The sequence below is a fragment of the Benincasa hispida genome, chromosome 5 (genome assembly GCF_009727055.1).
Source record: "Benincasa hispida cultivar B227 chromosome 5, ASM972705v1, whole genome shotgun sequence".
Lineage (NCBI taxonomy): Eukaryota > Viridiplantae > Streptophyta > Magnoliopsida > Cucurbitales > Cucurbitaceae > Benincasa > Benincasa hispida.
The window spans coordinates 32,425,084-32,493,252 of record NC_052353.1 but is presented as its reverse complement, the minus strand read 5'-3'; the positions used below and the strand labels follow the sequence as shown (position 1 = coordinate 32,493,252).

At 34.5% G+C, this 68,169-nt stretch overlaps 2 protein-coding genes across 4 annotated transcripts; both read left to right on the top strand.

Annotated features, from left to right (window-relative positions):
* The first annotated feature begins 11,527 nt into the window (after window positions 1-11,527).
* Window positions 11,528-15,754, top strand: LOC120078813 (beta-ureidopropionase). Its single transcript, XM_039033138.1, has 6 exons — window positions 11,528-11,732; window positions 12,800-12,907; window positions 14,124-14,312; window positions 14,398-14,625; window positions 14,706-14,930; window positions 15,175-15,754. Exons 1-6 carry the CDS (start codon window positions 11,595-11,597, stop codon window positions 15,538-15,540), a joined length of 1,254 nt encoding a protein of 417 aa, XP_038889066.1. The 5' UTR covers window positions 11,528-11,594; the 3' UTR covers window positions 15,541-15,754.
* Window positions 15,755-19,476: 3,722 nt separating this feature from the next.
* Window positions 19,477-30,558, top strand: LOC120077885 (protein EXECUTER 1, chloroplastic). 3 transcript variants are annotated; one of them, XM_039031980.1, is made up of 12 exons: window positions 19,479-20,073; window positions 20,351-20,467; window positions 20,696-20,761; window positions 21,201-21,307; window positions 21,691-21,772; window positions 26,471-27,208; window positions 27,375-27,498; window positions 27,592-27,764; window positions 27,918-27,992; window positions 28,106-28,198; window positions 28,322-28,482; window positions 30,125-30,558. In XM_039031980.1, the coding sequence occupies exons 1-11, from the start codon at window positions 19,651-19,653 to the stop codon at window positions 28,412-28,414; spliced, it is 2,091 nt and encodes a 696-aa protein (XP_038887908.1). In that variant the 5' UTR covers window positions 19,479-19,650; the 3' UTR covers window positions 28,415-28,482; window positions 30,125-30,558. The 3 variants fall into 3 exon arrangements, with proteins under 3 accessions (XP_038887910.1, XP_038887908.1, XP_038887909.1); XM_039031981.1 differs by having other exon boundaries at window positions 30,122-30,558; XM_039031982.1 differs by lacking the exon at window positions 30,125-30,558 and having other exon boundaries at window positions 19,477-20,073; window positions 27,592-27,796; window positions 28,322-28,463.
* Window positions 30,559-68,169: the final 37,611 nt, after the last annotated feature.

Here is a 68,169-nt window from a genome sequence, read left to right as displayed (position 1 = left end):
CTTCTTTCTGCGCCACGGGTTGGAAATTCTGTTGCTGATTCTTCCATGTAAAATTGAGATAGTTTCTCCACTCGGGGTTGTAGGTATTCGAAAAGAGATTATTTTTCAAAAAGCAAATAGACTGTGGATTCTGTGGACATTCTTCCATTGCTTGCCCATCACCGCAAGTCGCATACCTTGCGGTGTTTTGACTAGTTGCGTTGATTTTCCCATTTTGCAGTGTTAGTATGCTGGTCGCAATTCCCTGAATTAAGTTCATCATTGCAGTCATCTGATTATGTAGTGAAGTAATAGCACCATTACTTGCGTCGTTATCCTTGATTCTCAGTCTCTGATCACTCTCTCTTCAATCCTCATGGTTCTTAGAGATGCGATCCAAGATATTCTTAGCCTCGTCATACGTTTTATCAAGTAGACCACCAGCGGCTGCCGCAATGGCAGCGGTCTGCAAAGCGGGATTCAAACCATGATAAAAGATTTCCATCTAAAGGCAGTCTGGCAAACCATTGTGTGGACAGTTCTGGACAAACCTCCTACACCTCACCTAAGCATCGCTGAGCGATTCATCCATGTCTTGTTCAAAATTTGTTATGAGTTTTCTTCGTCTAGCATTCTCAGTAGGTGGAAAATATTTCTTCATGAACTTCTCTACGACCTGTTCCCATGAAGTGATCTCTCCCGACTCTAGGGAATACGCCCATTTTCTTACCTGATCACAAAGAGAAAATGGGAACAAAGTTAGTTGAACTTCTTTGGCAGAGATGTTTAGGAACATAAAAGTATTGCAGATTTCGATAAAGCTACGGAGGTGGGCGTGCGGGTCCTCGCCACACCGGCATCCGAATTGTCCCGCAGTCTGAATCATTTACAACATCATCGGTTTCATTTCGAATCTGCTTCCATCAAGGGCAGGCCTCATGATTCCTGGAGATAAATCATAGAGGTTTGGCGATGCATATTTCCTAGTGGGCATATTGCGATCGTTAGCCAGAAGGATTCGATTCGCCATGACATTGTTTTCGTTTGGTGCTCTGTTTCCAAGCTGCTCCGCCATTTCTTCTTTATCTGATTGTTGTTGTTGGTGGTCTCTTAATCTTCGTCTAAACGTTCTCTTAATCTCTGGGTCGTAATTCGCCAGAGATTGAGAGTCTGCAAAGAAATCAAAAAAATTACCGTTAGCACACTATTTTGCCGAAGTCCATAGCAACGGCACCAAAAACTTGATGTGTTATTTTATGATGTAGAAATGTGGATGAAATGAAATGGTGAAATTACGTTGAGCACTCAAGTTTCCTCAGCGGAATCCAAGTATAAACTTCATTGAGTTTCCTAGTAAGTCCAGGGTCAAACTCAGGGACTTGTGAAAACAGGTTGCGATGGTAATTTTTAGAAAACTTTACGGTAACCAGTAACTCAATTAATTGTTGGTTGTTGTTGATTGCGGTAATGAAAAATAAAAAAATGCGGTGGATTTGAGAAAAGTCGGATTGCGTGATAGATGCACTAAGTATGCAGATGAACAGGTTGAGAAGGTCTTTAGCTAGCGTTACTTGGGAATGCGTCAAACTATGCGATCATGCTACAACCATGCACAGCAAGTCATTTTCCAATGCAAATGCGATGCTCCTAAGTCTAGGACGCATGTGTTTAATGCAAAAGTGTCCATAGAGCTTATTCCTAAGTCTATACTCTTGTCCTATGCGATGATGCAAGATGCATAAAGGCAAGATGACCGCACACAATCATATCCTATCTCTAGGATGTATCCGATGCATTAATGGCAAACAGTGCTTGTTTCTAAGCTCCTATCTCTTGATTATGCATTCTAATCTGACTCTTCCGAGTCTAAATTCTAACTTGACTTTCCCAAGCCTAGATCCTGTTCTTAGACTACCCTCCCGAGTATCTCTAATGGACGAATGAAGCATACATAATACAAGATAATCGCATAGAATGAAGATTCCCAGTTGTGCTAGCTAAATGCTTCTCAACCCATTCAACAGATTTAGCTACTCATGCATAAATAACAAAGAGTGAATAGATATGGAGAAGTAAATTCCATTTTTATAAATGAGTTGAGTACAAAATAACTATGGAAGATAAAGGTAGAGAGTCTGGTAGCAATTCCTTGCTGACCGAGGCTTTTACATTGTAAATCTCTATTCGGTTCAAAAGATATTTCTGCTTCTGCAGGCGTCGGCCCTCTCTTTGTCCTTGAAGCTTCTAGCGCTCTCCCAAGCTTACCGAAACGATCTGTCGGCACAATCTCCTTCTCTTGCGTCTGCCTTAAATGAAAGAAAATCTAAGAACAAGGCTAAACTATCAACAGAACTGTGAACTCGTAAAACAACTGAACCCCTTTTCTGAAGGATGTCTTTGGTATTTATAGAACTTCCAGGGTGAAAGGCAGCTTCTCTCTCATGATTACACAGATGGGATGGCTTTAATTCCTGACTGATGCGTCGAATATTTGTCACCGAAAAGCTAAATGTACTTGTTATCGTTAGCGGCTGTCAACTTAATTCAAATTCGACAGTCAACAGCTTTCTGTCCTATCGTGATTAATTATGCCTTTCACCCAGATGCGCCCACCATGTTGCGCCGATCAAGTTGCGACAATCCTTCTTGAGCAAATGTTTACGAACACAATCACTGCAAAGCCTTGCGGTAATGATGTGCTCGACCAATGATTTTCTATGATCGCAATTTTTGCCTTGCGTCAACGCATTTTCTGCATAAAAATACAAAAATCAACTGTTTCTATACGATGAACGCATGCGACCGTAATATTATGAATTTGATGCTTTTTGGATGCAATTTAACATATTTTATCAATGCAAGCCAGCATTGTTTAAGAACTTAGCACTATGATAACGTGCATTTCTGCTCGTTATCAACAAGCATTTAGCTATACGATAGCTTTCTTTTCTCTCCCATTTACTTATCGTTTACACGATTTGTTCTTCCTCCTACCTCTACCAAACTCACCAAAGACCATACTTTAGGTTCTCACTCCAACAATACCAAGGGCTCTTGTTGGTGGTGTCGTCCCCGCTACATTCACTTGTTCATGATTGATCGTGCTGCTACAGACGACGCGTTTGCTGGGCGATAGAGTACAAGTGGAGGTTTTTCCGCTGCGTCAGAGTTCCAAACTTGAAGAGGGTCTTCAACTGATATGAGAACTCTTTCCCTTTGTATTTTTATTGTTAAAAGCATGTCGTTAATTACTTTTTGTTTGCATAACTATATGTTAGAATGTATTTGTTGTATTTTGGTCACGAAAATCAGAAAGATCCAAATGCGTTCATGGATGCTCTTTGTTAAGAGATCCTTCAATTAGTTTATCAGTTTATGGGTTAAAATTACTAAATTTCGAATAAAATATCCCATATTTTATTAAATAAATAAAATTTTTTGTACAATATAATTACAAACTACATGACCCATAAGATTTAGGGCATCAACTCCAACAACTTCTTGCATTTTCCCAATTCACTAATTCCTTTGCTTTTGGGGTCTTCTTGTTAGACGTTTAATAATTGGAGGTAATATAGTGTCATTCATCGCTACAATACTCCATTCATTATGGTTACCAACAGGGCAAATAACACCATTATAAGTTGATGTCAATGTGCTAGCAAAATAATACTTTGACAAAAGAATAAAGATTTAAATCAAAGGTACGAATAACAACAAGAGCATAACTGCAAGTATTTCTTCCAAATCCCAAACATGACAAGTGCAACTGTTACAATTCAACTTTAACAAAAAGTTTTACCTCCATCAAGTACTTGATAATCAAAATCACCAATAGGATTAACCTTAAAGAATTATAAAATCAAAATAAGTAATATAAGCATGGCATTAAAAAAATAACTCATAAACTAATTCATAAGTTTAATACAATCAATATAATATGACAATGCGATAACAATCTGACAATAATCATTATAAGATAACGATGTAGCAATCAAATAGAAATCACATAGCAACCTAATGGCAATCAGTATAACATAGCAATGTAGTAACCAAATAGAAATCAAATAGCATTTACTTACGGTGAAACTCCATGATTCATTAGCTAGATTTCTCATCACTCCTTCAACCCAACTAGTCCAAATACTCTTCAAAGAGGATGCTGATTTACTTCTATCATAAAACCACTGTTGAAGTAACTCTTGGATTGCATAAAAAAGTGAAGCGACAGGTAAATTCCTATCATTTTTCAACACTGAATTCAAACTCTCGAAAATATTAGTTGTCATCATTTGATATCTTCTTTGCTTAGAGTAGACATGGGCCCATCTCTCAAACCTAACATTTCTAAGATGCTCTCTAATAGATGGGTATATTGACTCCATCCATCTCATATACAACTCAAAATCATCTAAAATCATCTATTGTATATGATTTTGCACACTCGTGGAATACTTTTTCTATTATAGAATATTTGAATGAAAGCTTAAGAGATGTTCCATGCAAACACAATACTGAGTTAATGGAAACACATTTAGAACAGCTTTCGAAATTCTTATATGCCTATCGAAAACAATAACTAATCCCTTCCAATCTCTGAAACAAACTTTTAGCTTCTAAAAAAACCACGTCCAAGAGGCATCGTTTTCTAAATCTACTATACTGAAAGCAAGAGAAAAAATATTACTATTATCGTCCATTGTTGAGGCAATCAATAACATTCCAAAAAATTTATACTTTAAAAATGTTCCATCAATAGAAATATATGGTCTACAATATGTCCATCCTTCAATTGATGGCCCCATGGCCAAGAAGAAATATTTAAAATGACCATTTGAATCTAATTCATATTCAATAAATGACCCTACCAAAAAAAAAAAAAGGAGAAGAAATAAAGAACATAGTATATAGGTGCATGTACAAGTTGTTCATTGATATACTAATTAATAGGTATATCAGTCAACTGATTACTAACGGATTACTATAAAATTGATCAATAACGTACCAAAATAAATGATAATGAAAATAAACCTAGATTCATTTCTTTTAACTTCAAAAAGAACTTGGGAAACCAAGGCATAAGAATCACCGACATCTCCTTTCAATATCTTCATAATGGATTCTTTGGCCCTCCAAGCTTTATAATAACTAACAACACCCCCATAATTCATTCGCATATGATGCATTATATCTTCTAGTGTTGAATGATCATAGCTATATATAAAATTTTCAACCATACAATGACTAATAAATTGTGAAGATGTCTGCCTGTGAGAAGCACGAACCAGCAAAAAGCAATTATGTTCACTAATATACTTTTGAATCATCCACAATTTACTACTTTTATAACGTGATGCTCTAACAAATCCCTGGCAACCATCTTGAGTACATTCCAACTCAATAGATTTTGAATTTGACCTCAAAGTTCTAAACTCAAAATTATTCTTTACAATTATGAAAGTGAGATGACTTCAACAAAATTTCCTTACTAGCAAACAAGTCTTTCTTCTTCAAAGACAATAATTGTTAATATGAAGATCTCTAAAAACTTCTATTTCACCATCAAAATCAACCTCAATTACAAAAGAAGGAGAAACAACTGGAACCTTTAAAAGTGTATTAACAACATGAGCAACTAAAAGATATTTTGTAAATTCATCCTTAACCACAGTAAAAAAAACTAACATACATCTTTATCTTCAAGAATCTTAACAACATGTTAAACTCCAATACTACCTAAATTCAATAAAACTGAAAGTTCAATAGATGAATGAAATTGAAGTTTCTTCCATATGAAATTAACAAAAGCCTAAAAAAGAATCGTTTTTTCAACTAAAACACCAATAGTTTTGTAACCTACATAACATTGTCGATCATCCCATTGACAACTATGGAAAACGACTATTGAAAGTTTAGCCATAACTATAAAATGCTGCAAAAATATAAAAAATAAATAAAATAAGATATATCTCAAAATGGTAATATGAGAGAAATAAGATATCATCTCATTGTATTATTTGATTGCCATCAGAAAGTAATCACATGGAAACCAAATAGAAATCAAATAACGAACATAATGATATAACTTACGTTTATATATTAGTAAATAATATAAAATATAGTCATCACATGACAACCAAATAGAAATCACTAACTACTAACTAGAAAATAGAAATAAGATAGAAATCAGATGCAAATGAGATACCAATCAGATAAATAACATAAACTATGTATCACAGATAGAAATCATATGACAATCATATGACAATCATAGAGTAAGATATAGTATTATTCTTTCTCTGTTTGTGAAAAAAAACATCACAAACAAAGAAGACAGAATAAATTTCCGATGTTTCAAGAAATCATAAAAAACTATTTAAAAAAACTAAAACGGACTTATAAAACAAAAATGACTAAGAATTAATCAAATTAAGGTTAGAGTTTATCGAACGAACTTGAGAATTCCACAAAAAAGAATAGCAACTAATAGAATAGTGATCGATATAGATAAAAATAAGAGAATAAAGAATCTACAAATTTGAGTTACTGAGAAATTCGGCAACAAACATACACAAATTTGAATATCTCACGTTTGTTTCGAAAACATATCATCCACAAATTCGAATTTCTCAAGTTTGTTTGAAAAAAAAATCTCTACAGATCGGTTGAGTAATTAGAAATCAAAACTCTGAGAGTCGAAATCAAAACGTAATATAAACCTAAGAAATTCGAAAACAAACCTCAGAAATTTGAAATCAAATTGTAAACGAAACCAATTGAGTGTAATTTTTAGGTGTAGAAATCATCCACAAATTCGAATTTCTGATTTTGGAAAAAACCTTCACAGAACGGCGGAGAAATTTGAAAACACGAGAGAAAGTTGAATGTGACATCTGAAAAAGGGAACTGCAATTTTTAATGGGTCGTTGCAGAAAGTTCAATCATGAAGAAGAAAGGAAAACGTGGGAGGAGAAAATATCATACGATTAAGATTTGTGTGAGGGTAACTTTGGAATAAAGGAAAAAAAGTCCCTTAAAAAAAGCAATCTGAATATTGCTTTATATTCTTTTATATACTTTTACCATATTTGCAATTAAAAAGAAAAAAGCATGATATGGATGCTAAGGTATAGGTAAAAAAAAGCTACCTGATGCAATTTCCCAAGATTTATTATTTTTCTGCTTTTGAGTTTAACCACAACGTGAGTGAGAAGTTCGAACGAAGGAAAAAAATGGGATATTCAACATATTAATATCAGTAAAATGTTTTAGTAAATTTAAGAAACATATAACCATCATTAAAAGAACTAAATTAAACTTCAATTTATTATGAATATTATAATAATAAATAGATGTTCATTGCTTAGTGTCCCAAAAGCCATGTGTCACCTTCATGTTGTCCATGTAAGTTCACATCGTACTTGTCATTTTGCCTATAAATAGTGTTATTTTATGGATCTTAAAATCACGCATACATCGATGAGAATTCTACTTCAAAATTCTACTATTTTCATATTATCGAATTTTATAATTTTAGTTATTTTATGTTATATTATATTTTATATATTTAATATTATTATATAAATATATTATTATATTATATTTTCTCTATATCTGTGTTCCCGTTTTGCTCCTCAAATTCACAATATGTTATCAACACGAGCTCCCGTCGTTTTTCCCGCTAAAGGTAGGTTCTAAAGGTATGTCGATTTTTCCCTTTTCGATATAATTAATAAATTTAATGTTATTTTGCATATTCAATATCTATTGAATTTCTAACATAACTACAATATTTTATGATAGTGCTTCCATAAAAAACTCACAAAATTAGAATTTGTCGCTCTTAATATTAACGAAAATAATTATTTTTCATGGGTACTTGATGCCGAAATCCACTTGGATGCTATGAATCTTGGGGAGACTAGAAGAAATACGATATCCAGTCAGGACAAAGCAAAAGCTATGATTTTCCTTTGTCATCATCTCCACGAGAAATTGAAAATGAAGTATCTTACAATAAAAGATCTTTGTATCTTGTAGAAAAATTTAAAAGAGAGGTATGATCATCAAAAAACCGTTATTCTTCCTAAAGTTCATTTTGAGTTGATGCACTTGAGTCTACAAGATTTCAAATCAGTAAGTGATAATAACTCTGCATTATTTAAAATCAGTTCGAAATTATTATTATGCGGAGAGAAAATTATTGATGTCGATATGTTAGAAAAACATTTTCTACATTTCATGTCTCGAATATGCTCCTACAACAGCAATATCGAGAGAAATATTTTAAACAGTATTCTGAATTAATTTCATGTCTTCTCATGGTTGAACAAAATAACGAGTTATTGATGAAAATTCATAAATCTTGATCAACCGGAACGACACCATTCCCTGAAGTGAATGCTGTGAATTTTAATAATAATCATGGTCAAGGTTGTGGTCAAGGTCGTGGTCACAGTCGAGGTCGCGGTCACAGTCAAGGTCGTGACTGTGGCAGAGGAAGAAACACTTAGTTAACCTCTATCAAGCCTTTCTGAAGGAAAAAGAGAAAAATGTGGAAGCAAATTTTGTATACTAGGATAATGACATATTTGACCCATTCCACAAGACAAATTTGAATTTGGCGGATTTCTTTAAATCTCCTAAAGAGAAGATTGGTGCAGTTGATGGAACATCAAGTATTTCTTTTGATTTTGATAATATTTCGACTTAATGTTATTGTTTTCTTCTATCTATCTTCATTTTTTTTTAGTAACTTTTGTAGATTTTAATTGTTGTTTTTCTTATTGTAATTATTTTATTTTAATGAAGAAACATGGATCATTTTCATATGTTGGGTATTTAAAAAATGAGCAAAGAAGATCTATGTCTGACAGACAGTGCAACTACACACACAATACTTACAAATAAAAAATGCTTTTTCAAATTGACAATACTGAAAGCAAAAGTAAATACAATATCAGGTTCTGCAAACTTGGTCAAAGGTTTTGGAGGAACAAAATTTACAATTGACAATGCATTGTTATCTAGTCAATCAGAGAGAAATTTTCTAAGTTTTAATGATATACGTTGCAATGGTTATCATGTTGAGACCGTTAGTAAGAATAATGTGGAATATCAATATATCATATCCACTGTCTCAAATAAAAAACGTATATTGGAAGAGTTGTCTACTTTATCTTCTAGATTATATTATACTCATATACGAGTAATTGAAACATATGCAACAATAAACCTGAAGTTCATGAATCTATACATATTTACAATTTGGCATGACCGATTGGGTTATCCAGGATCTATAATGATGAGGAGAATTATTGAGAATTCAAATAGTGGAATTATTGATTATATGAATTTGAATCATATTGGTGGAATTGATATTTTATTAATTTAATATTAAGATATTAAATTAATTAAATTAGTTTTATTTAAATTAATTTTGAATTAAATATTATAAAACTAAAATTTAAATAAAATAATTTTATTTAAAAAGAAAAATCAATTTCATTGAAATTGAGTTGAGTTAGTGGATTTTTCCCAAAAATTGGAAAAATCCACTAACATCTCTTATGGTGTTTTATCACCAAATTCCACATAAGTTCTTCAATCAATACCAAGTAGAAGTTGCCCTACATGCAGCCATGTTCTAATGCACGAAATGAGTCTATATAATGAAGCTTCGTGTATGAAATTTAGGGAGATCTCTAATATTTTTATCCAAGTTGCTGCAAAAACTAAAAACCCTAACACCCTCTCTCAAGTTCATCTTCAATTCAGCTTGTTTAGAGTGTTTCCACCACACATTTCTTCTTGAGCATGGTGGAGAAAATCTTGTTGGTGGTATATTTGAAGAATCCATCTCAAACTTGTGGAGATTCTATTGAAATCGTGAAAAGAACTACAAAGATATTGTCTTGTTCCAACCCTCTTATGAAAATCTCATGAGTAGCATATTTAAAACTCAAATTAAGTGTAATTTAAGTGCTTATTGATTCTGAATTATGAACAAGAAATGACTTTCAAGGTGGGAACGGGAGAAGTCATTTCGGCTCATGCAGTGGGAGATGTCAAGTTATTTTTTAGAGAATTTTTCATCTTACTTAAAAATGTATATTATGTACCTAAGATGAAAAGAAACTTAATCTCTATTTCCTGTCGGCTAGAAAATATGTACATAATATTTTTTGAATCTAATGAAGTGTTTATTTTTTCAAGAGGTGTTCGTATTTGTTCTGCAAGACTCGAAAATAACTTGTACATATTAAAACCAACTGAAGCAGAGGTCATTCTAAATATAGAGATGTTTAAAATGGCTAAGACTCAAAATAAAAGACAGAAAATTTCTCCTAACACCTATATTAGCACCTCATACTTGGTCACATTAATCTCAATAGGATTGAGAGATTGGTTAAAAATGGTCATCTAAGTAAGTTAGAAGATAGTTCTTAATCTCCATGTGAATCATGTCTTGAGGAAAAAATGACAAAAAGATCTTTTTCTGTAAAAGGTCTTCGTGCCAAAGAGCCTCTCAAACTTATACATTCAGATCTATGTGGTCCATGGGTAACTCTTGCCCACAGAAGCATCATCGGGATAGCCATTATATCCAGATGGCGAAAATGAGCCATCGGGATAAGCTACCTTATCTCGACGGTCATAATTTATAAGGACCGTAGAGAGATAAAAATTATCCCGACAGCACGAAGACACTGTCGGCTTAAACAAATATCTCGACGGTCCTTATAAATTACAACTGTCGGGTCACCATCGGGAGATATTTGTTTAGGCCGATAGTGTCTTCGCGCCGTCAGGATAATGTTTATCTCCCAACTAATCCTTATAAATTACAATCGTCAGGATAAGGCTTATCTTGACGGTTGTCTTAGGGTCGGCAAAAAAACCCCATCTTCCATCCGTCGAGATAACTTTTTTTCCCTATGACACGACTTTTATGAGTCGGGAAAGGTTCTGCCAACGAAGTTGTCTCGACGACTGAAGGACTGCGGGAAAATTTTGGCTGGTAGTTTTCTGGACTTTTGCCTACAGTTTCCATCGTCAGGAAAGGCCCAAACTATTGTAGTGAAAATAAAAACATTTGATAGATACAAATTATGATTAGATAATTTAGGTCTCGTTTGATAACCATTTTATTTTTAATTTTGAAAATTAAGCTTATTTCATCCACCTTTCTTAATATAATGATTGAATTATTAGTCAAATTCGAAAAATAAAAATAACTTTTGAGAGCGTATTTTTTCTAATTCTCAAAATTTGACTTATTTTTTAAATTAGGAGTGATTAATAGATAACAAATGAATAGATTTAAAAATAGAAATAGTATTCATATACTTAATTTTAAAAAATTTTAAAAAAATGGTTAATAAAGATAAGTGTTCTCGGACGTAGAAGAAGAATTTTCAATAATTCAGGCACAGCACACATGCAATCTGAGGTGTCGTATGGTGATAGCGATACAGCTTAATCGCATATTAGCCTTACTTTAATTTATCTGAGAAAGGACAAATCATATAATCAATCATTATCGAGTTGTATATTGGATTTAATCACGCCTCTTTATCTTTCTCCAATTCAACAAGATCGGAGAAGAGACAACAATGGAGAAGACCCCAAACACTCACGCTACAGATGGAGAGCTCAACGATGGAAAAGACGCCATTAACAATGGCTCCGTCTGTGGTTACGATTCTCTTCATCGACTCCTTGCTGCAAATCTCAAGCCTCAGATATTTCAGGTCGCTTTTTCTCTCTCTTTTTTAATCGAATTTCTCTATGAAGCGATTATCGAAAAATTGTTGATGATCTGTTTGTGGATATCGATTATTTTTGCTCATTTCTTTGAGTTCTGTTTGATTCCGTACTGTTGGGCGGTGGATTAGATTCTGTGAATCTGAGAATCTTTTCCTACTTTTTGTGAGAGATGGCCCAGTTTTTTGATTTATTAGGTTTGATCAGCCGCTTAAACGTTTCGATTCCGAAATTTAGTGGTTAATGTAATTACTTTGTTTTTGGTTGGAGATTGGTGTGTTTTTTTTCTTTCTGAGGAGCCCTTGTTTTGTTGAAACGTACTAATTGTAGTCGTATATGATCAGCAGTGCCCGAGTGTTTTTCCTTTGCAGCTACTGGACTAGCTATTCTGCACCAAATTTTGTACACGATCTATTGGTTTCGATGTTAACGGATTAAATTCAAACAGACATTTCTGTTTATTTTTTTGGTTATTTAATTTCGTACTTATTTACTGACATCTTTTATTTATCTTCTAGTTTACTTCCAAGCCAAAATTTGGAAACTACAAAAAGAAAAAGTACTTTCTGAAAATATGCTCTGTTTTTAGAATTTGACTAAGATTTCAAAAGTTGAAAAATTAAACAAACTGATCACGGGTATAAATAGTTTTCATAAGCTTCGGTTTTTAAGGAATAGAAAAACCATTAACAAAATCATTATTAAATGGGGCCATGAAGAATTATTGGTCAACGATGTGATAGAGTGCTAAGATTGTTAGACCTGCGTACGAAGTAACTGAAAAACAAATAAAAATCATGGTGTGTACTTGTTAACTATGACTTTTATTTGACCAATGTGTCATGCTATAGCTTTTTTTTTATCTTTGTTTCAATTATTATACTATTTCATAGCATAACAAGTACAATTGTTTTTTATTCATACAATTTTCTTAAGTTTATTTGTTAACTTAAATTTAGATTTTTGTTCTGTTAGCATGCTTCTGGTACTTTATTTGTTTGCTTTGACCTTTGGAAATATTTGATGAACTTCAACATTGTGTTGCTAATCCCAGGAAGTTAGCCGGTTGCTATTAGGGCTTAACTGTGGAAAGCCGCTTCAAACTATTTCTCTTGCAGAGCCTGTAAATAGTCTTTCTCTAGAGCACGATTTTGACCTCCAGGTAATCACTGGTAGGAGTCTCTTCTTAAGTTTATTTGTTAACTTTGATCACATGTTATTTACAATGCAGAAACCATATTAGTAATTGTGTCTCCTTTAGTAAGAATTTGATTGGGTTCCAGAGCTCTGTTTTACCGGAAGCAGTTAGCGATCTCTGTCTTTTATTTTTATTGTTTGGTCATGATGTAGTCAAATGTTGGTAATCCATTATTGTAAAATCTTAACTTGATGAGTTATGCTAAATTTAATATTATATCAGTACTTGAACCTTTCCCTTCATTTATGGGCAAGAAATTTTGTTGGAAACTTCAACAAGTGCATACCAATATTAATTAGAGAGAAAATGACATTATGGAAGTTTGAACGTAGGTTCTCTTACTCAAGTACCATTTTAAATGACCACTGAATTCAAAATTTAAAATCATTTAAAATTCTTTCATTTTTCTCAATAAAAGCTGGTGTTCTTATCAAAATAAAATAAATCACCATTGAATTAAATTTCAAAAATTTAAGTTGATGGGTTACGTAACCTTTAATCTTATATCACTACTTTAACATGTTGAATTACACCGAAAGTAATGAATTTATAATTTGGTTTTTGTGAAGCACATTGAAGAAGTAATGGAATGGGGATGAATAAAGGAAAATAAAGAGGTCCTTAGCTGATGTAGTTTTTACATAATTTTTATTCATATTTATCCTAGAGAAATCAGAGATCAGTGCGGGTTTAGTCTTTTATAATTCACATTCATTGCTTTCTTGCCCTCTCTTTTACGAAAACAAAAAAAGGAAAGATAAAAATAATTCAGATATATGGTAGTAAGTCAGAGCCCCTTATGGTCATTCTAACACATTAATTATCCAACAATGGGGAGATGATGCCTGTAATATTAGGATACAATTGAATTTATATGGCATTTGAAAGCCTCAACTCTGCAAATTTTACAGAAAAAAAGTCTCCTCTCTGCAAAAAATTATTGTGACCTACAAACTTCTATTCTAATCTATGTCATTGAAACATTACAACCTTACTTGAACAGGATTTGTTCTATAGGTTGTACAACTTTGGCCTTGAGTTCTAAAAATCTGTCATAGAAACATTATATTCACCATGCAACGATTATGTGATGAATGGCTCTTGCGGGATTTAATTTTCCTTTCAAATTCTTTGGCATTTTATTGATGTTTATATCTAATGTTTTTTCGAATCATTTCAGGCTTTCCGCTTTCATGCTGATAAGGAATCAGTGAGAGAACCTCGAATAGTACGAGTGGGTCTTATTCAAAATTCAATTGCTCTTCCAACAACTGCCCCCTTTTTAGACCAAAACAGGGCTATTCTTGAGAAAGTAAAGCCAATTATTGATGCAGCAGGTGCTTCTGGAGTCAACATATTATGCTTGCAAGTAGGTTACCTGGCTAGCTTTCTATCTGTGTATTTATACTTATATTTCCTTTTGGGGGGTTTTATATCCATAGACATATATGTAGGAAGCATGGATGATGCCATTTGCTTTTTGTACCCGTGAAAAGCGGTGGTGTGAATTTGCAGAGCCAATCGATGGGGAATCAACACGGTTTCTTCAGGATCTTGCATTAAAATACAACATGGTCATTGTAAGTTCCATTCTCGAGAGAGATGTTAGTCATGGGGATACTCTATGGAATACTGCTGTTGTTATTGGTAATCATGGAAACATAATTGGCAAGCATCGCAAGGTAAGTGTTATTTATGGAGTTAGTTTTCATATCACACTTTCTCGGCTGTCGAAACTATTTTGGTTAATGGCATTTTGTAGAACCATATACCAAGAGTTGGCGACTTTAACGAGAGCACATATTACATGGAAGGGAACACCGGGCATCCTGTGTTCGAGACAGCCTACGGGAAGATTGGAATAAATATATGTTACGGGAGGCACCACCCTTTAAACTGGTTAGCTTTTGGCTTAAATGGTGCCGAGATCGTTTTCAACCCTTCTGCAACTGTTGGTGAACTCAGTGAACCAATGTGGCCTATTGAGGTTAGTCCAAATCACAATGTTCGACTTTTTCACAGATTTGTTTTATAAGTTGTGCAACTATGTCCTTGAGTTCTAAGGAGATAAATGTTGGTGTTGCAAATTACAGAACTAATCCCCACCGTGATTCTTGTTTGACCAGCCTGTTACTATACACACTAGTAGTACCAACTTCTCTAGAAAACTCATATACTTTATCTGCACTGCAGCCATTTAAGATTTGGATCGACATCTTCCATGTTTGCAGGCTCGAAATGCGGCAATAGCAAATAGTTATTTTGTCGGATCGATCAATCGTGTTGGGACTGAGATTTTCCCAAACCCATTCACTTCAGGCGATGGGAAACCACAACATACAGATTTTGGTCACTTCTACGGGTCCAGCCATTTCTCTGCACCAGATGCATCTTGCACTCCCTCACTCTCCCGTTACCGGGATGGTTTATTAATCTCCGACATGGATCTTAACTTGTGTAGGCAGCTGAAAGATAAATGGGGATTCCGAATGACTGCTCGGTACGAGGTGTATGCCGAAATACTTGCTCGGTATCTAAAACCTGACTTTGAGCCTCAGGTCATTTCTGATCCTTTGTTACACAAGAAGGCTTCTTGAAGTATAGTCAATTGGAAAGTTTAGAAAAGAAGTCATTATGTAAGTTAAACTTGTTGAATAATTTATAATCCAATGTGAAAAGTAAGCTCACTTCCCTTTTGTTTGTAATCTTTGCCCATAATTTTACCTGTTTGTAGACAAACTTACTGGGAAAAAAAGAAATAAGAAAGGCATGCTGCTGATGGATGGAAAATGATATTGGTCTTGAGTTGTTTGATGGCTTTACCTCTTCAATTCATTTGTCGTTCATTTTTTTTTCCAGTGGACTTTATTAGATTTTATTTTTACTTTTCTTTAGGAGTTAGAAACAGGTTTTTGTTGGAATAATTTTTAAAACAATAAATAATAAAGAAATACTATCTGGTTGTTTTCATGTGTTTCGTTTATTTAAATGCAATGTGGTGATTAATCACTTATCTGTTTCATGTAATTTAATTTTAATTTCAAAAGAATTGTTTATTTGAATAGAGAAAGGTAACTATTCTCCATTTTGTAGAAGAGATTATAATGTTTATGGAATGTTATAAAAAATTTTCTCTCGATGTCATTCGTTATTTTGAAATTATTAAAATTATTTGTATTCAAAATTACTTTAGAAGTGTCTAGTTTATCAACGATATGCTTTTAGTTACGTTGGTTATTTAAAATTTTTAACCAACTCATCCTTCCTCTAATGTTTTTCAATTGATTCCACCCATTACCATTGCTATCATCATACTCTAATGACAAACTTTAATGATTACCTTCGCAATCACCTCAGATGATAACTACTGCCACATTTTGGTGATCAACTATGAGATCCAACAACGACAATTTCAACCAAGACTACCTTTAATGATTAACTCCGGTGACAATCACGTTTGATGACCAACATCGATGTTCATCCCATATGACCAAATCTAGCGAAGATTACCTTTGATGATTAGTTTCAACAATGATCACTTCTAGTGCCCAATTCTGACGATCATCTCAGGCGATCAACTCCAATCACTAATTCCTATGTTCATCTCCAACGAATAACTCGAATGAGTAATGACCAACTAGATCGATCATGTACTAAAAGACAAACAAAAAAAAATATAACTGGCAAAAGTATTTTTAAACAAAAATTTGTAATTATTACTTTATAGTGTTTGATAGTCATCTTTTATAGTAATTTAATATTGAGGGATTGCTTGAAGATGATGGGATCATCTTTATAAACTTACTTATTACAGACATCTAGAAGACTGAATGCTTTTTAATAGCCTCATCACAGTCTAGGAAGAGGTATTGTTTGTATATACTTGGTAGGATTGACTAGCTTAACTCTTTTAATGAACAAATTTTTTTTTTTTGTATGCATAAAATCAACACATTGTTAGTCACATTTATTATTATTATTCCCTTTTGTAAACATGTAAATTGACCATTAATGACAACCCTATTTTTTTTGTGCAAGTTTAACACATACGTTCTGCGACCGTTAAAGTTTGTTGTGGAGTTATTTATGATATAAACAATAGTATTATGTCTACAATAAGTACAATATTTATATGTAGAAAATTGTAAAATATATTTTTATTTATTGAGTTCACATCTCAAATAAGTGTTAAAATTTTTGGAAAATATGTGTGTCGTTGAATGGTGGGAAGAAAAAGTTAAGCAAAATTTTTTTTTAAAAAAAAAAAACATAAAAAAGTTTGATGTTTTAGGTTGCAAAAAATTATATCAATTACTAATAACTCAATCCAACCCAATTTTGCACTCCAATCACGGACAATTATTACTAACCCAACTCAACTTTACACCCAAAATCGAGGCAAACAATTATTAGCTACATATAATTATTGCCAACTCAACTTAATTCAACTCAAACACTCTATTTGAAATTACGCCTTTAATCACTCAAGATTAATTTAATATTTAATTTTACACTTTTAAATGCAATTTTCATTTCAGCATAATTGACTTTGAATAATTATAAGCATTATTCCAAGTGATTTTGAAAAATGTCAAAAGTGATTTTAACCATTTCAAAATCACTTCCTTATATGCACTTAGTTAAATTATGCTTGACCCTAACTTTCTCATAATAAATCTGGCTCGTTTATCATTGTAGCTTTTAGAGTTTTTTTTCTTTTCTTTTTTTTGCTCTCCACCTTCTCTCCCATTTTCCACCTAAACGAGAATTCTCATTCTATTAGGACGGGTCCATACATGTCACATCAAACATTTGATATCATATGTCTCGCACAAACAAAGTCATTTTTTTAAAATATATATTTTTTTAGTTTATCAATTACGAGGTAGAAAATGAACCTTTGACCTAAACTAAAAGGTATCTATTGAATGAATTTGGTGCCCTCTTATAAGTGCAAGCACACATTTCAAATTATAATATGTTAACTGATTCGAGTTTAAGTATTATCCACAGAAGATTGGTTTCACAATTTCACTTAGTTATTGCAATGACTCGACAATTTTATCTAGGTGACACAAATTTCATGCAAGTTTCTAAGCTTAATCTAACAGTTTAAATTAAACGGATTTCAATAGATTAACAATTCCAGGGCATTGATTCCATTGTTGGACTAATAATATTAGTTACTCAAACCAAGGGACCGAATTACTATCAATTGTGTGAACCTAGAAGCCAACATTTGGGATTTCCTCTTTCAAGGTCAACCCTTTCTCCCACCAAGCATTGACTCCAATCGCTCTCTAAATAAAATATTAGCATGACGTTACTTACTCTTCATGATCGGTTTATTTCATTTTCTTATCATTATCATGCATAATCAAACGATAGGACGACAATCCAATTTTCAGATTTACCTAATTTCTTGTCTCTCAAGCAATGAAATTAGCACATAAACAAGAAGAAATAACCAACTGATTGAAGCTAATTAATATAGAAAAAAGGGAACACATTCAATAGCAATTCAATCCAAAACACATGCAATAAACACTACATCAATCCCAAAGTGAATTTTAATACCCTAGAAGTAACGAGTTTAGTTACTCATGTCTCAATACCTTTAATGTTTTTGTTTATATTAGTATTTATTTCTTCTTCCACAAACTAGATAAAAACCTGAAAAATAATCATTTTCCTACATTTTTATCTATTATTTCCTATAGTTCATACACCAGTTTTGAAGTCCAGCTTAACAATTATCGTTTATAAGTTTGAGGATTTATTTAATTTCATTGATTTCACTTTTTTAAGAACTAAACTGCAAAAGAAGAAAAAGGAAAAATAGTTTGAAAAAGAAAGAAAAAAAACTTCTTTGTTTAATTTTTATTTAGTTTCAAAATATTACACAAGTTGGTCTCAAAAGTATTTTCATAAACAAGTTTATTTAATTTGTTATATTGAACGTGCTTTTATTAATATCGAATAACTATAAAAGAAGGTTATTAAGCACTATGAACTTGTTGTCAAATGTGATAGTTGTCGTAGCTAGTCATCAGAGGTGGCCGGCGCCGAAATTGGGGTCAAAAGTGGTTTTCGTTGGTGTTAGCCATTGAAGTTGGTCGTCGAAGGTGATTGTCAAAGCTAGTCACTAAAGGTGGTATTTGTCAAAATTGAGTTATCCACTTAGTTCATCGTCAGAGTGATCATCGGAGTTAGTCACATAAATAGTCAATGAAGGTGATTGTTGGAGTTGGTCATGGTCTTCATAGGAATTGGTCATCAAAGGTGGTTATCAATGGATAAAGTTATTGAAAATATTGAAGAAAGAGAGTTTGATTATTTTAATCACTAAATACGTATAATTGATAAGTATACACATTAATAGAACATGAAAGCTAAATATGGCTTTGATGAGATGAGTCAAACAATTCTCATAGAAGGAAAAGAAATCTCCTATTTTGTCAAGAATTGCATCAGCACATACAAAAAGGAAGAATTTATATGGAATTTCATTCCCCAAAACCATCCTTATCCTCTCTCTTTCATACAAATACACAGATGAACCACAAAGTTACAAAATGGGTATTACCAGTTTCGATTTTTCCACTCACCCATCTCATAGTTTCTAGCCTTTCACTCCCTCTCATCTCAAATTCTTCTCTGTGAAAAAGCTACATACAAACCACCACAAAATACTGTCTCATCCATCCATGGCTTCCATTTCTCCACCCACCCCTCATCAGCTCTTCTTCTCCACCCCCAAATTCCATTCCCCAACTCCGTTTCTGAAACCATATTCTTCTACTGCACCTCCTCCGCCATCCCAATCCCATACCATCTGCCACTCCCACAACTCTGATTCTCCCTCTCCATCTGAACCTTCCCTTCCATGGGGTTGGGGCTCTGCACTTCAGGACCTCTTTCAAACCGCCCTCAGACAATTCGATTCTCTGGTGAACCACCGTAGCGATGGCTCTAAGGACACGCGTCCCGACGGTGGGGTTCTGCAGGGACGGGGTGTAGGTGGAGCCGACGAGAAAGATGTGGACGATGATCGGAGCTGGGATTGGGATCGGTGGCGCAAGCATTTTGATGAGGTCGACGAGCAGGAGCGACTCGTTTCTTTTCTTAAGGTATTTCTATTTCGATTTCCCTGTAATTTGTTCGAGTTTGATGTGTTCTAGTTTGTGAGTTTTCTCGGATCGTTCTAATTTAGCTTCTGAAATGATTAGAGTTAGGAAAAGAAGAAAGAGTTTAGTGCAATTTAATAGGAAGAAAAGGATGGAGCAATGAGTGAAATTGCTAGGGAGAAGGCTGAAACAGAATAAGGCAAGAAGAACAAAGAAGAATTCCTTTGAAGGGTTATCGTAGAAAAACTGATTTCATTTCGTTTTTTCTTTTCCTGCGCAGTCGCGCTTAAGTCATGCGGTATATGCAGAGGATTATCAGGATGCTGCTAGGCTCAAGGTGGCGATTGCGGCTTTGGCTACAAACGATACTGTTGGCAGAGCGATGTCTTATCTTCATGTTAGAAAATTTCTTACTTTCCTCTGGAACATAATTCCATTATTTGAAATTTTGAATATCCTTCTCGTTACCTATTTTTCATTAGTTTACCGTACCCAGAAGTATTCGTCAGCTGAAATTTGATTTGTAATTGAACTTGATTGGACCACCTAGAACTAGAAGTATACTATTTGTTGCTTCATTGATATAGTTGTCTTTTTCTTACACGTCCTCTTTCTTCTGTCATAGAGAGCTATAGCGGAGGAGCGATACCGCGATGCAGCCTTCATCCGGGACAATGCTGGTGCCGGGTTGGTGAGATATTCAAAGATTTTCAAAATAAAGTGCTTGCTGTAATATGTTCATCCCCATCCCCTCTACTCAGTCGTTTGGTCCTTGCAATTTGCATATGCCTTAAAAGATTTTTGGTCAATCGATTTTAAAAGTTCATGTATCTCAAGCTGGTTGTACTTCTTGTTTGTTCATGTCTTTTTTCTCTGGAACTGGTTGTTACTTCTTTATTTTATGGTCTTTAAAGTAACTCATGAACCCTCTTACAGGAGTCACTGAGTTCTGTAATTAAGATATAAGAGCGAGAAGTTTGATTTTTCTGGTGATCTTTTTCCAATTTTGTTTATGCGTGATGCTTTCATGATTGAGTAATTACATCTAGATGCTCTTCTTAACAAACTTAAACAAGTTTTGCATCACTGCGTACATTTTTGATTTTCTCCGTTTGGTTTCTTTCTCTCAGGTTGGCTGGTGGTCCGGCACTTCAAAAGACAATCACAATCCTCGTGGTCTAATTATTCGAATAACTGCTGAACATGGAAGATATGTTGCAAGAAGTTACAGTCCTCGGTATGATTTTGTCCTTTGATTGTATTGCAGAACACTCAGCTCCTTTTTTTGGCAATTATACATTTGTTTTTTGTTAACTTTTATCTAGAGGAGGTCATCTCCTTTATAAAACCACACCTGCTCGCCTAAATATTTTTTATTTGCTTTTATGTTTCAAACTTTTGGTCAGGGTGTGTATTAATTCTTTTGTTTGATTGTTCTTTGATTGATAGAACCCTTTAATCTTGTTATTGGGCATCGAACTTTATTTCCTGAATGCTATTTTGCAGCAAGAAAAACTAATGCTTTATGCAAAGTCTCTATGACCCTTGTTCTTAAAGACATTCTATTAATTTACTGCTGCAGCAAAGAAAATATTGATTTTTGTTTCTCAACTTCCTCAGACAGCTTGCTACGGCTGCAGATGGTGTCCCCTTGTTTGAGGTTTTTTTTAGAGTAAACAAAACGGGTGAATACAAACAGCAGGTACCTATCTTAAAGCATCTAATATTATGTACCGTAGAAATAAAAATTTTCTTTGATAAGATTACTAACACAGCATGTTTATTTAAAATGTGACTGATTTACATGGTGGACCAGCACTAGAAAGGGGCTTAGTGTGTTGGTCCAATGATTTTGAGATGATCTCAGGCCCCAGGATTAACAGACGCCAATTCCAACTTTTGGGCATTAATTTAACTCCTTCAAGCTTGAGAGTTGTGCTAATCTTATGGGTTGTGAGTTTGGGGCCTTCCCCTCTTACTATTTGGGAATTGGGACTCACTCTTCTCTGATTCAATCGGTCCTGAGTAGCATCCTGTTTACTTTTTGTCTCATTTTAGAGTCTTGTCTTCAATTGGAAAGGAAATGGAGAAGCTTATGAGAGATTTCTTATGGTAGGGGGTGGATGAGGGGAAGGGTTCGCACTTCGTGCATTGGAAGTTGTCTCTAGGCCTTTAGATTTGTGGGGTTTATGTATTGGGCATGTTAGGAAGAGAAATGTTGCCTTGTTGGCTAAACGGCCATGGTGATTCTATCATGAAGTTGGTACCCTTTGGCACATCGTTATTGTTAGCAAGTATGGGCTTCATCCCATTGAGTGGAATGATGATGGATTAAAAGGCTCTGCCAGAACCCGTAGAATCGATTGTGTCTATTTTCCCTCTCATTTACGAGTTTATTCAGGTTGACGTTAGGGGCGGGAGGGATATCTATTTTTTTTTCTTAGATTAGAAACATTTGATGAAATAAGGGAATACCCCAAACACCTAAAGGTGATTACAAAAAGATTTCCAATTGGAAACTAAATAAGAAAGACTAAAGTTCTTAAAAGGATGCCCAATTTTGCACTAATAAAAAACAGTAGATAGAACTAGATCAATAAAAGAATCAAAAGAAAAGAAAAAGTCTCTAAAGAGAAGCTTATTATGCTCGCCCCACAAAGTCCAAAAGAAAGCTCGAGGAATGGCCAACCAAGCCATTTTCTTTGTGCCAATGAAAGGGTGCCCTGCCAAAAGAGAGTCAAGGATGTCAAATATATTATTAGAATAGGCGATGGACAACCCAAAAGCATCCCAAATATTATGCCAGAAATGGGATGCAAAAGAACAATGCATAAATAGATGAGCTGGGGACTCAACATGAGCTCGACACATAATACACCACGATGGAGAGAGAGACATATATGGCATACGACGTTGTAGACGATCAATAGTATTGATGGCACCATGGCTAAGCTCCCAAAAGAAAATTTTAATTTCTTTAGGGTAGTGATTCAACCAAATGACAGAATAAAGATCCCTCGCAAGAGGCTTGATAGAACCTATTAAATCATCCATGAGAGATTTCATAGAGAACGTAGAAGAGGAATCAATAATCCAGCTCCAAGAATCAAAATGTGGCAGAGAACAACAATAGAGATAAATAAGCCCACTCATGTATTTCAGACTCATTAAGATTATGATGAAGATGCAAGTCCCAAGCCTCGGATTCTGCAAGCCACACCTCAACCACTTTAATATCGGGAAAATGAGCAAGCCGAAACAAACAAGGAAAAGCCACATAGAGAACACCACAACTAAGCCAATGATCCTTCCAAAAAAAAAAATTGTGGAACCCGTACCAAGGCAACACTAAGTACGAGAAGCAACCAGATCAATAGTATGACAGATAAGCCTCCACAGGGATTTAGCATAACTACGAATAATAGACAGCCACATACATGAAGGAGAGTAATATTTAGCCACAATAACCTTCCTCCACAAAGCATCCTGTTCATGTAAAAACCATCAAATCCATTTGGCCAATAGGGCAGAATTAGAACATCAGAAATTACCTAATCCAAGGCCACCCAATAATTTAGGATGCTGGGTAGTTTCCTAGTTCACATTATGCATTCCATCAACAACATGAGAACCCTCCCAAAAAAAGTCACGAATCAACATCAGCAGGAGCACAAAAAGAGAGATAATATGTAGGCAAGCTAGAAAGAGTGGCCTGTATGAGAGTGTGCCTCCTGCCCTTAGAGATATATGTATACTTCTAGTTATGGAGCTTCTGCTGTATCCTCAACAACAGGTTGCCAAAACCTCAACGAATGAGAATTGCCTCCCAGGGGAAGACTGAGATAAGTAGCAGGCCAGTGACCCCTTTTGCAACCAAAAGTATTCACATCTATTCCAATTTGTCTTCAGATAGATTAATCCCCAACAACTCACTCTTAGAGAAGTTAATAGAAAAGCCCTGGTTTGTTAAAATACATGAATAACCTCAAACAGATGTGTCAAAGTAGGTCGATCAGCAGTAGAGAAAAGCAATGTATCATCAGCAAATTGTAAGTGGCTTAGAGCAAAAGAGGAATCACTAATAGGGTGTGTTGCAATGAGTTCCTTTGACAAACTATGGTCTAACAGACGACTCAGACAGTCAGCCACTGTGATGGATAGGAAAGGAGAGAGGGGATCGGCTTGCCTTATTCCACGAGAAGGGATAATCTTACCTCGAGGTCTGCCATTGATAATGATAAAGAAATTGGCACTAGAGATGCAACTCTGTATCCATGATTGCCAAACTATCAGAAACCTTTGGTCTGAAGAACAACATCCAAAAAATCCCAATCCACTGTATCAAAAGCTTTTTCTAGATCAAGCTTAATAACCACACCACATCATCTTTCCTATTATGAAACCAATCATCAACCAACTCATTTGCCATAAGAGAAGCATCCAGAATTTGTGGATTTTCCATAAATGCAAGTTGATTCAAAGCAATTGTAGAAGGAAGAACCTGTTTCAAATGATTTGATGGAACACGTGCAATAATCTTGTATGCACAAGGAATAAAGCTAATAGGCCAATAATCAGAAACCAATTTGGAATCAATTTTCTTGGGGATGAGACAAAAATAAGTTTCATTTAAAGAGACATTTATAACTCCTGCATCAAAAAAATCTTGAACCATATTCATAATATCTCCCTTCATAGCAGGCCAAAAAAATTTAAAGAATTCAGCTATAAAACCATGAGGACGAAGTGATTTTTTCATCCCAAGTGAAGAGCCAGCCCTGAAGACCTCAACTTCAGAAAAAGGACATTCAAGATCTGTTGCTTGGACAGTTGAAATAGGGCTCCAGTCCACATTAATAGAAAGGAAACAGTTACCAGATTTTTTTAGTGAATAGCTTACAGTAGAAGTCACAAAATTCAGATACAATATTATCACTTGTCAAAAGACTCTGTCCGTTTCTGGAGAGGATTTCTGTAATCGAACTCTTTCTTTTGGGAAGATAAATGGTGGGGGGTAGACCCCTCTGCTTTTTATTTCCTTGTTTATATCATTTATCCTTCTTTAGGAACTACTCAGATATTATTTTGATTCTTGCTCTCTTCACAGTATCTTATGCCTTCGGTTTGCTCTCTTTATTGAGCAAATGGAGATTATCTCCGTCATATTTTCTTGTTCATATTCTCGATGGTGCTGGCTCAAATTATTTTTATCTTTGGTATTCATGGAGTTTTTACGTATGAAGTGCGTGAGATAATGTTTTGCAGCTTCTGTGTGGTCCATGTTTGAACTTAAATGCTTATTTTTGTTGGACTAATGCAGTCAAAGCTATTCTTTCAAAGTTATGAAGAATCCGTGTATTTTTCCGGGGAAAATGTTGTCTGTGTGTTGCAATTTTTGAATCAGCTTGTTTAAAGACTTCCTCTTGGTGCTCTCTTACCAAAAGACTTAAAAGGTTTTCCATTCAAGACGTTAACCGTAGTTGGGAGAGTTTTATTGTTCCTCATTAATTAATTTTATTTTTTCCTTATATATTTGTCTTACTTCTGTGTTAACAGCTACTTTTCTTACCCTTGTATCTTGGAGCATTAAGTTTCTTTTCATTCTCTTAACGAAAAGTGTGGTATCCTTTTCTCCTAAAAAGAAAAAAAAGGAAAAAAGAAAAAACAAGATCTCTCAAAAAAGGGAAAAGAAAAGGAGAGTCGGGGATAAGAAAATGACATGCTTTTTCTTAAGTGAAACACCCTAAAGAAAGTTGCACTTTCTAGAGAGAAATACTTAGAGCTACACTCATGGCCTGCCTTAATATTGCTTATTTAGTGTTCGGAAAGTATTTTCTTTTAATTCTGCTTCTACTTTGCTAGGATGATTTGATATGAACAAACAGATCCAATCACATGCATCTATGTGCGTACAAATGTAAAACATAACTCAGAAATGTTGGTTGAGTCTTATGACTTCTTTCTGATGCTATTGTGTTTGTTTTTCCATAACTGACTTAATAATAAGCTTGATGCAAGTATTTCTCAATTGTGTGTTTTTGTGGCTGGTTGAGGTTTGTGCGATTTCGTGGGGTTTTTGGATTGTGACGAACAATAGATTATTGTTAGGCTTAAGGGTTTAGAGGTCTAATGGGGATGTGTGGGTTGTTAGGTTCTATGTTTCTTTTTGGTCTTATTTTGCTTGATTGGATTTTTTTTTTTTTTTTTCAATGAAAGCTTGGAATTGCATAAAAAAGTTATTTCTTAAATGCTTCTTTGCAAATGATTGATAATTGTCTATGCCATATATTCTTTATCATCATATGATTAGGTTAGTTTTAAGTTGAATATTTAGAATCTGTTTTCAAATGTTATAGTGGCTACAATTGGCTACTCAAGGTATTTTTTTGGGGTGTTTCAGGCTGTCTACTTGAAGCGGAAAGGAGTTTTATCCGATCATTCAAATGGTTCATCTAAAGGATTAGATTCACCTAGTGTATTAAATCCCTTGGACCCCATTGAAGAAAAAGACGATCTTTTCATTATAGGCGGTGAAGAAGCTGAAGATGGTGAAATCAGGAATGAAGATTCTGATATAGCTGTTGGATTTCCAGTCTTCCAGAATATCTTGAGAGATATGATTCCTGGAGTGAAGGTCAAGGTTTTGAAGCTGTCAACTCCAGAAAAGGTTGACAAAGACGTGATATCTAAGGTGATTGAGCAAATAATCGAGGAGGAAGAAGATGAAGAAGAGGAAGATGAGGAGGATGGAGAAAGTGAGAAAGATAGTGACTTTGAAGATTTGGAAGTGGAAGATAAGATTAAGGATGACCACCAAGAGAGAGATGCTGAATTGGATGCTGATGACGGTTTCCTTGAAAATCAGGGACGAAATGAAGTTGCTGTCAAAATCATTGTTGGTGGTTTAGTGCAGAAGCTTTCTGGCGGTTTTTCTTCTAAAAATATACTAAGAGTGCCTGCAAAGTTAGAAAAGAAGGGACGTTCTTCATTTTCTTTCTCAGTTGAGAATGATGTGAACGAACAGGACTCCCTTGGAAAGGAACTAAATTCAAAGTCCAAGCCTCGAGGTCAAAGTAGTATTGACCATGTTATGCTCGATTTAGCCAAATTCGTTGGCAAAGAGAAGATACCGTTAAAGGTTGGTTTGAAATTTTTGCATGTTATAAAAAAAAGAAAAAAGGTCTTGCATGATAATGTTGTAGTTGTTGGTCAGTTTAGCAATTCTTAGGTGCCAAACTTTTTTGTCTTGCTTAGTCACGCCTTGACCCTCTTTTTTCTTGTGCGTTATGAACTTGTTTTTTCAGGTACTCAAAGATTTGAGTGAGTTAATAAAGCTATCCATCAGCCAGGCACAGAACTATCAACCTCTTTCTGGATCCACAAGTTTCAATCGCATTGAAATTCCCACTTCTTCAGATCCTCTAAATGGTAATGTACTATTATTTTTCTATGATTCTTATTCCATTCAAGTATCAAGAGAAGCTGACGTCGAGGCATTATGGAGAATTCATTCTTTTTCAGGACTGTACATAGGGGCACATGGAATATATACATCAGAAATTATTCATCTAAGACGCAGATTTGGTCGATGGCAAGAGGATGGAGGAGGGGATAAGGAGGCTTCAAAGCTTGAATTTTATGAATATGTAGAAGCCTGGAAAGTTATTGGGGATCCATATGTGCCAGCTGGAAAGGCAATTGCTCACTTCCCAGCTCTGACATTTTTGTAAACAAAAGCCATTTAGTTTGCCTCCAAATATTTGAATACCTGTTTAGAAATTTGTTTACTTTGACTTTCCATCCAAAATCCTGTGGAGTGTATTGATGGGATGGTCGTGGTTTTCCAGGTGGCATTTCGGGCAAAGGTTGGAAAAAGATACCAGCTTCCTCATAAAGGGATCATTCCTGAAGAATTTGGAGTGGTAAATTTTATTCTTTATCAACTATTACTAAAATCGCTATCCTTATCTGCTCCAATTTTATCCTCCTCTGACTCCTCTCAATACTGAATGGTTTTGTGGCATCTTTGGTTTAGGTTGCTAGATATAAAGGACAAGGGAGGCTAGCTGAGCCAGGTTTTCGCAATCCTCGATGGGTTGATGGTGAACTTGTTATTCTTGATGGGAAGGTTTGGAGTTCTCTGTTTATTTTAACTTTGTGATTGCTCAATCAACCCCTGTGATATATATTTGGGTGATGTTGTTCCATCTGTTACCGAGCTTTTATCTCTAATCTATATGCCTTTCTGCAGTACATCAAAGGGGGACCTGTCGTTGGATTTGTTTATTGGGCTCCTGAATTTCATTTCCTGGTGTTTTTTAATCGGTTGAGGCTGCAAGAGTAGATTTCACTTTACTTTAAGCTGAAATCTCGTGCTTGTCCATCATTTGTGCTTCCATCGATTCTTTAAGGGTAAGATCATCCTTCTAATTTTATAACATCTACATTTTTTTGACGGTTTTGGTTCCTTTCCTAACTAATAATGATGAGATTCCTAATTTGTGTTAGTTTCAACTTTTTGCCGGTTGGCTTAGGACAAACACGAACCAACACAATGACACATCATCTTAAAAACTTTAGGACGTGCTTATTAAAAAATGTATTCATTTAAATATATATAATGCAATGGTTTTTGCTCTTATAATTTTTTAAGGTTTTCCAAATATTAATAATTACGTCTATTTCTTATACCTTACAAGTGTTAGAGCAGATGTATCATTGTACCCGTGTCGTATTTGTGTTTTGTGTTTATGTTTGTGCTTCTTAGATGTGTGAAAAGTGTCTCTCTAGGTAGGTGCAGCTCCCAGGATAGTGATGGGTTGAAGTGAGGCACCCTCGCCAACGCACACAGAGGTGCCTTGGTGCAAGTGCACACACAAATCAATCTGCGTTGAAGCCGTCTTTTTATTTTATATTATTTTGTTTTATGAAAAAACTCTTAAATACTAGTTGGAAATTTCCTTTTTTCCTTCATTACCACAAATATTCCATATTCTTGTTGTGTTCTGTAGCGTGCCTTGAACTTAAAAAAAAAAAAAAAAAAAAAAAAACAAACAACTAACAGAACTAGAGTCAACAAATCAATTGAAAATAAAAAAAATCTAAATGAAATAAAAGATCAGTCCTCCTAAAAGCAACAAACGGTCAGAAAACCCGATTTCTTTCAAAATTTTTGCCCGTAAAAGCTTAGCGAGGTGTCTTATTGGATACCATTACGTTAGTTAGGAATAGTTTAAATCCACAGTGTTTACTATTTCCTAATCATCCCTTCTCTCTTTCTCTGTTATAGTGTTTAGTATTTCTTACCCTGGCTAAAATAGTCTGAACCCAAAATCTAAACTATTATAAACTAGATTAAAATAGTCTGCAACCCCATACACAAATTATTATAACCTATAAACTACAATAATCCCGGATTATGATAACCAATTAATGCTCCAAACACCCCCTAAAAGACTCTTTCCTAGAACAAAAGAAAATAGTGCCTAGGAGCTGCATTGAGTAGAATGAACGCCATTTCTTCCTATCCTATCTTGTGACACCCTTGATATCCATTAAGAACATCAATCACAACATGAAAAAGGCCATAATCTCCTTTTAGTGTGGATTTTCTCAATCTTAGTTGGCGTTCAAGTTCTTCTACTAAAGCTTTGGTTTGAAAGAGTTCAATGGTTTTTGCATGATAAGTCTTTTCCTTGGTTTGCTTGTTTTATTTCAGCTTGGTTTCAAGCCTCTTCACGTTCTATCTGCTGGATTGTTTTTAGTTCTCCTGCTTAGTCATTTTCTTCTCTTTGTATTCGTTTCTTGTACTTTGAGCATTAGTCTCTTTTCATTTTATCAACGAAAAAGTTTGCTTTCTTTTTTTAAAATAATATCTATCAAAGAAGTCATGTTATATAGCTTTATCCATGTTTATCAATGAATCGCTTCTTATATCAAAGAAGAAGAAACAATCATTGAAAACTTGTCATTCATATAAACCTTAGTTGAATTCTTGCAGTAATCTGATACTTACCAATTTTTTTCCATTTTTTTTGTGATGTACTTATAGCAGTTTCAGAGGATTTAAAGCCCTCGTTTAAAGATGAGCAGTTTAGCAAGCAAAGCAAGCCATTTGTTGCCAACTGACAAACTTGATCACCAAAGCTTGGTCCACGCTGACACTTGGGTCTCGTAATTTCTTCCTTCTCTGGGCAATTCTTAGCATGCTTGTATATATTAATCTGTTCTTTTGCTTAATCATTCTTAACCATCAAGTTTTGTGGTTTGAGATATCATTTGCTTTAGCTATACCTTATTTATAGCTGTAGTAGATTGAGCTATCATTTGTAAAACAGGTTTTCTGGAGGTTACCTAATAAAAAAACGTATGTAGCCTTATACAATTTGGAGTCTGGAACAAGAACCGTTGGATTCATCTGTTAATATTATTACTAATGTAGTATTATTATGAATCTTGTTACCACTTATGTAATCTTCTCCCATTGTTTATATTCATCTTTGGCCTTTGCTTGCTTTTGGTTCCCTACCAGGCATGCTGGTTTCTGTACAGATATATCATATTCATGACCAATGTGGATATCAATGGATAGTTAAGAAAAATAATAAAAACAAATAAATCAAATAAATTATTTAAATTGGTAAATAATCATTTTATGCTTTTTAAATCTGTTAAAATGTGTATTATCTATGACATTAATATTAGAGGCATTTTGTTCCTTTTTTTAATGTAATACGATAGAAATGTCGATTCACCTTCATGACGATGTTTAATCCATAAAAATATAGAAATATAGATATGTCTGATGGAAATTTAATATCATGATTATCTTGCTAAAATAAGTAGGTTAAAGTTCTGGTGGTAGTTCAATTTTTCAAATTATTTCATTTTTGCTTCTGAACTCTCGAAAGGTGTATTATAGTTTTTAAATCTTAAGGTAGATTTCATTTTTGCTCAACTTTTAAAGCATATGTTTTAGTTTCTAAACTTCTTTGTTATATTGTAATCTCTAAACTTAGAAAACTATGGTAAGTCTTGGGAAAGAAAGGCTATCATTTTAGTTCTTTGTCGGTTAATTTTAACAAATCGATAAAATGACATACAAATGTGTATTGATTAAAATGTTAGGTGGTGTTTGGAGACTAGGGCATTGTGTAGAGTTATTAAGTCAGTTCTTTAGTCTGTGGAGTTAAAAATCTATATTTCACCAAAGGATAAACTTTAGAGGGTCTACTTGGGAGTGCCTAAATCCCATTTTGTTTCTCTATCTTGCTCAACAAAGTGTCTACTTGGGAGGTAGAAGTAGCTAGCTCTCTTGTTATGAAGGTGCAATTCATGTTAAATCAAGTTTGACTAGATGATATATGACATATATATCATTTTGGTAGCAATGATAACTTGCCATGTAATTAAGGAAAAATTGCACAACAATCATGCCTATAAACTTTCATGTGGTCTATTAGAAAAGGGTAATCATGTCCTTGTCAATTAGAAAAGGGTAAACTTGTCCATCCATTCAATCTTCCTCTCTTTCCTTTGCCATGACTCGTTTTTGCGACCAATCGCCTTCACCTCCATTTTTCATCTCATCCAATAATACCCAGGTCCCCAAATTTCAAACCCATTTCCTCTTTTCACTGCAGCTCCTCATCATCTTCCACTTCTTCCCCATTTATCAAGAAACACTCTGTCAAGAGATACCAAAGAGACGATTGGTTGTACAAGAAGCAATCAGACCAAACTTTTGTTACTTCATCGTGTTCGATCTATTTCGTATGATTTTGAGTCGGCAGAATGACACTGCCTTGAGGATTGTTTATGATTATCTATCTTGGTTTACTTTTTTTAGCATTCTTGTGAAAAGAGGTTTCTTCTTAAAATCGACGACAATCCTCCACAGCGACTCACCCGCAAAGGAAAAACATAAATGGGGAAGCGGAAGACTGGACAAATGAAGAATGCTAGAATTAGGCAAATGGATAATGAAATGGTTTTAGGGAAAGGGAGAGAATTATGCAAATGGGAGATGTTCATAACGTGAAAATCGACCCCTCTTCAACCAACATGGCCTATATAAAGGTATTGAGGCTTCACCTGATATGCATCTTCGAAATTCAGCCATCCTTGGATGAGATCTCACCTTCCTAGCTAGAAAACTTCAAGAACGAAAGTTCATCTGAAGAATATTAGCTCTAGATCATCCCTACCTCGTGAGAATATGAGAGAGGATTCATCCTTAACAGAGGTGAATACACATGGAGAGATTAGGAGAGAGAGAGAATTACTTCAAGGAGTTTTTCTGTTGTATTTTCCAACATTTTTTCTTGAGTTTATCTTTGCACTTTCCATTTTCATAATCTATTCTTTTGAACATTTATCTTGTAATCATAGTTTATAATCAAATGAGATCTATTCATTTGTTTTTCAACATAAACTAAATTCTGTAAGGAGTTCAGTTACGTGAATACCCTAAGGTTTTATGGTTTGAGCAATGACTTTTATATCTATATGACTTGTGCATTTTCTTTGTTGAGTTTATGGATAAAAATTATTAAGTTAAATTGACCATTTAATTTAGCAATCTAGAGGAGCCTTAACGTCGGGAAGGCTGTGATATTGAGGAATTTCACAAAAGAATACGAGTCACTAGCCTTAAAAGTAAGGTATACTATAGGAAAACCTGATAAAGATTTAAAAATTTATAATATTTTAAAATATATTTTAGTTTTTAAGATTCTATTTATCTTGTAGTGTTTGTTCAATGAAAGGATAAAATAATATTAATATTTATTTATTTATTTATTTTTATTTTTTTTTAAAAAAAGAAAGACCTTTAGGTTTTAACTAGGTTCAAACACCTATAATCTGGGATGGAGAGCGCACCCAAATTTTATTTGGCTTGGCAAAATGGTGGTAGTAATACAACTACACAAGGTACATGACAAACACCACCGGGGTTTCCTCCAGTACCTTGATAATAGCCGGAGCACAACCATCAACACCACCACCAATCCTGAATTCGAATATGGAGAGCCTCTTGAAAGAATACATGGCGAGGAACAATGTAGCCTTACGTGATCTAGGCAACTGGCCAAGGAAATAAAGAGCATGCCACCAGGAACTTTACCTAGCAATATGGAGGCGCCAAAACGGAGTGGTAAGGCGAAATACAAGGCCGTTACGCTCCAGAGTGGATTAGAGTATGAGGGATCAAAGTTGCCCAATAGTTAAGGACAAGATCAAGAAATGAAGTTGAGAGATACCAATCACAGGTCTTGACTAGAAGCACCACAAGAAGTTGCAGAGAAGAAGAAAATTGAGGAAAAATCTAAAAAAAAGACAGAGAAGATACACCACTAATCTTAAAAGAGAAAGACACAATGTACGTGTATAGGCTACCAATACCATTCCCCCAAAGATTTAAGAAGGCCAACTAGGACACATAATTCAAGAAATTTTTAGATATTTTGAAATAGTTACACATAAAAATCTTGTTGGTTGAGGCATTAAAACGTAAAGTTTTTGAAGGATATACTATCTAAGAAGAGAAAATTACTTGAATACAAAACCGTTGCACTAATTGGGTGTTATAGTGCCTTAGTCACTAGAAAGACCCCACCGAAGCTGAAAGACCTGGGAAGTTTCATAATCCCATGTTCTATCAGAGGGCAAAGCTTGGGAAGAGTACTATGCGTGGGAGCCAACATAAATCTGATGCCGTACTCAGTGTTTGCTCAATTGGGAATTGGGGAAGTTAGGCCAACCACTATAACACTACAACTAGCTGTTTATTCAACCACCAAGCCAATTGAAAAGATTGCAAATGTGCTAGTTAAAGTAGACAAATTTGTATTCCCTACAGACTTCATCATTCTGGATTGTGAAGCTGATAAGGAAGTATCTATCATTCTAGAAAGACCCTTTTTAGCAACTGATAGAACACTATCGACGTTCAGAAAGGAGAACTCACTATGAGGGTTAACGATCAAAAGATCACATTCAATGTCTTGAATGCCCTAAAATCAGTCACCTGGGAATTTTAGAGCATTCAAGACATTGAATGTGATCTTTTGATCATTAACCCTCATGGTGAGTTCTACTATTTGAACGCTGATAAGCATTCTACCGGTTGCTAAAAAGGGTCTCCCTAGAATGATTGACACTTCATTGTAAGCTTCATAATCCAGAATGATGAAGTCTGCAAGGAATACAAATTTGTCTACTTTTACTAGCACATCTTCAATCTTTCCAATTGGTTTGGTGGTTGAACAATCAACTAGTTGAGTGTCAAAATAGTTGGTATAACTTCCTCACTTCCCAGCTAAGCAAACACTGAGTACCATCATATTTATTCTGGCCCTTAGATCGCATAGTGCTGTTTCCAAGCTTTGTCCTCCAATAGAACATGAGATTGTGAAACTTTCCTGACTAAGGCACTACAACACTCAGTTAGTGCCACCGTTTCGTATTTAGGCAAATTTCTCTTCTTAGATAGTATATCTTTCAAAAACCTTACATACTTAGACCTTTCTTCTATCAACCAATAGGATGTTAATGTGCAACTGTTTTAAAATATCCACAAATTTCTTGAATTACTATTCTGATTGACCTTCTTAAATATCTGAGGGAATGGTATTGGTGGTCTATACAGTTGCACCGCGTCTTTCACTTTTAAGATTACTGTTGTATCTTCTCTATCTTTCTTTTAAAAATGTCCTCAATTTTCTTCTTCCTTGCAGCTTCTTGTGGTGCTTCTAATTTCGACTTCATTAGTATCTCCCAACTCCACTTCTTAATCTTGTCCTTAACTAATGGGCAACTTTGGTCTTCATATACTAATCAACTTCAAAGAGAAATGACCTTGCATTGCTTCTTATGGCTTCGTTGCGACACTTTCGTATTGCTAGGTAAAGTTGCTGGTTGTCTGCTATTTATTTCCTTGGCTAGTAGACCCACTTGCACCTTTAGGTTACGTAAGGCTGTATCGTTCTCACCATATATTCTTTCAAGAGGCTCTCCATATATAGATTCTGGACTAGTGGGGGTACTAGTATTATGCTCTCGGCTGTTGTCGAGGTATTGAAGGAAGCCCTAGTGGTGTTTGTTGTGTACCTTGTAGAGTTGTACTGGTGCCACCATTTGTCCGAGCCCAAGAAAATTTTGGGTGTGCTCTCCATCTTAGATTATTGATATTTGAATATGGAGCCTATTGTTCGAGCTTTTTGATATCCTACATAGCAAATAGATTGCAGATTATACATGTAGTTATTTGTTAAATGATTGTCAGTACAGAAATCACAAGTAAGAGTCGGAGGTTCTGTTTGAACAACACAACTGCTTGTGGACCAAGTATAAGATTTTGCAATATTGTCCCAATAGAAGCAAGCTACTAATTTACATGAGCGTGGACATTGATGTCTTGTACTCTAACTGTTGTTTTGTGGTGGTTGTTTTTGCCTCACCCCAGTTTTGGTTGTTGTTAGCTATTGTATCCATGATTTCATCTGCTTTGTTCAAATATTTCTTCAATAAAGATCCTCCAGCTGATGCGTTCACCAACAAATTTGAAGCTTGATTTAGTCCATTGTAGAACTACTCCATAAAAGATACATGTTGGGAGTCTATGGCGAGGACATTTCCTTACCAACTTCGTGAATCGAATCCATCAGGCTCTGTTGGAGCTTGTTTGAAAGCTATGATTTTACATCTAAATTTAGCATTTCTATCTGGTGAAAAGTTCAAGAATTTTTTTACAAGAGTCTGCCATGTGGTGATTGAGTTGGGCGAAAGTGAGTCTAGCCATGCATTTGCATCTCCCTACAAAGAGTAGGAAAACAATTTTAGCTTTAGAGCGTCGTCAGTAACTCATTTACTTTAAAACAACGACAAGCCCTTGTGAAAAGCTTAAAATCTTTATGGGGATCTTCGTGTGGCAATCTCAGAAACTGGCGAAATGAGTTTAGTATTTGAAACATGAGAGGCTTCATTTTAAACGATGAGGCCTCTATAGGTAGGTCAAGGATTCTAGTGTCCAACGACTGAAACATTAGAGCTGCATGATCACTTATTGCTCTGTCTCTATCATCTGCTCCAAAGAGAGGATTTTTGGTTGTGAACTACTTGTGGTTATGGGTTATGATCTCAATACTGCTACACTTCAATTCTGGAAGGAATAAGAGGATCCATTTTGCTGAACGAATGCAACTTCTTCAAGATTATCTTGGGCACTCAACTCTTTATGCTCCTGACACTTTCACCTCTGTTCTTGCCTTCTACGAGGAAAGATCATTTCTATCTCAAGATAAGGCTAAAAAAGTGAAGGCCTTCTTCTAATGCACCAACTTCCTCTTGCGAAACAAACAATAAACAAAAAATTAGAATTTTCCTTTAGATAGAGTCAAAACGATCACATTGATTAACACCGCCAAACACAAAATAAAATTTTCCATAAAACCTAGCAACAATGCCTAGACCAATTGCGTATGAGTGATAAGAGTAGGAATAGATATGGTCTAGGTGCAAGCATACACTATCAATGACGTAATAAAACCTGGAGTATTTCAAGTATTGAATACCATAGGACTTGTTCCTATTTAATTTTTTTGGACAACACAATCAATGTAACTAAAAGTAACCAAATGCAAATGAAAAGTGATTTTTTTAGACAACACAATCAATGTAACTAAAAGTAACCAAGACAGCTTAATGTTGATTAAAATAGTATACATAAAGTGATGAACATGGATACAATTATGTTCAACCAGAAGGGTAGTATGCCTTGGGCAATGCAGCCACATCAAACCTGGACAATGACTTAGTCATTGATAGAAAACTCCTCTTATTCAGTCTTGTGACAAGTTTCGTTAGGAGTGTAAATAGGTATGCCTATATTTCTATGGTTAGCAGGATCTTAGATTAATTTTATGCAATTCCTTTATCCTATAGTGTACCTTATTTCTTAGACTATGTGACAATCTTATTTCTAAATTTTTAGTCTCATATTCCTTTGTGAAATTAGTTTATATCCTAACATTCTCAACGTTAGGATCCCACTAGATTGCTAAATTAAATAACCAATTTAACTTAACAATTTTTAACTATAATCTCAACAAAAATACACAAGTTGAAGAGGTATGGAACATAGGCATTGCTTAAGCCATAAAACCCTTGGATATTCACATAATTGAACCTCTTAAAGAATCTAACTCATGCTTAAGAACAAATGAATGAATTTCATTAGATCATCAACCATGATTACAAGATAAATGTCCAAAAGAATGGAAAATGAAAATAAATAAAATCAAAGAGATGAATGTTGGAAAATACAGAAAATTATCTCATTGGGACAATCTTTCACTCTCTTGAGTTCCCTAGGTCAGATTCTTCTTTTGAAGGATGAACCCTTTCTCTCTACACACGCTGTCATGGTGTGGGGAGGCTCTAACTCCAAAGTTCTTTAGATGAACTTTTGTTCTTGAAATTTTTTGGGTATTTGGGTGAGATCTCTCCTTATGGGTCTGAATTTCTTAAGATGAATATCAAGTGAAGCCTTAATGCCTTTATATAGGCCATGTTGGTTGAAGTAGGGTCAATTTCGGCATTGAAGAACGACTGAGGACCGAGCAAATAGAAAATGTGGATGACCGAATATGATTATGAAAATTAGGGTTTTGATGCGGACACATCATGTTTTGGTGATGTGGGTGTATTAACAAAAATATCTATAAAACTGTCAGAAATCCTTGTAAAAACTCATAAAATCAGCCTAAACTAGTAAAAAGCATACTTTTGATAGCTAACCGACATTTACTTGAAAATTCTATCCATTGAAGACCACATATTGGGGTAAATGACATGCAATTAACTATTTTCACTAAGGAAAAGTGTCTAAATAAAGATAAAAAAATATGCATTTCATGACATGTATCAAGTCAATGCGAGTGCATCATTCAAGCCAATGTAGGTGCATGAAGATAGATTTCTACAAAACAGTAAAAAATCTCAAACCTATAAAATCAGTCCATAATATTAAATGTTAACTTTATATAGTTCAAAGACATGTGATTGTCCATTTTACTTAATTTAGGTCATTTCAGGATAAAAATATCACATAAAGTGTCTATTTAATAGAAAAAAGTAATAAAATAGATGGTAAAAACATACACTTTTTGACATCTATCACAACCTCAAATTTGAATCTTTGCTTGTTCTCAAGCAAACAAATTATAAATAGATACTGAAGGTGAATTAACATGCTTAGTCATAAGTAAATACGAAGTAGAAGTCTCAAACCTTGGTGCTTTACTTGTTCAATTCCCAAATGGCCCTCACAAAAATTTTATTTGAAAATTGGCTCAACTTTCCCAACTATCTAACCAACATGCAAAACTAACGTAACTACTAAAATTTATGCTTTTGCTAGGCCTAAAGTATCTCATTTTATAGGTCTTTATAATTTTCTTTTCTTTTCTTACTCTTGCCTGGGTAATAAAAAAATTCATGTTTGTACCATTTATTTTATTAATTTTTTTTAATAGTAAAAAGGCACTTTATGTGATATTTTGTCCCGAGGATGACCTAAATTGGACAAAATGGGTAAGCACATGCCCTTGATCTGTCGAAAATGTGCTATTTTAGGTTGATTTTATGAGCTTTTGCTGAGGTTTTTGATAGTTTTGCAGAAATCTGCCTTGATGCGTCCACATCGTCCAGGACGATATGACCACATTAAAAACCCCAATTTTTTAGATTCGTGCCCAATTATTTTGGTTGTTATTTTCTTGGTCAAATTGTTATTTAATGCCTAGAATATTGGGTAAACGTTTAGAACATGATTTTAGGCCATCCCTCAACCACTTTGGCCTAAATAAAAGGTTGGAAGGCTCTTAGATCATCGTCAACCACTCCTTTAAAGAGAACACACAAAATTATTCTTTAATCTCTTTAAGAAAGCCTCTAAAGAAATGGTTTCATTAGGTCAACCCTACCTGTGAGAATGTGTTGTAGAGCGGGTGGTTTCATTAGGTCAACCCTACCTGTGAGAATGTGTTGTAGAGTGGGATTCACCTTGAGAAAGGATCAAATCACCCTAGAGAGTGCCTTAGTTTGTTGCACCTTAGTTCGTTGGCTTCATTCAAAGGCCTCATTTATCATTTTTCCAGATTTCTTCTTCTAGTTTTTTTGTTGTCTTTCTTTTATTTTTCTTATCATTTCTTGATTTTTTAAAATGCGCAAGTGCACACGTCGATTAATAATATAGTTCAAACAACATAAGAGGTCGGGTATTGTCCTCAAGTAATTGGATTGATATTCTTTTAGCTATTCAGAGATCCTTTCAATTTTATTTAAGGGACCAACTTGGATGGAAAAGAAATTGACTAATCTAAGAAAGTAATAGAAGGGTCCGAATATGAAGACTATCAACAAAGAGACGATTTGGAAATAGATTTCACCAAAGATCATTGAACACACTTGCTTTGACTCTTGAAGTAATTAACACAACATCTAGATCTAGAAGTCTTTCTATCCAGGTTGAATCTTTTTTTAAAAAAATATTTTCTCATGCAAACATAATTGATTACTAATTTCTTGAAACCAAATTAAGAAGCATGACATTAAGACTTTTCATCAACAATCTCTACCATTATCCAACTACTTTTTATGTTTTCAAATGATAGTCTAGTATGCATGATTTAATTTAAAGCCTATTTGTCAAAGCAAGATTTAAATCATAAAATTATTTAAACATTGATCAAATATTCAAAAGCGTAAATGTAAATTAGCATTTATTAAAGAAGCAAAGTGTTCAACCATTAAACCTAGGAATTCATCTACCCCTAAAACTATGAGAATTTAGGCTACATGGTTTCCAAAGATTCAAGAAAATAAAAGGGAAAGAAGGGTTATCTAGCTTTCGGTCATTCTTTGGGATGAATTTGGCTCTCGAACGATCTTTGATCTCTCTGGCATCAAGAACACTTCATACTCTATTCTAAATCCTCTCTCTAGGCCTCAAATACTCCAAAATTTGATGTGGTGGTTAGCCAAAAACTCTGGATTAAATAGGCAAACTTTTCCAGAAATGCAATTTCCCTCTTTTTTTTTGTAGCACTGGCATTGCGGTGTGAGGATAGCGCCACAATGCTCTTGCCTTCAATCACAATGTCAATCACAATGTCGCATAGTGCTTCACACAAAAGCACGACGTTTTCGACCAACGACGTTTTCGACCAACGCTGCAATGCTTCTTGATAGTGCCACAACGCTTTTTGTTTTCAGGCAACTTGTGGTTTTTCTCCACTTTTCTTCCCTCTTTTCAATGTTTGGCTCAGGTTTGACTTCATTGGGCTCATTTAGGTCCTTTTTGGCTCATCTTGACATTGAATCTCTATCCTAAACATAACTCTAAAAATCACCAGCAAACAACATCAACTCCACTAAAATCATATCAAAACTACCCTAAATCAAGGACAAATAACACATATTTTAGGTGTATTTCATCACCCCAAACTTAGAACTTTTCTAGTCTCGAGCAAAAATAGAATAAGACTGGAGGGAAGTTTTTTAATATACATGCAATTAATTCATGCCTCAATAGTAAGAATAACATGCTAGATCCATAAGTACAAATATTCAAGCACATCTTTTGTTATGAAGTTTTAAGGCTAGATCTTTTCATCCCCATATGTGTGTGTGTGTACAGATCACATTTAATTCAAAACTTAAAAACTTACTTTAGATTTAATTTAGCTTTTCTAGTTTTTCTCCCTATTCTAGCTCATGCATCAATCATCAAGCATCTAGAAAACTCGAGAAGGTAATATAACAACCAAGTTGCCTGAAATTCACACTCAAGGATGTCCTAAATTTGCATTCTTTTACCTAGGGGCACTAGCTTTCACACATTCACCACAGGGGCTCATACCTAGTCAATTCCCACTTTTTTTACCCCTATCCATACACATTACAAGTTTATATTTTTTCTCAATTCTTTCTTTTAATGATATTCTATTATTCCACTCAATCTTTTGTGTACAATTTTTCCAGGAGGCAGATAGAACTAGTTTTCTTCCCTTTAATATAACATTACCAACTACCATAAAAGACACTCTCTAACCGGTGGGGTCTTTCGAGGTGACAACCAAATTGAATCAAATTAACTCTTTATTCAGTTAAAGGTTCTAAACTAAAGTGACTACGTGCTCAAAATATGGGAGACTTCAAGAGAGACTTAAACAAATCATAACTTAAGAGTATGCTATTATATTTCCACAACAGATCATCTAACATTCATGTTCAAAGTACATTATAGACAATCATCATCAAAAGCATGCATATAAACTTTCTCAACATCATATCCACTCAAAAAATTGAAAAAATTACTCTAACTTTTACTCATTAAGTTAACATGCATAACATCAATAATTTCCTAATTAACATGCATTGTATGATAAAAGCAACTCAAACATAAAAGTATGCAGTAGTCCTTCCACCCTAAAATTAGAATGATTCATTGTCCCCAATACATGATAAAGAATTGAACAGTAACTCAAAGTAAATGATACAAGTCTGGGAGTATGCAGTAGTCCACTAAACAGGTTGGCAGAATGAGTACTTTGTGTTGCTAATGGGTTCTGTAAGAGAGAATAGAAAAATATTAGGAATGTCATGGAAGCTAACCTAAAAAAATAAAAGAAAGGAAATAATGGAAATAAAAATAAGTAAATAAAACTTGGGTTGCCTCTTAAGAAGTGCTAGAGATGGAAAGTCAATCTTTTTGGGCTTAACTTCCATTACATGAATGTCTTCCTCAATATTAGACAATTCCTCCTCAACCTCACAAAATTCTTCCTTGGTTAACTCTAATTGACAAGATTCATAATGAAAAAAAGGATCAACAATAGAAAGACTCACTAGGGATGACATATTAGGCTTCTCAACCTCAACCCTAATCTCCTGGGCTTCTTTACATAATTTAGGCACAATTTCCCTTTAAATCTCACAAACCACATCTTGATTGACTCAAAATCTTCCAAGTCATCCTCACCATCAAAGTATACAAATTTAGATCTCCTTACCTCAGTGGCATCAGAAGTATTCTCCTCAGTGAAGGCACTAAATATTGAGGTTGATGCCCTAAATCTTGTAGGGTCTTATAGTTTGTAAACACTTATATGAACAAACATTCTGTGATTTATAATATATGATATTTTATTCACTTTTGTCTATGAAATATTCGATATTTTAGTTGCATTAACCACAAACCAATAAACTAAGATCCATGGTTATCGTTGTAACTTAAACATATATGTGGAGACATACAAGTGGATCGTGTTTTAAGCGATAATCTAAATGGTCTGTAGTATATGGATAAGACTGGATAACTTATCTTGGTGACACTACGAGCATGGCCCACTTTGTAGGTGTTACAAATGTTATCAAGTGCTACAAATGATCTGATCCTAATCATTCATGTATTAGACATGCGAGCGGGGATATTCTATACAAAGGAGTTTGTATAATATTGGACACGAAATGTTTAGTCTCGTTATATAACACCATTCATAATTGAAACTTTCATTTCACTAGGATGACCATGGGTAACATGACCTTAATCCTGAGTGAGTTATAAACTCCTGCCTATGAGGGCGGTTCTTTGATTTGCATGGGTGAGAGTGGCCAGATCGCCGGCTTAACAAACCTACCATTTTAGGGATTCGTTTGATTGGGGAGCTAGGAACTCAGCTACACAAGATGGAATTCACTCCTTCCCCAAAGCAGGAGTAAGTAGATAAATTGCTCTCTTAAGGGTTGATTCCGGGACTTGAACAATGTGGCGTCACACCCTCTCTTGGCTAAAGAGGGGTTTAATCTTAGTGAAACCATGATCTATTGTTCATTAGAGCTTCAAGTTACAGGTTGATAAGGTCCCCTTGGTAGCTCAATGGATTTATGTTGAGAATCAGTTTTTGATTTAAGTTGAAATGTTCAAATTAATAAGAGGGATTTTGATTATATATGATATAATTAAATTAATTCAATTATATATGATATAATTTATATAATATATTCAATACATTATTGTTTGATATGAGGAACTAATATTTGAAAATGATTCAAATATATTTTCTATGAATTAGATTCATAGTTATTAAATTTAATATAAATATGATTTATATTAAATGTCATAAAATAGAGAAAAAGAACTATGGTTTATATATTGTATATGATGCAATATTAAAACTATAGGTTATAAATATAATATGATAAGTTAGTTATCATATTTATTTATATTTATCAATTATTAGATAATTAACTTTTTTTTTCCATAACCACCCTTAGTGGGTAGTTATTTGGTTTTATGGATAAAATGAAAATTGTTTTCTAATTATTCCATGAGATATCAGATAGACCATTGGGTACACAATCGAATATCTACATGATAGCTTGAGAGACTATACGATAGCCTTGTTATCTAAACGATCGAGTAACTTGTCTATGCGATAAACTTTCTCATCTACACAATAGTAGTGTTCGTTTACTCGATTGTCTTCCTCCTCCACACCAAACCTTCCCTCTAACCAAAATTAGCCAGAGTCTACCACTCCTTGATTCTCACACTGAGAATACCAAGGTCACTAAGTGGTAGTGTCTAGTTAGTTCGAGGATCAAGTTGCTGCTTGCTATTTGTTCGAGGAGTGTTCAAGTTATTCGCTGTGTTCGCGAACAATTTTAATCAATAGATTACTTGAAGAAAGGTTCTTCAAAGATATAGTCTCTTGATCCTTTGTTTTTTTTTTTTAAATTTTATTTCAAAGCATGTTGTATTTTATGTTTTAATGCATAATCTGTTTTTTTATGACTGTAAACGTATGTGTTCATTCACAATGGGATTTGGACGATCCACTTCCGCTCAAAGTTTCTCTGTAAACGGAGATCCTTCACTAAAGGCATCAATTATCAGACTAAGTTGATTAATAATATGATTGAGGATAATCTCATTCTCTACCACTTGGGCTCCTATCCTATTCACATGATCTTGTAATTTATCCAACCTCTCTCTTTCTCCCCTCTCTAATAAACGTCTTCACCTTTAGCTCCAAGGTATACTCTCTTAGCACATATTCTAGGGAAAGTTTCTTCTCTAATGGGGTTGGATTGTAAGTCTCATATTCATAGGGAGGATAACTTAACGGGTAAGGGTTAGGATTGAAGGGTGGTGGTGGCACTGCTAGACCTAAGTTGAGTAGAAACCCCCATAAGACCATTCAAAATTATAATAAGACATGATATGTAAACACCACAATCAATCGACCAAGGAAAAACTCAAAAACAGAAAATCAAACAAAAATAAAAGTAAAAAAAAAAAAAATATATTGTACACCCTAAACTAAGTTTATTCAAATCTCATAAATATTAGAAGAAACTCAAAAGCCAATTTCTCGACAATGATGCCAAAAACTTGATAACGCACAAGCATACTCGTCGAGTAATAATATAACTAAAACGGTATAAGAGGTCGAGTATCGTCCTTAGGGAATCAGATTGATATTCTTTTAGCTATCCAGAGATTGTTCCAATTTTATTTAAGGAATCGACTTGGATGGAGAACCATTTAAACTAATCTAAGAAAGCAATAAAAGTGATCAAATATGAAGATTATCAACAAAGAGATGTTTTAGGGAATAGATTTCATCATAGACATCATTGAACACACTTGCTTTGACTCTTAAAGTAATTAACATAACACCTAGATCTAGAAGTATTTTATTCAGATTGAATCTTTCAAAAACATTCTTTTCTCATGCAAACATAATTGATTACTAATTTCTTGGAACCAAATTAAGAAGCAAGACATTAAGACTCTTCATTAACAATATCTACCGTTATCCGATACTTTTTGTGTTTTTAAACGATAGTTTAGCATGCATGATCTAATCTAAAGCCTACTCATTAAAGCAAGATTTAAATCATAAAATCATTCAAATATTGATCAACCATTCAAAAGCATTAAGAACAGTCATACTATAAAGTGTAAATGCAAATTAACATGCAAGAAGTAAAGTGTTCAACAATTAAACCTAGGAATTCATCTACCCCTAAAACTATGAGAAGTTTAGCCTAATATGGTTTCCATAGACAGAACCATATCAAGAATACCAAAATACAGAAATAAATTTAAGAAAATAAAAATGAAAGAAGAGTTATCCAGCTTCTGATCACGTCTTTGAGATAGATTTAGCTCTCAAACGATCTTTGATCTCTCCAACATCAAGAACACTTCATTCTCTACTCTAAACCCTCTCCTTAGGGCTTAAAAACTCCCAAATTTGATGTGGTGGTTGCACAAAATGTTGGGTTGTATGTCCTAGAACTCGCAGTTTGTAAGATTAAATATATTCTATTTTCAATAAATATGTTATTGAGGTTTTGTTCAATAAAATTGTTATTGAATATGTAAATTGCACGAAATTCAATAAACTAAGATCCATGACTATTACATGAGTACTTAAACTTTATGTGGAGACCTAAAAGTGGATCAAGTTCGAGTACATAGCCAAAATGGTCTATAATATATGGATAAGGCTAAGTAACTTATTCTAGTAACACTATTGGATGCGACCCACTTTGTACTTTGTACAAATGATGTGATCCTGAATCGTTAATGTGGAGACATGCGAGTAGGGGCATCCTATGAAAAGAGTTTGTATAAGACCAGACCAAGAAATAAGTCACTCTTACTTTATAACGTTGTTTATTGTTTAAAACTTACTATTTCAAAGCGATGACCTATGTAACTCGGTCTTAATCCTGAGCTAACCATGAACTCCTGTTTATTCGGGACTATTCTTAGATTTACATGGGTAAGGGTTGACTCAATAACGTCAACTCAATAAGCCTCCCATTTCAGAGATAAGACCGGGTAGATAGTTGGGGACATAGGGTGCAAGATGGAATTCACTTCTACCTACTTTTAGGGATAGTAGATAAGTTGTTCCCTTAAGTATTGACTCTAGGTCTTGAACAAGGGGCACCATCCTCTCGTTGACCCGAGAGAGACTCGATTTGGTGACTGGATTACAAACTAATTGTTCATTAGAGGATTAGTGGGACTTAAAGAGAAAGATGTAATCTTAGGGGTAAGACAACTTTTGACCCAGCTATTATTACGAACAACCTGTGAAGGGTTGACTTACTGATTATGGGTAAATCAAGTGGACAAAAACATATATACAGTGAGGAGAGTGCAACTACTAGGCTTTAGTGGAGTGATCTGTAGTTAACGAATGTTGATTAATTCAGTTTAAAGAGTTTAGCCAATTATTCTCAAATCGTTGGAGCCTATGATTTTTAGGTCCATCAGGTCCCCCTACTAGCTCGGATTAAATCTTAGAATAGCGTGATGAGTAAATTTGAAATGTTCAAATACAAATTAAGGGAATTAGTAATTACACGTTTAATTATTAAATTTTATGAAATTGGGGAATTTGATAGTATTTAAATTTAATTAAATATTACTTACATGAATCGAGATTCATGTATGAAGAATCGGTGTTTAATTAATTTAATATTTGATATTATATTAATTTAACTTAATTAAATAGTTTAATTAATCATTTGGAATTAATTTTATAAAAATTAATTGTTGGAATTAATTTTGATTAAAATTAATTTTTTTTCCAAATTTTGAAATTTGATTTCAAATTATTTTTTTGGTTTAAAATCAATTAAATTGAAAATTAGATCTCAATTTTAAAAATTGATTTTAAATTTAATAAAATGAAAAAGTGGATAAATGGGTTTATCCTACTTTAAACACTCAAATTTCCACTAATTGATTGATCTTACTTGGTGTCAATCTATCATATGCAATCAAGTTGCATGAGAATGGAAAAGAAAATCTCACTCCAATTTGCTGAGAGAAGGACATGCAAAATGAACTTTTTTTTGGAATTTTGGTTGAAGAAGTGTTCTTCAACCTTAAAGCCAAGAACCAGTCTTTCTTTTAAAAAATTCTCTCAATTCAAACTCATTTGGATCCCAATATCCAATCTAATGTCCTAGAGAATAGTACAGAAGATCAAATGGTGGTCTACAAGGGATTGTTGAGGAAATTCAAGCTGAAATTTGAAGATTTGAAGAGTTCAACAAAGGTATATCTTCAAAACCCTATTTTAGTTTATGTACTTGCATGTTTCTATGCTAAAATTGATGAAATTAGAGTGCTTAAGATCCTAATTGCTTCTGCTAATTTCATGCTAAATCCAACAGTTGGTATCAGAGCATGATTTAAGCATTCAATTCGTGTTAATTTTGGTTTGATGGGTGATTTTTGTAGGTTGTATGAAAATGGGAGCTGATATGGATGATTTCAGTTTTGACATTTAATTTTTCTTCAATTAAGTGTTAATTATTATAATTGGCTCTTCGTTTATGGGCCTTAATGTGTGATTAAGTCTCTGTAAATTTGATAGAGTCAATAGAGTTGCAATTAGGTTGTAATTGAAGAAATAAGCAACAAAGGTTAGCTGTAGAAGACTTGGTTTGAAGCTACTGTCATGCAGCATTGCAACACTGCTCTTAGAGCGTTGCAACACTACTCTTCAATTAGCCCAGATCGAAAAAGATATCCCGCGGCATTGCAATGCTGGGATGAGTGTTACAATGTTGTTCATCCCAACCCAGAACGTGCGTGCGTGACTAGACCGATGGTTCAAGTGGACTGGTTCAGCCAGTTCGGGTTAAGAAGGGTTGGTTCAGCCCGGTTTTTGTTGGTTCAACCCTTTCTAGAGCCTTGGAGGTATGATTCGAGTGGTACGGGTTCGGTCCAGGTTGGTTCGTGAAGTTCAGAGACAGTTTGAAGAAGTTTTTAATTATTATTGTAATAATTTAGGTTGATTGCTTGCTTAGGATGCCAAAATTGGTCCATATCAGTGTGTTTAATTATTTATGTGTTATGAATGTATGTTATAATTAAATAAATCTTATATGTGCATATAGTATATCATGTAGATTTAAAATCCCACCACAGGAAGCATGTAGCATGCATTAAAAGTATGTTATAAAGAGTTATAATATATATTATGCATGTTTAGGGTTTCAAGTGTTTAATATAAAAAGTTATATTAAATGTTGAAATGCTTAGTGTATGTTATGGATGAAAAGTCTGTCTACAGCTTTATAAGTTGTTATAAAAATAGATTAGACATTTAAAATCCATAACAAAGATAAGATGCATGCTCACCTAGGGTAAACAAATAACAACCTGTTTTCATAGTTAAAATAGGTTGTTATCTTGTAAAATCCTAGTTACAAACTCAACCAGTCGGTAATTCTGTCTAAGGCTGGAGATATTTAAGTTGATGGTATACAGAACACCTCCTACCTGGGGATTATAGCCGAATAATTGAGCGTTGTTAACTCGATTTTATGAGCATGTGTGAGCGATGTGAGATTTTAAAACTAGTTTATCACCTAGACATCGTAGGTTAAATCAAATATAAAAGTTATACTTGGAAAAATTATCTAGTCTTAGGTTATTTATTAGCCGAAATATATCTAAGTAAATATTTACCCACAACAAATAGAACACTTCAGTGGGAGATTAATAACATATATGATATGTTGTTCTTAGCTCTCACGTCCCTAAGAATTTACATCGTGAGATTCATGCTCGACTTCGTGTCACCCTGAGAGTGACCTCCAATCGAAAAATGTTTGCATGGATCAATAACAAGGTGAATAAGGAAGTAGTTCATAGTACGCGGGTGAAGGATATGTGTCAACATGTCCTGTAGTCTCTTCCATTAGTTTGGATCTTGAGATTTCTATGTTGCGTATGCTTGTCATTTTTAGGCGACATAAGCTAGTCGTTTTTCGGTGGCTATCCCCTCAAAGGGTTGTAACATGGGATTCAGAACAACTCAAACTCCAGAAATGGATAGAATTTCTTAGGTCTATTCCTAACCTTGACTTTCCAATTCGGTATCATCGTTGGGGCCGACCTTTAAGGTCTGAAAATGGAGGGTTACACTTACAAGAGTTACTAAGTGTTAGTAAGTTCTTGACCAAAAACGATAACTAAATGACTATAGGAATAAGGGTTATTCTAGAGTTAGTATTTAGTCAAGAATATCTTGCTTCAGTGAAGGAGTATTTAACTGCCTCTTGGTAGTATCTATCCTAACTCAATAAAGTATCATTGCAAATAAAATAATGAAATTGGGATACATTATTACTTTACTAAAACTTGATTGGATATGAAAGCAATTTATTAATTAGAATTTGTTTATAATTTTCGCATGTCAAATTCTTCTAAATCACTCGCTTTTGATAAATATGATGGTCTTAATCTTTCAATATTAAATATAAATGCAATACTAGCAGATGATGATTTAAAATTTGTTTTAACAAAGGAATGTCCTCTATGTTTTAGCTCATCTGCAAACTAAAAAGTTTTGGATGTTATAGATGAGGGAACAAAAGAAGCACAACAAAGTAAATATGATTTACTTGTCATTAAAACATGTTTAGTAGAAATGATAAATTAACTTGGATATTAGATTCAGATACCGCTAATCATATTTGTACTTTCGCTCAGGAAACTAGTTCTTGGAGACAACTTACAGAAGACGAAACAACCTTTAAGGTATGGACCAAGGATGTTGTCTCAGCTAAAGTATTGGGAGATGTAAAGTTATTTATTGAAGATAGATTCATCTTACTTGAAAATATTTATTACATTCCTGTCATGAGGAGGAATTTAATATCTATCTCATGTTTCCTAGAACAAAAATACAAAGTCTCTTTTGAAGATAATGAAGTGTTTATTTCAAAAGTTATTTTCTTTCCATGTTGAGTCACTGTCCAGGTTGTTGGAATGTATGCCCTAAAGCCTCGCCGTTAATATGTTATTTAAAATAATGGTTGATTATTTTATATAATAATCCATTAAAGAAAGATCCAAGGTTATTTATGTAACTTAAACATGTATGTGGTTGACATACATGTAGATCATGTTTAAGTAATAACCTAAATGGTCTGTAGTATATGGATAAGTTTGAGTGCCTTATCCAGTGACACTACGGATACGAATCACTTTGTAATTATTACAATAGTTGTGAAATGTTACAAATGATTTGATCCTAACCGTTCATGTGAAGACATGTGAGTGGGGATATCCTATACAAAAAGTTTGTATAAGACTAGACTGCGAAATGATTAGTTTCTCTTTATAATATCGTTAATTGAAAAGATTAACATTTCATAGGATGACCATAGGTGACTCGACCTTCATCCTGAGTGAGTTGTGAACTCATGTTTATGAGGGCGATCCTTTTATCTATACGAGTGATAGTGGCCAGATTCACCGTCTCAATAAACCTACCATTTTGGGAATTTATCCAAGTAGGGAGCTAAGAACACAACTACACAAGATGGAATCCACTCCTTTCCGTCTTTAGGGTAAGTAGATGAATTGCACCCTTAATAGCTGATTCCAGGTCTATAGCAATGAGGCCTCAGCCTTTCACTAGCTCAAGAGGGATTAGTTTATAGTTTGACTATAAACTGTTTGTTCATTAGAGGGATCAATGGTACTTAAGGAGTAGATGTAACTACAGGGATAAAATGGTAATTTGACCCAACTATAGTTACGAATAATTTGTGAAGGGTCAACTTACAGTCGATAGGTTATATCCATGGACATAGAAATATATCTAAGTGCAAAAAGTGCAGCTATGGGTTTTTAATGGAGTGACCTGCAGTTAATGAATGCTGACCAATTTAATTAAAGAGTTAATAATTAATCTTCTATCATTAGAGTTTTTAATCTGTAGGTCTACTAAGTCCCCTTACTGCTCACTAAGGGTAAAAATAAGAATAAATTAATTTTGTATTAATTTGAATTGTTCAAATTAAATAAAAAATTATTAAAATTAATATAATGTCATAGATACATTATTCAAAAATATACTTTATTATATAAGAGAGAGAAATATTTGAATAAGATTCAAATATTATTTATATGAATGAGATTCATATAAAACTATAGGTTAATATTAATGTGGATGAGATTCATATTAATTCTATAAGTATGAGAGAACAATGTATTTGAATAAGATTTAAATATTAAATAATATGAACGAGATTCATATTATAACTGTAGGTTAAGTTTTCTTTAGAATAGTGTGAGAAGATGAAGAATAAGTGTTGTTCTTGAGTGAAAACTCTCTCTACAAAATTCTCTCTTCTAATCCCTCTCTCAATTACTCTTTCCCTTACCAAAATTATGAAACCCACACATCCTTGATTCTTATCCAGGAGAATAGCAAGGAAGGCTCGGTGATAGCATTCTTGTACATTGAGTTCGAGGGAGAAGTTAGTATAGAGGAGTTTGTGGCTATTCATGAGTTACAAAGAAGAATTGCTTGAGGACGGTCTTCAAGGGTTAGTTCTTTTAATATCTTCTCTTTGTAAAAGCATGCTTATAGATAAATGTATGTTTATCCTATACTATTGTGTATTTTTTCTCTGTTTTTCTTAATATTCAAAACGAATTTCGAAAGCATAAGCATTCACGCGCTTCCGCTGAGGAACTCAATTCATTCAATTCCCTTTTGGTTGTTTCTTGATTGTAAATCCTTGCTTCCATCTTCTATTTATTTTTATAGTCTGCACATTGCCTAAAATCACTAATTGATTACCAATTGGTTTGTGTTGAAAAATAGTCTTGTGGGATTCAACTCTTGGAATATGTCAAGATTTATTGCGTCATCGATAGTGTATGCACTTAAACCATATTTATTCTCATTTTTATCACTCATACACATTTGGTTAATCACTAGGAAAGATCCTTAGTGTCACCCCCACCTTCTTTCCAACTTGCCCACACGAGGTCATACAAGACATCTGACTACGAGCAAGGTTCATACTTAAGGCAAACACTCATGATTGACCAAATATGTATGAGTGATAAAAATAAAAATAAATGAGGTTTAAGCGCAAGCATACACTATCGATAAAGTAATAAATTATTCAGTATTCCAAGATCAATCCCACGAGACTAGGATCAACTTTAATTCTACTAAGACTATGAAGCAATGTATACGAGGGTAACCAAGTTTGTGATAAGATAGTGGATAGGCAGAGATAGGGTTAAGAACTGTGAATAAGAGTGTATGAACAAAGGTGCAACAATGTTTCCATTGGTCAGGCAGTGTGTGTAAACCCCTAAACTTGTTTTATTAGTTAATTAAGTTTAGGTCCTCTTAATTGTGAGTTAAAGATGTGTATTAACATCAATGGAAAGAGTAAGTTAAGTGTGTATAATGAATAATGCGTCTGAAATGTAAGAGAAGGACAGTTTTCTAAGTGTTCTGACTATATGTGTTCAGGTTGTGAACATAGTTGACACATAGAGAGTTGGAGGTGTCTATTAATGGTAAACCGAAAAAAAGGGCAAGAAAATATGTTAAGTATGGAACGCTGAGTTCTCAGGTGAAATAGAAACAAGTTAACACTTAGAGAAGGTAGAAAGGGTTCCATGCATTAGAACTATGAGGCACCATGCTGCCAGTCCGATTGAACTATGCAGCCAGAGGTCCAAGAAAGAGGGTGTTATGGATAAGTACAATAAAGGGGTAGAGAGAAGGCTTGGGGGGTCGCAAGACCATGTGATAAAGTTAAGCTAAGGAATTAAGCTTAATTAACGAGTAAGTAAGCCAGATGGCAACCTTGTAAACGTCAATGAACGGATAAGCATGCCAGGTGGCAATAATTAAGCAAAGTCTTCATGCATGCTCAAGTATAAATAGGCTTAACACCGAAGGAGACTGTTTTGCTAAATGTTTTCTAACGTCTAATTGAGGAGTGTTGCTACCATCTGAAGATTTTGAAAGTTGAAGAATTTTTGGCAAGCTAAAGGAAAACTTGAGGAATTTCTAATTGATTTTGGAAGAAATAATGCTCAAATTCTAAGGTAAGTAAAAGTTAGGATGTTTTTGAGAAATTTCCTAAAAGGGAGTTTAGTTTTTATGATGATGGAATTAAGTTAAGAAATCTGGAAGATTGAATCTGAAAATGATGTTGTGGATGAATAAGCAGGCAGCTACATGTGAAGAATAAGCAAGCAGCTGACCCAGTGATATGCATTGACACATACAACATAGTCAATCCACAACGAAGGCGCTTTGAGTACGTCGCATAGACTGAGAAGGCATTTCAATGCTTACTCGAGCACCTTGAGGAAGGATTTTGAATTATCAGCCAAGTTGTAAGGTAAAATGGCTAAGGATAGCCGATGCAGTGAAGATAGTTTGATGCGTCGAACTTAGTTGTGATACGATGACTATTAATATGCGGTGAAGTTAAGTTATACGTTAAGCTCAAAAGGGATCTAAGTACATTGACCAATGAACCTTTCCTTTTCAGGAAAAACGCAAATAGGAGAGGCGTACAACCCCCTGGATAAGGAGCTTAAGACAGTGAATGACAAGTTTTAGTAAATGTTTTTTCGATGTTAGTTTTATGAATGGTTTTAATGCATAGGCATTTTATATGAGGTTTTTATACCATGATTTTCTTCAACACATGCCTTAAAATGAATGTTGGCCGCATGATCCATGCTTTTAAATGATAAAGTTATTTATGAGTTCAACATGCGTTTTGCAGAAAGCCTATGCCATGTTTTACCGCATGATGAAATTTATCAAAGAAATAACGTAAGTATACTCCGTGTTTTATAAGGCACTATGCGTTGATATGAAACCATGAAGTATGATTGTTTCAAATATGTATTCTTATATGTTTTCATATTTTTAAATGTTGGTGCATAGTACAAACCCTACTCCAATGTTGGTATCGAAGGTATGGTAAGGTATCCAGATTTCAGTGATGTTAGGGATCCTTGACACCGAAGATATGGTAAGGTGATCAGGACCCAATTCAGCTTTGTGTGCACGTATTGTTGGGTTGTTTGTCCTAAAACTCGTAGTTTGTAGTGTTAAACATTTTCTATTATCAATAAGATGTTATTGACATTTATTCAATAGAACTGTTGTTGAATATGTAAATTGCACTTACAAAGACTAAATTCAGTATACTATAAACTGTTTTGGTTATTAACTTGAACTTGATCCATCTTTATGTCTCCACATAAAATCCAAGTATTCATGTAGTCATGGATTTTATTGGATTTAGTCTTTATAAGTATAATTTACATATTCAACAATAGTTTTATTGAATAAACATCAATAACATCTTTATTGATAATAGAAAATGTTTAACATTACAAACTACGAGTTTTAGGACAAACAACCTAACAAACTCCCACTTGGACTAAAATGCTAGTGAATATATACAAATATATATACAATATTGAGTAATGAGAGAATAAATACAATAAACTAGGGCTTCAGATACCCATATTTCTCCCACTTTCCCTAGATCTATCTATGTTAAATTCTTAGTCCCACTAGGTGACCCTCGAACACTTTAGCTGAGAGGGCCTTTGTAAATGGATCAGCCAAGTTGTCTCTAAAGGCAATTTGCATGACAATCGTGTCTCCTCGGTATATGATCTCCCTGATGAAATGGTACTTACACTCGATGTGTTTTTCGTGCTTATGGCTTCTAGGTTCCTTTGAGTTAGCAACTACTTCATTTTTATCACAATACAGGGTGATCGAAAGATGCATATTTGGAACTACTTCCAAATCAGTCAGGAACTTTCTGAGCCACACTGCTTCTTTGGCTGGTTCACATGCAGCTACATACTCAGCTTCCATGGTGGAGTCAGCAATATAAATTTGCTTTATACTCCTCTACACTATAGCTTCTTTGTTCAGAGTGAATACTGACCCCAAAGTAGATTTCCTAGAATCTGTATCGGTTTGAAAGTCAGAATCAATGTATCTCGTAAGGATCAGATCCTTAGCACCATACATGAGCATAAAATCCCTCATTCTTTGAAGATACTTGAGGATTTTTTTAACTACAGTTCAATGATCATATCCAGGATTGAATTGATATTTGCTGACGATTCCAACTGCATAGCATATATCGGGACGAGTACACAACATGGCATACATTAAACTCTCTACGACTGATACATATGGAATTCGTTTCATTGCCTTAACCTCTTGAGGTGTCTTAGGACACTATTCCTTAGACAAATGAATTCCGTGCCTAAAAGGTAACAGAAATTTTGCATTTTATATCTAGATAACATCTTGTCTATATAAGATACTTGAGATAATGCTAAAGTTATGTTTTTGTGATTCTGAACGATTTGGATCCCAATAACATATTGTGCTTCTCCCAAATCCTTCATTTGGAATTGCGTAGCAAGCCATCTCTTAACGTTAGCAAGAAAATCTACTTCATTTCCTATGAGCAGAATATCATGGACATACAGAACCAAAAAAGCTACAGTTTTGTTGACAATCTTCTTGTAAACACAAGGTTCATCAACATTCTGTTCAAAGCCATAATATTTGATCACAGTATCAAATCTCATGTTTCAGGATCGAGATGCTTGTTTTAGCCCATAAATGGATCTATTAAGCTTGCAAACCTTTTGCTCTTGACCATGTTCAATAAACCTCTTTAGTTGAGACATATAAATGTTGGGGTTGATGCCCTAAAATCTCGTGTCCTACAGTTTGTAAATAGTTTGTACGAACACTTGTGATGTATAATATATGATATTTTACTTCACTTCTTGATTTTGCTCAGTTGAATGTTTTATTTTCTTTACCACAAACCAATAAACCTAAAATCCCTGGTTATCTGGATATAACTTAAGCATGTATGTGGTGACATACAAGTGGATCATGTCTTAAGTGATAACCAAAATGGTCTGTAGTATATGGATATAGGAGGGAAACCTTATCCTGGTAACACTATGGAAGCGGTCACAAGTGTTGTGACTTGTCACAGATGGTCTGATCTTGATCATTCTTGTAGGGGACATGCGAGCAAGCGGGTGTGTGGAGGGGAGGGGGGTCCTATACAAAGAGTTTATATAAGACCTTACCACGAAGTGTTAACGTCTCGTTATATAACACTATTCATGATTAAGACTTCACTTCATTAGGATGACCATAGGTAACATGACCTCAATCCTGAGTGAGTTGGGAACTCTTGCTATTGAGGGCGATCCTTTGATTTGCATGGGTACGAGTGGTCAGGCCACCGATTCAAACTTACCACTTTGGGGATTCGTGTGATTTGGGAGCTGGGAACTCAGCTACACAAGATAGAATTCACTCTTTCCCCGAAGCAAGGGCAAGTAGATAGATAGCTCCCTTAAGGGTTGATTCCAGGGCTTGAACGATGTGGCGCCACACATCTTCTCTTGGTCCGAGAGGTGTTCACACATAGTTGGACTATGTTGTATTGTTCATTAGAGGGATCAATGGTACTTAAGAAGTGAGATGTAACTATAGGGGCAAAACGGTAAATTGGCCCAACTGTACTTACGAGCATCTATGAAGGGTCATCGTACTCATGATTGGTTATATCCGATGGACACAAAAATATATCTATGGTAAGGAGAGTTCAACTGTTAGTCTTTAGTGGAATGCCTAACAGTTAACGGATGATGGATCTCGTGGCTAAAGAGTTTAGTCAGCTATTCACGTACCGTTGAAGCTTCGAGCCACAAGTCCATAAGGTTCCCTTGGTAGCTTGCATAAAGTTGAGTATCAGTTTTTGGGTTAGTTTGAAATATTCAAATTGACAAGCGGGAGTTCGATTATATATGATATAATTGACTAAATGTATGATATACGTTATTTTGGAAGAAATTGGATATAAATATAATTTATATGAAGTAGAGGAGTAATTACTATAGTAGATATATGATATCAAACTATAGGTTAAGAATATAATATAATTATATCCATTATTTAATTAATTAGACGGTTATGAGATAATTGGCCGAGAATTTCTCCGGAATCCTGCGAAAGTAGGAAGATTGAATTCGGTTCTTGTAATTGAAGAATAAAATGAAATTTGGCTTCATTTTGTAAGACACGCAGAAATTCGCTCACTGTGTGAATCCATACGATTGCTTAATGTTGAGAGCCTATATGATAGTGCTGATCGTCTTAAACGATCTCACATCCATGCACCAAACGATCGCACGCGATTTCTAAACGATCGCTAAGTAAAACCTACACAATCGTGTACCTTTCTCTAAACGACAAGCACCCGACTATACGATAGTCTTCTACTATCTCCCACCTGCTTGTTCGTACTACACGATCTTGTACCTTTCGTGCGCTGTCGTTCGTATAGACGATTGTGGTGTTGTTAGGTGACTGTTTGCTGGGCGATAAGAAGTGTAGAGGAGTTTGCTTCCGCTAGACTGAGTTCGATTGAAGATTGTCTTCAACTGGTACGTTTACTGAGTCTTTTGTATTTTAATTGTTAAAGCATGCCTATAATTAGTGTTACAATGCATATCTGTTTGTTAGAATGTTTGTGTGGTAATTTTGTCACAATGAAATTGGAAAGATCCACATCCGCTCATGGATACTCTTGTTTAAGAATTCCTTCAATAGATACTCTCTTCAAGATAGCCATTCAAAAAAGTTATCTTGACATCCATTTGCCAGATTTCATAATCATAAAAAGCGGTAATGGAAAAAAGTATCCTAATAGACTTGATCATGGCAACTGGAGAGAAGGATTCTTCATAGTCTACCTTCTCTTTTTCGGTAAACTCTTTTGCCACAAGTCTACCAACTTGGTCTCATTTTCTCTTGTAGATCCACTTGCAACTAATGGATTTTACCCCTTCTGGTTGATTTACAAGATCCTAAACTGAATTGAAGTACATTGACTCCATTTCGAGGTCCATGGCTTTTATCCACTAGTTCTAATCCACATCACCCATTGCTTGTTTAAAAGTCAATGGATCCTTTAATCCATCAACAAGTATGATGATCTGAGTTTCTATTAAACCCATGTACCGGTTAGGCTGTTGCACAACCCTCCTACTACATTGAGGCATTCTCAACTCTTGAGAATGATGTGAAGTACTAGTTTCATCAACAACTTTTGTTGAAGGACCTGATCGATCAATAACTCTTGTTGATCTATTTGTAATTTCTCTAGACATCTCACTTAATACTAGCTTACTGCAAGGTTGATGATTTTTAATGTGGTCTTCCTCTAGGAATGTCGCATTTGTCGATACAAATACTTTATCTTCCTGAGGATCATAAAAGTAACCACCTCTTATCCTTTAGGATAGCCTATAAATAGGCATACATTTGAACGAAGTTCTAGCTTCTTAGGATTTTGCACTAACACATGTGTTGGGCATCCCCAGATCTTGAAGTGACGTAAACGACATTTACATCCCCTCCATAACCCGTAAGGTATTTCTGAAACACTTTTCGAGGGAATCATGTTTAATACATACACCGCAGTCTCTATTGCATAACCCCAAAAAGAACTTGGCAACTGAGCATAACTCATCATAGAACGAACCATGTCCAACAAGGTTTTATTTCTCCTTTCTACTACACAATTCTGTTGAGGTGTGCCAGATGCTATGAGTTATGATTGAATTCTGTATTCTATCAAATAGTCCTGAAATTTTAAGTCCATATACTCACCACCTCGATCTGATCAAAGCGTTTTAATATTTTTACCTAATTGGTTCTCAACCTCTGCCTTATATTCCTTGAACTTTTCAAGTGTTTTGGACTTATGATGCATTAGGTAAATGAAGCCATATCTTAAATAGTCATCGATGAAGCTAATAAAATATTCATACCTTCCTCTCGCTTTAACATTCATCGGACGATAAAGGTCTGAATGTACTAGCTTTAAGGGTTCTTTGGCTGTAAGACCTTTTCCAATAAAAGATCTTTTGGTCATCTTACCCTCAAGACAAGATTCACATGGCGGTAGAGAGCTATTTTCTAACTGGTTTATAAGTCCACTCTTAACCAATCTTCCAATCCTATTGAGATTAATGTGACCTAGTCTTAAATGCAAAGATAGGCATTTGGAGAAATTTTTCTTTACTTATTATAAGTTTCAGTTGTTTTAAATATCTCTATATTCAAAACAGATTTTACCTCAGTCAGTTTTAACACGTATAAGTTATTTTCCAAATTTGTTGAACATATCTTCAGACCTTTCGAAATAATGAACAATTCATTATTTTCAAAAGAAATTTTATAATTACGTTCTAGCAAACATGAGACAGAAATTAAATTCCTTTTCATAGAAGGAATATAATAAACATTTTCAAGTAAAATGTATCTATATCTAATAAACAATTTCATATCTCTACTGCTTTAGCTGAAACAACCTCCCTAATCCTTACCTTAAAGGTTGCTTCGCCTTTTGTTAGTTGTTTCCAAGAACTAGTTTCCTGAGTGAAAGCACAAATATGATTAGCGACACCTGAATGTATTATCCAGGTCTTTTTGTCATTTTCCACTGAGCACTTCTCAATGACAAGCAAATCATATTTACTTTGTCGTGTTATTTTCGTATCCTCATCTATGAAGTTCAAAATGTTTTTATTTGAAGATGAGTTGGGAGATAGAGGACATTCCTCTGTTAAAACAAAATTCAAATCATTGTTTGCTAGTATATTTGATTTCCATGTTGAATTACTGTTAATTAAACCAGAAGCATGTAATTTTGAAGAATTCAACATGCTAAAAATTTAAACCAATTCTAATTAGTAAATTAATTTTAAACCCAATTCAATTTTAACAAAAGTAATAATGTACCCAAAATTTCATTATTTGTTTGCAACGATACTATAGTGAGTCAGATTAAGTGCTATCAAGAGACAGTCAAATACTCGTTCACTAAAGCAAGACATTCTTGAGTAAACACTATCTCTAGAATAAATCTTATTCCTATAGTTTTTTAGTTACCATTTTTGGTCAAGAACTTACTAACACTTAGTAATTCTGTAAGTGTAACCCTCTATTTTTAGACTTCAAAGGCCAGGCCCAATGATGCTACCGAATTGGAGAGTTAAGGTTGGGAATGGACCTAAGAAATCTTACCCAATTTTGGAGTTTCGAATCCTATGTTACAACCCTCCGAGGGGATAGCCATGGTTAGCGACTAACTAATGCCGCCTAAAAACGATAGCAGGCGCAACATAGAAATCTCATGGGCCAAAATAATGGAAAAGACCGTAGGATACATTGGCACATATCCTTCACCCACTTACTATGAACAACTTCCCCCATTCACCTTGTTATAGACTCGTACAAACACTTAACGAATGAAGGTCACTCCCAGGGTGACATGAAACCAAGCATGAATCTCACGGTGTGAACTCTTAGGGACGTGAGAGCTAAGATTAATATATCGTGTATATTCGATCGTTCCAAGAACTACTTCCCCTATCCACCTTGCTATTGACTCATGCAAACACTTTCCGAATGGAGGTCACTACCAAGGTGACATGAAACCAAACATAAATCTCACGGTATGAACTCTTAGGGACGTAAGAGCTAAGATCAATATATCATATATATCTAACTGTTCCATGAACTACTTCCCCTATTCACCTTACTATTGACCCATGCAAACACTTTCCGAATGGAGGTCACTCCTAGGGTGATACGAAGCCAAGCATGAATCTCACGGTGTGAACTCTTAGGGGCGTGAAAACTAAGAACAACATATCGTATATATTATTTAATCTCCCACTGAAGTGTTCTAACATATCATATATGTTATTTATCTCCCACGAAAGTGTTCTAACAACATATCATATATGTTCATAATCTTCCACTATTTGGGTATACTTTTACTTAGGTTTATTCCAGCTAATTAAACAACCTAAGTCTATGTTGTTTATCCAAGTATAACGTTTATAATTGGAAATTAACCTACGATGTCTAGGTGATAAACCAATTTTAACACCTCACACCGCTCATGCATGCTCATAAAACCAATTAACAATACTCAATTATTCTACTATAATCCTGAGGTAGGAGGTGTTTCGTAGGCCGTCAACTTAAGTACCCATAGCCTTAGATAGGATTATATACCGGCTGAGTTTGTAACCATAGTTTTATAAGATAACGACCTATTTTAACTATTAAAACAAGTGGTTAACCTACATGAGCATGCAACTCATCTTTGTTATGGATTTTAATGTATAATCCACTTTTATAACAACTTATAAAATAATAGATATGCTTTGCATCCATGACATACATCAAAGGTATTCATATTTTAATATAACACTTATATTAAACTATAGAAACCCTTAATATGCATACTATTTATTATAACACTTTTGTAATATATTTTCAATGCATGTAACATGCTTCTTATGATAGGATTTTAAATCTATATGGCATACATTATGCATATACATGTTTCAATTTAAATATAACATACATCACATGCATAAATATTTGAATAACACTAATATAGTTCAAATTTGGCATCCTAAGCAAGCAAATTTAACTAATTACTACAAAATAAAAAATAAAAAATAGCTTCAAAACAATTCTAGACTGCCCGTCCCGACTCAAACCAGACCCGAACTGCTCGAATCGGCTCTCCAAGGCTCCAAATAAGGCTGAATAGGACCAAAGGGGCTGAACCGGACCAGAAACCAAAAAAACCGGTCGAACCGACTTCACCTATGCAAATTGGCTCATGAACACACGCCTTTCTAAGCTGGGATGAATAGCTTCACGATGCTACATTCCAACGTTGCAACGCTTGGGCCTTTCTGTAGATCAGCGTCGTGACGTTCTATGAATAGCACTTAGGCTCCTAAAAAAACTTGATACAAGATCGAATAGGAGGAGTTTTCTGTCAATGATAAGTCACGGTCAACGTGATGCAGTTGCATAGCTCAAAGCATAAAGCCTATTGGTTGAAACTTGACTTGAATTTTTTGCTCTCTATTATAACAACCCCAAAATCACTTTATTTATTGGTTACCCTTGGTTTGCATAGAAAAGCTCTTTCTTAGAAAGATTGAATGGAATAAATAATCTCTTGGAATACGATACTTAGAATAGTCCAAAGTGACCATTCTTATCCATATTTTTATCATATATATACATTTGATTGATCAATGTCACTATTAGGGGTTTATACGAATTAGGTTGAGCTAGGTTAGGGTGGTTTTTTGGACCAACCCAAAAAAATCTTCAACCCTGTCGGTTCCTTGCAAAGGGCCAACCCAACCCAAATATTTTCGGGTTGGGTCATCGAAATCTGTAAAAATAGGGTTCCGAAAATTGAAATTTCTGTGGCGATATTCAAACCAAACTAGAAATCTTGGACATATTGTAAGATGAATGGTAGAAACCCAAACACAAGTAACAAGAGAAAACGATAAGCTAGGATTAATAATGGCGAGAACCTTACCAACACCAGTGTCGAATTTGGAACCCAGATTTACGATTCTGATATCGACATTGCCATCCAAATTAAAGTCATTCTTTTTGTTCTTATTCTAGTTCTTGTTGTTCTTCCCATTTTTTTAACTCACCTTTTTGTAAAACCAGAGCAAATCAGAGAGAATTATGATTGAGAGCCGAGAGGGAGACCGTGCGACATGGGAAGTGAGATGAAATCGTGAGCCTGAGAGATTGAGAAGAGAGATAATGGGAGTGGGCGTGGGTGACACAATAGACCTATAGAGAAAAGAAGTCGAATTAGGCTAGTGTGTATATATATATATATATTAAAAAAAAACAGGGTCGGGTCGAGTCAACCTGGGAAGAAAAATTTTGAACTCGAGACCCGACCCAAAAATGATTTTTAAAAATTTTTCAACCCAACCCAAACCAAACCGTATGGTTTAGGTTGGATTTTCGGGTTGGTTGGATTCTAGATTTTTTTTTTTTAATACACCTAGCCATTATTAAGAAAATGGATAACAAAAAAATTTTAGGGAAAGAGAAACAAAAAGAAAGCAAAAAAAAAAAAAAAAAAACACATACACACACAAGAACAAGAAATATTTGGATTTGGGAGATTTTGGATTCATTACCATTTATGAGTCGATGGAGGATTGTTGTCGAACATCGACATGGCAATGAAAAACTAAGATATGTAATCTAGAATTCGTTGTTATGCAATGGGAGAGGAGGTTTAATTATATGGATATGGGTAATTTTTGTATAAACTCCTTTTCTTCCATGGAAATTAGGGGTGTTCAAAAAACCCGATGATCAGAAAAAATCGATCAACTCAACGCAACCCATGTGGTTTGGTTGGATTATCAACTCATTTGGGTTGGATTGAGTTCAAATAAATGAAAACTTTATGGGTTGGGTTGGTTCATGGGTTCACCTAATATAACCCAAACCAACCTAAACAACTCGAATTTATTATTAACTTTAAAATATATTCTTTTATTATTTATAATACAATTATTTATACATATATTGATTTTAATTTTATTTAATTTCGATATTTTTTGAATAATTTATTCTTCAACAACTCTTAAAAGTAGTTTCTCTACACTTTAGAAAGAAAATTTTCACTATATAAATTGAAATTGAGTTGTTAATCTTAATTCAATATATGAAAACAATTAAATTAGATTTTTACATATTTACGTTTTACTTCTTTTTATAACAAAATTTTAAATAAATAACTCGATTAACTCGAACCAACCCAACCCAAATATTTCATGGTTGGGTTGGGTTGAGTTCATTTTTTAATAAGGGTTATTTAGGTTGAAAAATTTATAACCCAAACAATTAGGTTGGGTCTAAAAAGTCTTTCAATCCAACCTAACCCAACCCATGAACACCCTTAATAGAAATAAGAGAGAAGAGTTATTAGAAGAAAGAAGGAATGAGTGGATGGACAGGTTTGTCAGATCAATTAACACAAGGGCATATTTGTAACATTAAATAAATCACAAGGAGTTAATCGATCAATTTAAAAGTTTATAAGGGGGTGTTTGGTGCGTGATAAAAGCAGAGAGTTGAGTTGAGTTAAGTTGGTAATTATTATCTGGAGAGTTAAATTATCTGCGAAGTTAAATTTTCTGTATTTGTTGTGCAGATTTGAGTTGAATTGGTAATTATTGTCTATTTTTGGTGTGTAGAGTTGAGTTGAGTTGAGTTTGGAAGTCTGTGTTTGAGTGCATAGTTGAGTTGAGTTGAGTTGGGGTATTTGATGCAGTTTTTGTAAATGAGATTGGTTCTATTTTTTTTTCTGTTTGTTTTTTATTTTTTATTTTATTTTTTAGTTTTATGCTTTACTATTGTTGATTAATTTTCAACTATACACCTATTTTCTCAAATCTTTTATGACATAAATTGGAAAATCTCAATTTGTAAAACATAATAGATTATTTTCCATGTATTCCTTTTAAAAACTGTAGCAATTCTAATTCTCTTCAATCTGTAAAACATACCACCAAAATAAATTTTATATTGTTGCTTAATTACTAATGAATTGGTATATTGTATGTATATATTGAATCTTGCTAACTTAACATTATTATTTCACATATGGTACACATGAATGTTGAATAACTAGATAACTTAACAATTTATGTTTATACGATATGGATCGTATATTTAGAACTGAAATTGTACATAGGATAATTACCTTCCATTTGATAATGATGGTGAGAATGTGATAGTGTAGTATAGTAACATTGTTATGAAGATCACAAAAATAATATCAACAGATCGGACATGTGGCCATTTAAAAAAAAATACAAAATATATGTTTTTTGGGGTTGAAATATTAGGTGGTCAGTCTAGTGGGTTCGAGCAAGTAGGCGTGTATAGTACTGTAGCCGTTTCTCTTCTGGTACAGCTAGGAAGAGGTCCATTTTTTGTATGTCCGTGCCAATTATATCAATTAGGTCACATCTATCATCCTCAGTGAGCCCTTCAATACCAAATATGGCCTGAACTACCTCCTTTCGATGTCCATCATATTTCTCGACTTGCCACGCAACGAGTATGTTCATGTGCGTTGACTGCATATCAGCAGTTGATCGCATGATGTCAATAATTTCATTCTGGAATGTGAGTCGTTTCCTCTTACTCCCTCTAGATGGCTCTACTGATACGCTCACTCTACCAGTGAAAATATCTAGTACATTTGCTCTCCCCGTGGACATATCTCCTTGATCTTCTTCCATTGCATCCTCAGGTAGTTAGGTTTGTTCATTATCAAGGGTAGGATATTCTTGTGACCCTAGCTGAATCTCATCTTCCATTTCCCGGAACAAATTTGACGCCATCACTACTGGTGGCTCGCAATAGTGCCTGGTTGCCCTATCTTTCCCAACCACACTTGATTGTTTATCGTCATAGGGGAATGACTTGTTCCACAATCCTTTCACGTTAGAATGACTCTCATTCATATATGGAAGCAATATTAGAAATTATACAAAAACAGGTTCAGTGTACATTGTTTAATATTTTAAAAAAGTTACTCGAACCCAGACATCGAAGATCTCCCTGTCCACCTGAATGCTCTTGAACTCCTCGTTCCATCTGAATCCTAATTGATTTAACATCTCCGTTACTGCCAAATATTGTTTCTTCCGAATTTAATCTTGTATTCGATAGTATTCTAGTTTAGGCCACACCCATGAAACTTCTTCTCCATTATTCGCTTCAAGTGTTGTAAATATCCCAACCGAAAGGTCCCATTGTCAGACTTCCAACTAGACTCCACCAAAGAGGTTAGGTAGCATTCACCAACCCAACGTCCTCAGCTTTTATCCACGTGTGTTTCGATTTTTTTCCATCGCCTGCCATTCTAATTCATCCATGCATACATCGTAGACATTATTGAAAATTAAACAGTTTCCTCTGATATGTTATAAAATAAAAAACTAAAAAAATGAATTGAAATAGTCGAATTAAAAATGTTCACGACATAAATGAAGCACGGGAATATTGTTTAACAAATAGATAAGATGTTCAAATATGTCTTTCTTCAAAAAAATTAATCATGATCTTTGCCATTGAGAAAACATTTCGATAGCCAAATCATCTCTAAATTTTATCCATTCGTCTAAAGTCTTAATAAATTCAATATCCTTTCCCTCCATAACAGCGGAAGCAGAATTCTCGTCTAGCAAACCATCAAGTGAAGCACCGATCTCCATCTCCTTTGTGATTGAGTTGTGAGTCAGCAAACATGCAGTTATCGTTTGACATTGGTCCTGTACCGGGTAGAAGGTTTTGCCCTAAGAAGTGCCCATCGGCCCTTCAAAAGTCCGAATGCTCCCTCGATAACATTTCTTGCCAACGAATGCTTCATGTTGAAAAATTCTCTCGGTGTTGTTGGTGCATTGCCTGCGCCATGCTAGTCTGAGAGATGGTAGTATTCTCTTCTATACGGAGCCAAAAATCCTTCAGCATTAGGGTAGCCAACATCGCATGGTAGTAGTACCCTGTACTATTTTTGGGATTGTAATACATGTCTATTAATGGAGTAACTGAAGATTGCTTATGTACATGAGTGATTTTTATACCCTTTGGAACCCTCAATCCGTGCGGTCGCCCAACTGCATCCCTTAGGACCCTAGAGTTGACGGTCGAGCCCTCCCAGCCTAGCATAACGAATATAAATTCTCCGTTTTGGTTACATATTGCAAGAACATTTGTGGCAATTTCCCCCCTCCTTGTCCTATATCGTGGTCAATCTACAACACTGACATTCACTTTCACGTACGTGTTGTCCAATGCACCCATGCAATTCTATTGAAATTGTTTAATCATGATAATTCGAGAAGATGTCAATACAATTTATTTCGGATGCATTAATAGAATGGTATTGGAACTTTTTTCAACCTTAAACCATTTCCATCATCCATCAATACATGCACTTGTAACTGGTTCAGGGATTTTCAACAACACTGTGTGTAGCTGTATTACTGCTCTAAGAACAACATTGAGATATCTCAAAACCGTCTTGTCAGATCTCGAAAAATGTGTGCGTACTACTCTATTCTTCACATCATGAACAAGAATGTGTAGGAACATTGCCACCATCTCTTCAATACCAACACATACCTAGCTCCAAACATCCCGTCGTTCTAATCATGTTGCATAAAATCATAAATGTCCTTCTATCCATCCAAGTACTCTCACGATACACCAAGTCACTCTCGTAAATGAGGCAGAAGAACATCAATTGCCGAATGCAGTGTCTAATGTTCGCTGGTTGTTGTTCTATCCTTCTATTATTGTTAAGCAGCGTTGCCAAAGTGAAGAATAATTGTCTCTGAGACTTAGTAATACTTTTATGATTTTAAACAGCTCCTGAATGTCTCCATCTTACTAGGGTAATGGAGGAAGTATGTAGATCCTGAAAGGATGAATTATGCTTAGAATCAGTGAACTTGGGTTTAGTTACAAAATGACAAGTCGTGACAACCTAGTACATCACTCATATCTGACTATCCTAAGCCAAGTATGCATTATGATCATCCCAAAAATGAAGCTTATTACAGTTGTAATAATTATACTACATTGTCCTACACCCTGGTTACTAACTAGTCCAACGTGCGTTGTACTGTAAAACCTATATGCGTTCTTCGCTTCATCAAATGTTTCATATGACTTGTATAATGCCCTCTTATATCCACTGGCTTGTCCATAACATTCGTGTCAAGATAGGTAGATCCCTAGGATATGACTAATGAAAACAACATAGAATTGTATTTTTCCATCTACCTATATTTTTAGAATAGGGGTAGTCAATACCAGTAATGAACATTGAAGTGAATGGTTTTTTTGGGGAACTAGGATGCAGAGGTTATGGTATAAAGGTCCCCTCATACAACCCTTTACTACCTATAAAAAATAAAGTGTGGAACTAGATATTCCAGTTGACACATTATAAATGTCTCTACATAATAGAGATAGAAGTTGACATAAGTATTATAATACTTGACATATTGGATTTGCATAAAATTTGATATTATAGTCTACAATTTTTTGGGATTGTCTAAAATTTATTATAGTAGTCTACAATTTAAGCATAATTTAGAGTTGATTTGTAACGATAGTTTCAGAACTTACTTAACCTAACCTACAATAACTCTGTGTAACTAATATAATAAATATCAACTTAAAATGTAATATA

Coding starts and splice junctions, on each gene's coding strand:
- LOC120078813 (XM_039033138.1), top strand. CDS start 11,595: ATGGAGAAGACCCCAAACACTCACGCTACAGATGGAGAGCTCAACGAT. Junction 14,626..14,705: donor TAATTGGCAAGCATCGCAAG/GTAAGTGTTATT, acceptor GGCATTTTGTAG/AACCATATACCAAGAGTTGG. Junction 14,931..15,174: donor AACCAATGTGGCCTATTGAG/GTTAGTCCAAAT, acceptor CCATGTTTGCAG/GCTCGAAATGCGGCAATAGC.
- LOC120077885 (XM_039031980.1), top strand. CDS start 19,651: ATGGCTTCCATTTCTCCACCCACCCCTCATCAGCTCTTCTTCTCCACC. Junction 27,765..27,917: donor CATATGTGCCAGCTGGAAAG/GCAATTGCTCAC, acceptor GTGGTTTTCCAG/GTGGCATTTCGGGCAAAGGT. Junction 28,199..28,321: donor TTGTTATTCTTGATGGGAAG/GTTTGGAGTTCT, acceptor GCCTTTCTGCAG/TACATCAAAGGGGGACCTGT.